The sequence below is a fragment of the Pelophylax lessonae genome, assembly GCF_965119305.1.
Source record: "Pelophylax lessonae genome assembly, chromosome: 8".
Taxonomy (NCBI): Eukaryota; Metazoa; Chordata; class Amphibia; order Anura; family Ranidae; genus Pelophylax; species Pelophylax lessonae.
The window spans coordinates 274275091-274347179 of record NC_138775.1 but is presented as its reverse complement, the minus strand read 5'-3'; the positions used below and the strand labels follow the sequence as shown (position 1 = coordinate 274347179).

General features: G+C 44.0%; 1 protein-coding gene across 1 annotated transcript; it reads right to left on the bottom strand.

The window, feature by feature from the left end:
* Positions 1-24605: 24605 nt before the first annotated feature.
* Positions 24606-62484, bottom strand: LOC309562247 (uncharacterized protein; the record flags this gene model as incomplete). Its single annotated transcript, XM_082266367.1, has 2 exons — positions 24606-25703; positions 62320-62484. 2 exons carry the CDS (start codon positions 62482-62484, stop codon positions 24606-24608), a joined length of 1263 nt encoding a protein of 420 aa, XP_082122493.1.
* Positions 62485-72089: the final 9605 nt, after the last annotated feature.

Genomic DNA, 72089 nt, shown 5'->3' with positions numbered 1-72089 from the left:
CAGGTGTTGGGCCAGCTATTGGGGGAGGTTAAAGCTGGTATTTTTTTAACCATGTATTGGACTGGCTATAGAGGGAGTTTGGAGGCCAGTATGTTTTTAGGTGTGTGTTGGATCTGCTATGGCTGGAGGCTGGTACTTTCATCTAGGCGTGTGTTGGACTGGCTTTAAGGGGAGGTTGGAGGCCAGTAATTTGTTTTTAGACATGTGTCGGATCAGCTATAGAATAGGTTGGAGGATAGTAATTCTTTTTTTTTCAGGCGTGTGCTGGACTGGCTTTAAGGGAAGGTTGGATGCCAGTATTTTTTAGGTGTGTCCTGAATCAGCTATAGGACTAGGTTGGATGCTGATTAGAGATGTGCCGGTTTTCAGTAATTCGATATATCGCGGTATTGCATACCACGGTATTGATATTGTGGTCATTTTTTAAATACCGTGTTTCTCTGCTCCTCAAGTCTTCCTTTTGAATTGATACTTTCAGTGAGCTGGATGACTTTCACTCACTCAACAGTTCACTCACTCAATAGAAACAGCTCTTGTAATATGATCCTAAAGTGAGAGAGCTTAGCTCCTCCCTGTAACCAATCAGACGGCTCCCAGCACACACACACATGCTTCTTCCAGGGCTCAGACACAGACAGAAACTGCCTAATACAAGCAAGTCTCTGCAGATAGAATAGGATGATAGATAGATAGAAAGAATAAGATAGAAATAATAAGATAGAAATAATTAGATAGATAGATTGAATTAGATAGATAGATAGATAGATAGATAGATAGATAGATAGATAGATAGATAGATAGATAGATAGATAGATAGATAGAATAAGATAGATAGATAGAATAAGATAGATAGATAGAATAAGATAGATAGATAGATAGAATAAGATAGATAGAAAGAATAAGATAGATAGATAGAATAAGATAGAAAGAATAAGATGGATATAGAGATATATAGAGATATACACACATACATACACGGGCATAGCAGCATATTTATAGATGCACAGGCATAGCAGCCCACATTACATTATTATATAGCCATCAAGCAGTGTCCGGTCTACCTGGGGATGACTGGTCCTGGCGCTCAGCTCCGATTTGATGGCCTGGTCATTAAGGGGGCAAATCCTTGCGGTCCAGAAGTGGTTAAACCTGCAGGAGGACAAGTATTTTTATTTATAAATTACTTTGCTATTGCTTTAGGCCTGGTTCACATGTATGCGGGTTGGCGACCCACATTTGCTGGGCCAGCTATTGGGGGAGGTTAAAGCTGGTATTTTTTTAGGCATGTATTGGACTGGCTATATGGGCTATATGGGAAGGTTGGAGGCCAATATTTTTTTAGGTGTGTGTCTGATCAGTTATGGTCGGAGGCTGGTACTTTTATCTAGGTGTGTGTTGGACTGGCTATAAGGGGAGGTCGGAGGCCAGTAATTTGATTTTTAGGCATCTGTTGGATTAGCTATTGGGTAGGTTGGAGGATGGTATTTTTTTAAGGCGTGTGTTGGACTGGCTAAAGGGGAGGTTGGAGGCCATATTTTTTTTTAGCTGTGTCTTAGATCAGCTAAAGGTGGAGGTTGGAGGCTGCTACTTTCATTTAGATACGTGTTGGACTGGCTATAGGGGGAGGCCAGTATTTTTTTTCAGACGTGTTGTATCAGCTAAAGGGAGATGTTGGAGGCTGGTATTTTTGTTTAGGCATGTGTTGGATTGGTTAAAAGGTAAGGTTGGAGGCCAGTAATTTGTTTTTAGGCATGTGTTGGATCAGCTATAGCAGGCATCACTAAATGGCGGCCCGCGGCCCGCTTCCGGCCCGAGCTACTGCTCTATCAGGACCGCCGCGATCAGCTGTTGGTTTTCTTACCAGAAAGTAGCAGTGGTGTGGGGGGATGTGAGAGAGACAGTAATGTCGGGGGATATTTGAAGGGGGCAGTGGTGTGGGGGGATGTGAGAGGGACAGTGCTGTTGGGGGATGAGAGAGGGACAGTACTGTTGGGGGGATATGTGAAGGGGCAGTGCTGTGGGGGGGGAAAGGAGCAGTGCTGTTGGGGGGGGGATATTTGGGGGGCAGTGCTGGGGGGAGGTGAAGGGGCAGTGCTGTGGGGGGCATATTAGGGGCAGTGCTGTGGTGATGTGAAGGAGGACAGTGCTGTGTGTGGGGGGGTGATGATGTAAAGAAGGACAGTGCTATGGTGGGGAAGATGTGAAGGGGGATAAGCAGCTGCACAGAAAACGTGCAGGGTACCAATGACTCTTAAGCGCAGTGAAATACAAGGTGTGATTTCCCGCACATGGAAATTGCATGGTACAAACGCACCATAAAGTTTCCATGCATTTTTAAAAAGGTGCCAGGGCTTTTTCCCAGCTAAAAACGCAGACACAGCAGCCCATTCAAATGAATGGGATGTCGTGCCTGCACACCTGGGCTGTGATGTAAAGAATCCGAGTCATCGCACAAAAATGCAATCTTGACCTCTGTTGGAAGAAAATTTTACTAATCGGACCTCCATGAATTTGAATTCAATACCCTTGAGCTATAGGATATGTTGGAAGATGGCATTTTTTTTCAGGTGTGTGCTGGACTGGCTATAAGGGGAGGTTGGAGGCCAGTATTTTTTTTAGGTGTGTCTTGGATTAACTGTAGGGGAGGTTGGAGATTGGTACTTTTATTTAGGTGTGTTTTGGACTGGCTATAAGGGGAGGTTGGAGGCCAGTATTTTATTCTTAGTTGTGTCTTAGATCAGCTAAAGGTGGAGGTTGGAGGCTGCTACTTTCATTTGGATACGTGTTGGACTGGCTATAGGGGAGGCCAGTATTTTTTTCAGACGTGTTGTATCAGCTAAAGGGGGATGTTGGAGGCTGGTATTTTTGTTTAGGCATGTGTTGGATTGGTTAAAAGGGAAGGTTGGAGACCAGTAATTTGTTTTTAGGCATGTGTTGGATCAGCTATAGCGGGCATCACTAAATGGCGGCCTGCGGTCCGCGTCTGGCCCGAGCTACTGCTCTATCAGGACCGCCGCGATCAGCTGTTGGTTTTCTTACCAGAAAGGAGCAGTGGTGTGGGGGGATGTGAGAGAGACAGTACTGTCGGGGGATATTTGAAGGGGGCAGTGGTGTGGGGGGATGTGAGACGGACAGTGCTGTTGGGGGATGAGAGAGGGACAGTGCTGTTGGGGGGATATGTGAAGGGGCAGTGCTGTGGGGGGAGGGGATGAAGGGGCAGTGCTGTTGGGGGGGATATTAGTGGGGCAGTGCTGGGGGGGGAGGTGAAAGGGGCAGTGCTGTGGGGGGCATATTAGGGGCAGTGCTGTGGTGATGTGAAGGGGACAGTGCTGTGTGTGGGGGGGTGATGATGTAAAGAAGGACAGTGCTATGGTGGGGAAGATGTGAAGGGGGATAAGCAGCTGCACAGAAAACGTGCAGGGTACCATTGACTCTTAAGCGCAGTGAAACACAAGGTGCGATTTCCCGCACATGGAAATTGCATGGTACAAACGCACCATACAGTTTCCATGCGACTGCATTTTTAAAAAGGTGCCAGGGTTTTTTCCCAGCTGAAAACGCAGACACAGCAGCCCATTCAAATGAATGGGATGTCGTGCCTGCACACCTGGGCTGTGATATAAAGAATCCGAGTCATTGCACAAAAATGCAATCTGGACCTCTGTTGGAAGAAAATTTTACTAATCGCACCTCCATGAATTTGAATTCAATACCCTTGAGCTATAGGATATGTTGGAAGATGGCATTTTTTTCAGGCGTGTGCTGGACTGGCTATAAGGGGAGGTTGGAGGCCAGTATTTTTTTAGGTGTGTCTTGGATTAACTGTAGGGGAGGTTGGAGATTGGTACTTTTATTTAGGTGTGTGTTGGACTGGCTATAAGGGGAGGTTGGAGGCCAGTATTTTATACTATGTTGTGTGTTGGATTAGATAAAATTGGAGGTTGGAGGCTGCTCCTTTTTTTTCTCAGGCATGTGTTGAACTGGCTATAAATGTCTATTCACACTTGTACGACTTGTCATCTGACTTTGGACATGAAAGTTGGATGAAAAGTCATACCTCGTGTTTTTCAATGATAACCATTAATATATGTTCAACTTAAAGTTGCAGGGACTTCAAAGTAGTTAATGCACAATTTTGGTCAGACTTTCATGCAACTTGAGGGCCATAGACTTCAATGTTAACCCTCAAAAGTTGCATGAGAGTCATACCTAAATGTTTTACATGCAACAGTTGTGCAGCAGTTGTCCGTTATTTTTAGCCAAAGTTGCATCCAAGTCATACCCATTCAAAGTTGCATTAAAGTTGCACTCCAAAGTCGAGCTGCTTTGGAGTTGTGCAAGATGTGATATATACATGGTGGTGTATGGGGTCTCCTCAGGGATGTGATATATATACATGGCGTATGGGGGTCTCCTCAGGGATATCCAAGATGTGATATAGACATGGCGGTGTATGGGGGGTCTCCTCAGGGATGTGATATATACATGGCGGTGTATGGGGGTCTCCTCAGGGAAGTGATATATACATGGTGGTGTATACGAGCTGCTTTGGAGTTGTACAAAAGTGAATGGAGCATTACGGAAGATTTGAGGGCTGTATGCATAGTATAGGGAGGTGTCACTGTGACCAACCGTAAGCCATAAGGTAGATCCAATAGCTCTGCTGCCTCCCAATGAGGTTCACAGTGGTGATAGCATGTCCGAAGCAGGGAGTTCTTTGGGACTTCACATAATATTGCAAATATATGCAACAAAAACCTCTGTTTCAACATTCTTGAACTAGTTTTGACTTTAAGTTTATTTATTGCTATTTGTGTCTCAATTTGGAAATTACATTAGAGTAGAGTTAGGGACCGCACTTTGCAGAGGTGCCTTGACGTGGCAGTGCAGCTTCACATATATTTGCAAATACTGTATGTGTATATATACATATATATATACATATATATAGATACAGTATCTCACAAAAGCGAGTACACCCCTCACATTTTTGTTTAATTTTTTTTTTTTTTTTCATGTGACAACACTGAAGAAATTACACTTTGCTACAATGTAAAGTAGTGAGTGTACAGCTTGTATAACAGTGTAAATTTGCTGTCCCCTCAAAATAACTCAACAAACAGCTATTAATGTCTAAACCGCTGGCAACATAAGCGAGTACACCCCTAAGTGAAAATGTCCAAATTGGGCCCAATTAGACATTTTCCCTCCCCGGTGTCATGTGACTCGTTAGTGTTACAAGGTCTCAGGTGTGAATGGGGAGCAGGTGTGTTAAATTTGGTGTTATCACTTTCACTCTCTCATACTGGTCACTGGAAGTTCAACACTGCACCTCATGGCAAAGAACTCTCTGAGGATCTGAAAAAAGAATTGTTGCTCCACATAAAGATGGCCTGGGCTATAAGAAGATTGCCAAGACCCTGAAACTGAGCTGCAGCAAGATGGCCAAGACCATACAGCGGTTTAACAGGATAGATTCCACTCAGAACCAGCCTCGCCATGGTCGACCAAAGAAGTTGAGTGCACGTGCTCAGCGTCATATCCAAAGGTTGTCTTTGGGAAATAAAGGTATGAGTGCTGGCAGCATTGCTGCAGAGGTTGAAGGGGTGGGGGGGTCAGCCTGTCAGTGCTCAGACGATACGCCGCACACTGCATCAAATTGGTCTGCATGGCTGTCATCCCAGAAGGAAGCCTCTTCTAAAGATGATGCACAAGAAAGACCGCAGTTTGCTGAAGACAAGCATACTAAGGACATGGATTACTGGAACCATGTCCTGTGGTCTGGAGAGACCAAGATAAACTTATTTGTTCAGATGGTGTCAAGCGTGTGTGGCAGCAATCAGGTGAAGAATACAAAGACAAGTGTGTCTTGCCTACAGTCAAGCATGGTGGTGGGAGTGTCATAGTCTGGGGCTGCATGAGTGCTGCCAGCACTGGGGAGCTACAGTTCATTGAGGGAACCATGAATGCTAATATATACTGTGACATACTGAAGAAGAGCATGATCCCCTCCCTTCTGAGACTAGGCCGCACGGCGGTATTCCAACATAATGGCCCCAAACACACCTCCAAGACGACCACTGCCTTGCTAAAGAAGCTGAGGGTAAAGTTAATAGACTGGCCAAGCATGTCTCCAGACCTAAACCCTATTGACCATCTGTGGGGCATCCTCAAACGGAGGGTGGAGGAGTGCAAGGTCTCTAACATCCTCCAGCTTTGTGATGTTTTCATGGAGGAGTGGAGGAGGACTCCAGTGGCAACCTGTGAGGCTCTGGTGAACTCCATGCCCAAGAGGGTTAAGGCAGTGCTGGAAAATTTTGCTGGTCACACAAAATATTGACACTTGGGGCCCAATTTGGACATTTTTCACTTAGGGGTGTACTCATTTTTGTTGCCAGCGGTTTAGATATTAATGGCTGTTTGTTGAGTTATTTTGAGGGGACAGCAAATGTACACTGTTATACAAGCTGTACACTCACTACTTTACATTGTAGCAAAGTGTAATTTCTTCAGTGTTGTCACATGAAAAGATATAATAAAATATTTACAAAAATGTGAGGGGTGTACTCAGTTTTGTGAGATACTGTATATATAATGTAAACCTAACACAATTTGTCAAAACGGTTTAGACTTTTTATTTTGCTGGCTTACTGGTAAGTTTGCTGGGGAGATTTATAATGTATTGTTCTGTGAACTGTCATGACCGCTTGAACGGTTTGACCGCTCCCGTAGATGTCCTGTGACGAAACGTACGTAGGGCGGAACCTAACGTCACTTCCGGTCCGCAGCTCGCCCCAGTTGGAACGCGGAAGCTTCCACAGCGTTGCCTGCACGAGTCTGAGCTGATCTGCTGCATCCTAAAGCGTGAGTTACTACAAGCCTTTTGGAATATTCTCCTTCACTACTGCACTAAGAGGTTCGTTGTCTTCTCCCCTTTATACCCAGATGGGACCCATCGGTCCGTGAGGACATTCTGGGAAAAGGTTTGAGGTATTTTTCTTATACCCTATTCGGCTCCTACTCACACTATCAATTATATAGGGTAAGTGCGACCTCTTGTGGCTCTTTTGGAGATATACCATTAAGAAGGCATTCATAGCATTCTCTCCGCTTTGTATTGTAGCAACTACCTTTTTATCCTTTTTACCTTATCGTTCACCATAATATTAATTTCACTGTTATTTATTGGAAAGTATTTCACCACTATATTTATTATAAATCACCACATTTTAGTCATATCCAGGTGATTGTTTTAAATCGTCCTTTTAGCCAGTGACTTGGAATTTGTCACAGGCATATACACCTACACATGTTTGCACTATATACTATGCACTAAGCACTTTCTTCCTCTATTTCTCACCCGCATCTTTGCACATGCGCTAGGTAGCGCCGTTTCCAACTTTTCACCCCCACATTATATACCGCTCCTCTGAAAAGCGATCCACTCCTTAATTACTTTTCAGAGATGTTTGGCAGGTTGTGATCAGGAGTTGTATTACCTCCTCGCCTGCTGCTTTAACTCTTTGTACCCTGCACTATGAAATGCTCGCAATGTGCCATATGTATACCCGCAGCCGCTGCCTCTGCAGCTAAAGGAGGAGTGGTTGGGTGGGACGTTAAAACCGTGGTTCAACCGTGGAGTTTTACTGCCCCCCAACCACTAGTATGAATGAGCTGTAAATGTGTGACCAAAAACAAAATAAATATGTGATCATGTGTACAATCTTTGTGTGCTTCTAATTCCTTGTGTATTCAACCATCAGTTTGCATACTCACATTAGATCGGCCAATACCTAAAGTATAAAATCGACTCCAACACTGTAGGAACCTGGTTAGAACCCCAATGTCTGTATGATTGAGCACACTGTCATCAAGCCCTAATAGACCTTTTTTTTTTTTATGGATTTAAATTTGCCTGGAAAAATTGTTAATAGAGTAATGAGGGGGTCTGGTGTAATGTCACTGTCTAAAATTGTATTGTCATTTTTTAGGATTTTGTCCCAGAAAGGTAAACTGAGCAAGCATTTGCTCCATATGTGAGTCATCATGAATTCCTCCTTCAGACATCTCCAACATGTATCAGGGCATGTCAGTTCTGTGATATGCATGCCTACAGGGCAGCTATACTACAGTGGGTACGGAAAGTATTCAGACCCCCTTAAATTTTTCACTCTTTGTTATATTGCAGCCATTTGCTAAAATCATTTAAGTTCATTCTTCTTCCTCATGAATGTACACATAGCACCCCATACTGACAGAAAAACACAGAATTGTTTACATTGTTGCAGATTTATTAAAAAAGAAAAACTGAAATATCACATGGTCCTAAGTTTTCAGACCCTTTGCTCAGTATTTAGTAGAAGCCCCCTTTTGATCTAATACAGCCAGGAGTCTTTTTGGGAAAGATGCAACAAGTCTTTCACACCTGGATTTGGGGATCCTCTGCCATTCCTCCTTGCAGATCCTCTCCAGTTCTGTCAGGTTGGATGGTAAACGTTGGTGGACAGCCATTTTTAGGTCTCTCCAGAGATGCTCAATTGGGTTTAAGTCAGGGCTCTGGCTTGGCCATTCAAGAACAGTCACGGAGTTGTTGTGAAGCCACTCCTTCGTTATTTTAGCTGTGTGCTTAGGGTCATTGTCTTGTTGGAAGGTAAACCTTCGGCCCAGTCTGAGGTCCAGAGCACTCTGGAGAAGGTTTTTGTCCAGGATATCCCTGTACTTGGCCGCATTCATCTTTCCCTCGATTGCAACCAGTCGTCCTGTCCCTGCAGCTGAAAAACACCCCCACAGCATGATGCTGCCACCACCATGCTTCACTGTTGGGACTGTATTGGACAGGTGATGAGCAGTGCCTGGTTTTCTCCACACATACCGCTTAGAATTAAGGCCAAAGAGTTCTATTTTGGTCTCATCAGACCAGAGAATCTTATTTCTCACCATCTTGGAGTCCTTCAGGTGTTTTTTTGCAAACTCCATGCGGGCTTTCATGTGTCTTACACTGAGGAGAGGCTTCCGTCGGGCCACTCTGCCATAAAGCCCCGACTGGTGGAGGGCTGCAGTGATGGTTGACTTTCTACAACTTTCTCCCATCTCCTGACTGCATCTCTGGAGCTCAGCCACAGTGATCTTTGGGTTCTTCTTTACCTCTCTCACCAAGGCTCTTCTCCCCCGATAGCTCAGTTTGGCCAGACGGCCAGCTCTAGGAAGGGTTCTGGTCGTCCCAAACGTCTTCCATTTGAGGATTATGGAGGCCACTGTGCTCTTAGGAACCTTAAGTGCAGCAGAAATCTTTTTGTAACCTTGGCCAGATCTGTGCCTTGCCACAATTCTGTCTCTGAGCTCTTCAGGCAGTTCCTTTGACCTCATGATTCTCATTTGCTCTGACATGCATTGTGATCTGGAAGGTCTTATATAGACAGGTGTGTGGCTTTCCTAATCAAGTCCAATCAGTATAATCAAAAACAGCTGGACTCAAATGAAGGTGTAGAACCATCTCAAGGATGATCAGAAGAAATGGAAAGCACCTGAGTTAAATATATGAGTGTCACAGCAAAGGGTCTGAATACTTAGGACCATGTGATATTTCAGTTTTTCTTTTTTAATAAATCTGCAACAATGTCTACAATTCTGTGTTTTTCTGTCAGTATGGGGTGCTATGTGTACATTCATGAGGAAGAAGAATGAACTTAAATGATTTTAGCAAATGGCTGCAATATAACAAAGAGTGAAAAATTTAAGGGGGTCTGAATACTTTCCGTACCCACTGTATCTGGACATGATCTTGTAGTTTCTGTAGCCGATATGGACATTTTATGTCTTGGTGTGATCACCTTATCTGAGTCAGTGGGGAGTATGGACCACCCCAACACTTTCTCCCGTTTAGTAATGAAATAATAAAATTTGGGAAACATTGCAGATAGAAGAGATTTATGAATCATAGATACTATATGGGTCTGCCTCTGTTCGGGTAGAAGATATTGCTCAAAACTCTAAGGGGGTCTAGTTAGTAAAGACAATGGATGGATAGATGGAGTGACCAAAGTTAGAAAGTTGAAACTTCCCAAGCAAGGTCAACTGATCCCTCTTCATAGATGAGGGAAGTTCTAAGGCGGGGGACAAGTCAATTAAGTACCTTCTGCTCTGCTCCAGGCTAAAAATGTAGGAGAATTTAGGGCTAGTGAGAATTAAGAGTTAGAGAATAAAGGTGTCATTGGTCCCAGCCTGGAAGATAGGAATCCGTTTTTAAGCATATTATCCCAAATTTGCATAGTAGTGGAAACAGTAGGAGGTAAGGTATCTGACGTTGGTCACAACTCTGGGGGAAACTAAGGGTATATATTTCAGTTGTAAGTCAAGGATATCCTTATCCAAACTTTATATTTTTTTTTGTTTGTGAGAACTAATCAATTAGATCAGGAAGGGCAAGCCCTCCATGTGTTTTTCAAATGGATAAGAAGATTCTTTCAAATCCTGGAGTGTTTGAGTTTTTGACCACCTATTTTTTAAGTATGTTCATAATACACATTTGCAATGATATCCAGCAACTTTAGGTTTCCTCCAGGCCCAGTTGATCATAGATTCACTATACACTCCATACTCCGTGCCACTTAGAGGGAAGTAAAGCATGAGTAGCGTAAAACCATTTTTCTTAAGCATTGAAAACCACATTTCACAGCACTTCAGAACCTTCTCCAGCAAGAACCAATTTATTGCCCTGTTTCGACTTTACAACCAAACGAATTCTGGTGGTTAATTGAACCAGTAGATGGTAGATTGCTAGGTTTTTGATTGTTTCTTCTTGCGATAATATGCAAATTACCAGTTGTTTGAAAGTGGTTGAAAGTAACTTAAAATTGCCATGTGCTTTCTAAAAATGTTCAAGTTCACCTGAAATTTGTGTCAAGCAAGAATGGAGTACTGAGGGCAGTTAATTGGGCAGGCAGACTTATAAATGATCCCCAACCTGATAGTAAAAGGTCTTGGACATTGGATGAGAGTCTCCATAACAGGTCCCATTTTGGTCAGGTTGCCCAGGATCCTTTACCTATGAAGCCATACTCATGGTTTCTCTTGACATATTGATTTTTATTTGTATGTTTTCAACAATACTCAGTATTTAGCTGTGTACTTGCTTAAGCTACCTAAAGGATGACATGAGATGAATACTGGTAGATCAGACTGCTTTTTTGTTGTCTGGAAATAAAAACTGAACTAAAAAAAGTGCTGAAGTACACGAGGGTGTGGTGGTCCTCCTGCTCGATCTGTGACCCTCCAGGGTGTAAGGCTCTTGAAAGTGGCTGAGTACTGTAAATCACCTGGCCAAAGCTAGGCAGATCCTGCCCCCAGGGCCATCTTACCGAATGGGCACGCCAGGGGGCCCCAATTGCCCAGGTGGCCCCACCTTCCCAGCGACCCAGCCAAGCATTAGTCCTGATTCCCGTGTGCATCCCACCGCCGAACTTAGCAGGTGGCAAGCGCCTGTTGGCCCTACGCTGCTGTCAGGCCACTTGGGCCATGGAGGGGGAGCCCACAACTGCAGGAATGCCTGTTTGCCTCCATGGGAACAGGCACGCACAGGACAGTCGAGTCTGACTCCCGTCCATGTGTGTGTTCACCGGACCCATCCGTCGAACTTGGAAGCTGTCATTAGCCTTGCACTGCTGTACCAATAAATATAGCCTAATAATTTTGATAATTTCCTTTTTTTTTCTTGTGAGTGATTGTGTAGGCAGGGCCCCAGTGCACTGCATTGCCCAGGGCCCTTTAATGCTCTTAAGATGGCACTGCCATGGTACCGCCAGGTACTTGATGAAGGCTCCAGGGCAAAACAATGTTAAGGGAGAGTTACAAAACCAAAGGCCACTTACTCCCCAGACGTGACTTACAGTGGGGTCTCAAACCCATAGTGATTTTCTGGCACCTCAGGGTATCACTTCTATAGGGCATGATCTCCACGGGCTTCCTGCCTCTCAAGCCCAAAACCAAATCCAGCAGATCCATCTTACCAGGAGGCACTGGGTTCCTTGGAGTCCAACCTCAAATGAGGGATACTAAACTTTGTACATTACCTAATGGAACTAGGTTTCAAACCTTTGTGGAGAAGGATCCCTCCCAAACCCCATCATACTAGATGGAATATTCTTCAGCCAGTATGCCTGCTATGAGACAGGGAATCAACAGGCTTATACCCCCGGACATTTATAAGAACAGATAATAGAGCTGATCTTAGCCAAAAGGAGACTGCTACATGATTGCTCTGTGAAGTGTTCATAGCATAAACTATTACAATCTTCTGAGTGTGCATGTTAATCCATGGAGTAGACTCCCCCCCTCCCCACCTTTCCTTGTTCTCAAAGAGAAAATCTACCGGTTTGGATTTTGCTGACTGATCGCCTTTATTTCACTGAAATAGGTGATATCAGCATGAGCCTGGCCACCAATTTATATAGTTAAACAAAAAACATTGCTTAGAGGATACATTTTTTGTCCATATGTTGACCAAGCAAAACCAACACCTACGTATAAGAAAATAAAATGCTGTGGGTGGAGGAGCACATAGACAATGCAGAACTCCAGGGGAGGAATGCTAATCAAGGATGGGATGGTGTTATGTGGTCACTAATCATGTAGACCTTTTGTGTTAAGTAAAACCCAAAACATTTACACATTTAATCCCATTGAGAACCCTGCAGGGATGGTCTGGCTAATACCAAAAAACAATAGTGTACAGTGGCCTACATAGTAAGGTTATAGTCATGGTCAAATGTAATCCACATTGATTTAACCACTTAAGGACCAAGCCTATATTTTTTGCTTGAAAATTACTTAAACCCCCAAACATTATATATATATATATATATATAATATATATATATATATATATATATATATATATATATATATATATATATATTTTTTTTTTTTTTTTTTTTTTTCAAGCAGAGACCCTAGAGAATAAAATGGAGATCGTTGCAATACTTTATGTCACACCGTATTTTTTCAGCTGTCTTACAAATGCAGTTTTTTTTGGGGAAAAAATACTCTTTTTTGAATTAAAAAAAAGAAAACCGTAAAGTTAGCCCAAATTTTTTCATATATTGTGAAAGATAATGTTACGCCAAGTAAACTGATACCGAACATGTCATGCTTTAAAATTGAGCATGCTCATTGAATGGCGACAAACTTTGGTACTTAAAAATCTCCATACGTGACACTTTAAAAATGTATACAGGTTATCCGTTTAGAGGTACAGAGCAGGTCTAGTGCTAGAATTATTCCCCTCGCTCTAATGATCTTGGCAATACCTCACATGTGTGATTTGAAAACCGTTTACATATGTGGGTGCGACTTGTGTATGCCTTCGCTTCTTTGTGCGAGCTCGGAGGGACGGGGCGCTTTAAATTTTCTAAAGGTCACCAGTTTAGAAACGCAGAGGAGGTCTAGTGCAAGAATTTATGCTCACGCTCTAACGATCGCAGTGATACCTCACATGTGTGGTTTGAACACTGTTTACATATGTGGAAGTGACTTGCGTATGCGTTTGCTTCTGTGCGCGAGCTTGGACAGATGGGATGCTTTAAATTTTTTTTTTTCCTATTTATTTTACTTTTTATTTTTTACTTTTACACTGTCCCTCTTAAAAAAAAAATTTAGATCACTTTTATTTCAAGGATGTAAACATCCCTCTTTAACCACTTTAAGACCCCAAGATTTTCCTGCTTAATGACCAGGCCCTATTTTGCAATTCAGCACTGCATTAATTTAACGGACAATTGCGCAGTCGTGTGACGCTGTACCCAAATAAAATTGACGTCCTTTTTTTCCCACAAATAGAGCTTTCTTTTGGTGGTATTTGATCACCTGTGCGATTTTAATTTTTTGCTCTATAAGCAAAAAAAGAGCAACAATTTTGAAAAAAAAAAACATTTTTCACATTCTGCTATATAACATTCCCCCCTCCCCCCAAAGAAATGTAATAATCACATTTTTTTAACATTTTAGGCCAATTTGTTTTCCGCTACATATTTTTGGTAATAAAAAACTCAATAAGCGTATTTTGATTGGTCTGCACAAAAGTTATCGCGTCTACTAACTATGGGAAAGATTTATGTCATTTTTATTGTTTTTTTTTTTTACTAGTAATGGCGGCGATCTGCGATTTTTTGTGGGACTGCCACATTGCGGCGGACAGATCGGACCCCTAACTGACATTTTTGACTCTTTTGGGGGTACCAGTGACATTACTACAGTAATCAGTGCTAAAAATATGCACTGTTACTGTAATAATGCCATTGGCAGGGAAGGGGTTAATACTATTGGTGATCAAGGGGTTAAATGTAAGCCTAGGGGAGTGATTCTAACTGTGGGGGGGTTGGGCTTGTGAGATGATCAAAGAGACCTGCGATCCTATATAGCAGGATCGCATAGCCTCTGTGATCATTGCAGGGAGAAGGACGGACGGCTGTGTTTACATCAGCCGTCCGTTCTTCTCTGTCAGCGGGGAGAGATCGCCGGTGTCAGGCGGCAATCAGACACCATTGATGGGGCACTATACCTCCCACTGACACCAATGATGGGGCACTATTCCTCCCAATGACACCATTGATGGGGCACGATGCGATGCGATGCTGTACAGAAATAAAATTGATGTCCCTTTTCCCCCACAAATAGTGCTTTCTTTTGGTGGTATTTGATCACCTCTGTAATGTTTATTTTTTGCGCTATAAACAATAAAAGAGCGACAATTCTGCGAAAAAAAAAAAAAAAACAATATTTTTCACATTCTACTATATAACATTCCCAAAAAAAAAAAATTTGAAAATCAAATTTGTTCATCCTTTTAGGCCAATTTGTATTCTGCTACATATTTTTGCTAAAAAAAAAAAAAAAAAATCGCTATAAGTGTATTTTGATTGGTTTGCGCAAAAGTTATCGCGTCTACAAACTAGGGGAAAGATTTATGTAATTTTTATTTATTTTTATTTTTTATTAGTAATGGCAGCGATTTGCGATTTTGCGGTGGACAGATCGGACCCCTAACTGACATTTTTGACACTTTTGGGGGGACCAGTGACATTACTACAGTAATCAGTGCTAAAAACATTCACTGTTACTGTAATAGTGAAACTGGCAGGGAAGGGGTTAACCCAAGGTGATCAAAGGGTTAAGTGTGAGCCTAGGGGAGTGTTTCTAACTGTGGGGGGAGGGACTTGTGAAATGACCATAGAGACCTGCGATCCTATATAGAAGGATGATTGAAGTGATCATTTCAGAGAGAAGAAAGATCGGCTGTGTTTACAACAGCTGACCGTTCTTCTCTCCCAGCGGGGAGCGATCACAGGTGCACTGCGGCAATCACGGCCGCCGGCCTTGTGCATCGGCATCCCTGCTGCCTAGTGGGGATGGGAGCACACTGGCGGTGGCATGTGCTTGCCCCCCAGCACCACGTGCGTGACCGACATAGTACTACGTCATTTGGCGCAGCTGAGCCAGCCTGCTGCAGTAAAACTGCGGTGGGCGGTCGGCAAGTGGTTAATATAGGCTGGCTGTAGAAAAAACGTATATATTTCTGACTAGCCATCTTAGGTTTTACTTTTGACCCCTCTGTTTTTTGTCTGCTTTAAGGCCCGTACACACGATAGGAAAATCGGAAGTAAAATTTCGTCCGATGAAAGATCTGCTGATTTTCGGATCGTTATTATAGTGCTTTCGACAGCCAATTCCGATTTTTGGGACGACAAAAACCGGAAGTGCAGGCTATAGAATTTTTATTGTAGGTGAACACAGTGTCCGATTTTTTGTTTAATCAGTACAGTTTTTGTCTGAAATAAATCATAAGAACAAGACTAGGCATGCTCAGAAATGAAAGAATACATACAGAAAAATTCAACACATGACATCACTTCTGAAGTTGAATTCTGTTGTACGGGAAATTTCGTATGTTAAGTAACCTCTTCACTTTCCATATGAGATTAGCATGCAACAAAAAACGGAAGAAAATTAGTCCGATAATCTGATCGTGTGTACGAAGCTTTACCCTGAAGATGGAGATTCTCATTTTTTTGGAGTCTCCACCTCTTGACACCTATCAGAACCCTTTGAGGAGGGGAGGATTTAGTAAAACTGGTGCACACAGAATCTGGTGCAGCTGTGCATAGTCACCAATCATTTTCTAGATTTTAGCCCTGGTTCACACCGGCGTGACTTGTCATGCGATTTGACAGGTCCAAAACCCATGACAAGTCGCACCGTATTGTCGGCAATGGAACCGTTCAAAACGGAGCGATGCCGACTTTGCGGTGCCACAACAATTTGAAAAAGTAGTTCCTGCACTATTTTTGGTGATTCATGCGTCCGGCCCCCTAATCTACATGCAGGGCCCTGGACACATGGAGTTCAATGGGGCTCTAATAGGCTAAAAAAAAGGGTGGGTTGGGGGCGCAGTGAGCCCACCCAGTTGTGTGACAATAGCGAATGAATATTCGCTATTGTCACACGGATCCTCCTCCTGGCCAATCAGGGAGCGGGTCCTGACACCCGTTTCCCGATTGACCGAAAGGAGAAGCCATGCCATTGGCCATTGAGGAAAACGAAGCAGCCGTTTGCTGCTGCTCCCTGCCTTCCTTCTATATGTCCAGGCAGGGTGAGTGAGCCGGCGCCGGGGGTGGGGGGTTATGGTGTGTGGCCTGGTGTAGTATGTTGCAGTCCGTCTGACACCCCCCCCCCCCCCGGCCCATGGAGCACCAGCCGCCACTGCTCTTTTTTTTTTTTTTTCATAAATGTTTTTATTGAATTTTCAATAACATGAGAAATACGAAACATACAAGGAATAGGTATGCGATAGCACACAGCAATTAAAGTAGCATTACACAGAAAGTACAAAAAGTACAGTGATAACCAGGATTGTATGAAGCTAGAAGCAAAACGAGAAATATGGCAGACAGTCAGCAAAATTAAGTTGCAAACAGCACAGGCAGTAAGGCACATATTGTGAGAATTAATTCTTCAGATCAGGATAACTCCGTATACATAGTACACCACCCTCTAGTAAACCAAAGTAAAAAGATGATAAAGGGTTAGACGTCCTCATCAAGGATCACCCTATTAGTGGGGACTCGGAGCCCACTCCACACCTGGCCACCCCCAAAGGGGAGCAATACTGTGCCCAAGCGTGGAGGGGGAAGGAGGAAAAATCCCTCCAACAGTTAGTCAGAGCTTAATCACACTAGGAACTAGGCAAGACTTCAAGGGGAAGACTGGACCGTCAAATGTTCAAACCAATTAATCCAAGGTTGCCATTGGTTGGACACTTTGTGTACAGAGTGGCGTTTAAGAGAAAGAGCACGTTCATACGTGCAGTGTAAATTAGTAAGGTCAATAACTCCAGGGATTGTAGGTGGGAGTTCCTGTTTCCAAGAGCGTGTTATATTTAGTCTGGCCGCAAGAAGAACATGGGTCACGGTGTGTCTAAACTGTTTGGGAATCTGTCCTATGCCGATGCTCAGGAGAGCCAGGCCCGGTGAAGGTAAAACAGTAAAAAGGGTGATTGTAGAAATAATGTCAAATACGGTTTTCCAGTATTGGGTGAGGTGCGGGCATTGCCACAAAACATGCAATAATGTGCCGTCGTGTCCACACAATCGCCAGCATTTGCCATCGTGTTGGGGGCCAAAGTTGCGAAGCCTAGAAGGTGTTAGGTACCAGCGAAGAGAGATTTTAATAGTCAGTTCCCACAAATTAGAGCAGCTGGTGGCCGAGTATACGGATCTTATAGCCTGAAGCCATTGTGCGTCCGTAAACTGAGCGCCCAGGTCACGTTCCCAAAGGAGATGCGATGCATTCTTGGAGAAAGCCATTTTATGGTGTAAAAGGTTATAGAAAGTGGTTATGCCTTTTTTGGTAAGAGGACTTTTATCAGTGAGGAATACCCAAGCGTGATGATGGATGAATTGTGGCCAAGGTGGATGGGTATTCAGGTAGTGAGACACTTGCATGTATGTAAAGAGAGCAGTACCGGGCAGATTAAATTTGGTCTGCAGGGTACCAAAGGGAATAAGTTTGGAGCCATGGTATAGGTCTCCAATATGGGTAATGCCTTTCTTCTGCCAGTCCGCAAGACAGATTTGGTCCATGAGTGAATGAAGGGCTGTCAAAGGGATCTTAAGAGGGGTTCGGAGGGAAGAAGGAGTTTCCTGCGTTACAAGTACTTTCCAAGCCCTAGCTGCAGCGATCATAAACGGGGGTAAGTAAGATGGCACTTTGTCATTCAGAGTCTTCGCCAAGAGCCAATCAGACAGACTCCGTCCTGTGCAGTAGGTGGCTTCCATAATGCCCCACAAAGTGGAGGGGGTCGGTTTAAACCAATCCTGCAACGGAGTCAGGACCGATGACAGATAATAGTCTGAAATATCAACATAACCGGCTCCCCCCACTGATCTATGTTTGGTCAGCTTAGCATGTGCACATCGGGGCTTTTTCCCCTGCCAGATATATGTAGACAATAGTGATTGGAGAGATTTAAAGTACTGCTTAGGAATTGGTATAGGGAGAGTCCTGAATAGATATAGAAGTTGGGGGAGGTACATCATTTTGAAAGCCGCTAGCTTGCCCAACCACGAAAATTCAAAGGATGCTAATTGCTTAAGATTGGCTTGTAGCGCGGTTCGTGCTGGGATAAAGTTATGTTTAAAGAGCGTTTTAGTAGATGCTGTAAGTTGCACACCCAGGTAGGTGATACTGTGGTCTGCCCATGTATACGGGAACTGCTGCTGGAGAAGGTTACTTATTGTAGCATTAATGCCTATTCCCAATATGTTAGATTTAGATTCGTTTACCTTGTAGAGGGAAACCTCCCCAAACCATTTCAGCATCCTTTGAATTTCCTGAAGGGAATTAGAGGGGTCCGTAATCATTAGGATTACGTCATCGGCAAAGAGGCTGATTTTATGCTGTTGGTCCGCCATGTGTATGCCCGAAATTTTGGGATTGGACCTAATATGTTCTGCCAATGTTTCCATGATCATATTGAAGATCAGGGGTGAGAGGGGACAACCCTGTCTAGTACCATTGGAGATGGTGAATGGGGTGGATATCGCGTCTGTCGTACGGACTAATGCAGAAGGCGTGGAATATAAGGCCATAATGGCATCATGGATGAATCCCTGGAACCCGAATTTATTACTCGTCTCGTAGCGTCCGAGGCCTGCCTACCCTTGGTAAAACCTGATTGATCTTTATGGATGATAGCGGGGAGAAGATTCACAAGTCTATTGGCTATAACTTTAGCGTAAATTTTTACGTCCAGGTTCAAAAGAGAAATGGGCCTAAAGTTTTGAGGTTGGTCGGGCGTTTTACCCGGTTTTGGAAGAGTCACAATTAAGGCGCTTAACATCTCTGTCGGGAAGGCGGAGGAGGAGGCAGCAGAATTAAAAACCTTACTTAAGAGGGGGGTCAAGGTGTCTCGAAAAAGTTTATAGTATTCGGCCGAATACCCGTCAGGTCCTGGTGATTTTAAATTAGGGAGAAGGGCGATAGCCTCTTCAATTTCCATGTCTGTGAATGGTCTATTAATATATTCCGTGGCCTGGGGAGGTATCGAGGGCAAATTGATATGGGCCAGGAAGTCATGAATGGCAGAAGGAGAAGGTTGGTGTGTTGTTTGGTCGTCCTTAAGGTTGTACAATGATTCATAATACGAGCTAAAGGCATTAGCTATGAGGTTGGGTTTGAGAAGTTTGTCTTTTGTTTTGGGGTGAAACATGTAGGCTATTCTAGACTTAAGACGCTGTCCCTTAATGCGAGTGGCCATGGCCTTGGTAGCCTTGTTGCCTGTCGAGTAGGTGGTAGCTTTCTGCTTTTTAAGAAAATAGCTATGTTTCTCTAGCAGAAGGGTCCTAAGGTCTTGTCTGAGCGCAAAAATTTGCGATTGCAAAGTCGGGGAAGGGTCCTGTTTGTTTTTTGAGTCTAGGGAAGACAGCTTGGTGGTTAATTCGTCTAAGTGCTGCGTCCTCCTCTTCCTGTCCCTAGCCCCCAATTGGAGAAACACACCCCTTAGGACTGCTTTATGAGCGTTCCACACGACCAACGGATCGGAATCAGGAAGGCAATTGTCGGCCACGAAATTGGTTAGATGAGACTGGATTTCAGTGGCATAAGATGGGTTGGTCAACAGATGGTTAGGAAGTCGCCACACATAGGCAGATTGGGAAGGGGGGCCACAATGTATCGAGATCGTGAGTGGAGAGTGGTCCGACCAGGTGGCCGTGTGGAGCTCTGCAGCAGAAACATGTTCCAACAAATGCTTATCGGTAACACACAGGTCAATGCGTGAGTAGGTGCCGTGACGGGGGGAGAGATAAGAATAGTCTCTCTCCTCCGCGTGACAGCACCTCCACACGTCAAATAGATCGTTATCCCACAAGTACTTGGAAAGGGATGCATTGTGCCTCTTGGGAGAGGCAGATGAGTCCAGAACGCTGTCAGGAACCAGATTAAAGTCTCCACAGATAAGTAGATTACCCCAGTGTAGGGACTTTGCTTTACCCACAACTGAGCGGATAAAGGGCAACTGGTGGTTGTTGGGAGCGTAAAGATTGACTATGGTGTAATTCCTATTGTCAATAGAGCATCGAAGAATAATAAAGCGACCTTTAGTATCCAGTATTGCTTCATGGTGCTGGAAGGCCAAGGATTGCTTGATAGCTATTAGGACACCTTTACGCTTCTTCTTCCCAGAAGCCATGTAGAGAACAGGGAATTGTACATGGCTGCATTTAGGTGTTGCTGACTGAGAAAAGTGCGTCTCCTGTACACATATAATGTCGCATTTTAGGGAATTGGCTGTAGACCACAGAGAGGTCCGTTTTGCGGGGTGATTAAGACCTCTAGCGTTCAAAGAGAGGACAGTAAAAGACATGGCCTGTGAGCTACACGTACGACAAAGTAGTAGTGGAGATCCGAGTTAACAGAACAGTCGGTACCTTGAGTGTTGTAGTGATGTGGGATGAGAACGCCCGTCCGTCGATATCACTATCCGGAAAGAGTGAGGAGCACTCCAAGAGGTGGTGACGTGCACTTACTGTCCTGTGGTCCTAGTGTTGCTGCAGCTGCCGGAGGAAGATGCTGTGCTGGAAACACAAAAACAACAGAGAGACAAAAAAAAAAAAAACAAAGGAAAAAGAACAAAAACCACAGCCAAGCGATAATAGGAGCACAACAAATGCGCAGGCTCGTATGGGTGTGGAGAAAAACAGGTAATGATCAACAAGCGGTGGATCAGAAAAGTAACAGGTGAACTGAAGTCAGTAAGATTTATCCCTTGGTGGGCTTACCGACAAAAGGTGGGGGTCATTCACCGAGGTGAACAAGGATTGTCCAAAAATCAGAGGAGAACAACAAGTAGTAGCCCGGCCGGGCTAAGTAGTAGTGAGGCAGGGGAAGCTGAAAAACTCACGGACGGTATTTCTGCCGTTGTTGCCCCTGGGGGCCCCCCGGGCGCGATGAGTGCGGGTTTCTCGCTCCGTCGTGATAGCCTTGAGGAGGATCCGGTATAATTCCCCATGAGTGAAGGAGTTTCATGCCCCCTTCAATAGTGGAAATGGTGTGGGGTATCCCATTGTAGGTGACGAGCAGCGTTGCGGGGTGGCGCCATTTGTAGGTGATCTTATGGTTGTAAAGAGCCTTAGTGAGTGTCTTCAGTTGCCGCCTTTGCTGTAGCGTGTGTTGGGACAGATCCGCGTACAATTGTACCTCTGCATACGGTGCTGGGAGCGTGCCCATCTGCCTGGAAACCTGCAAAATTTTTTCCTTAGCAGGGTAGAAATGTAGGCGTAGTAAAACATCTCTAGGAACTGAATCCTCAAGGTGGCGCGGTTTGGGGATCCTGTGGATCCTGTCGATCGTCAATTCTATGGGGGTTAATTCAGGCACCATTGTGGAAAACATAGAAGAAGCATATTGTAAGAGTTCGGCAGGTGGAACAGTTTCTGGAATGCCTCGCAACTTAACATTGTTGCGGCGAGAGCGATCTTCAAGATCTGCCAGCTTATGTTTTATCCATTCAGTATCTTCCTTCTGGTCAGTATAGGCATCCACCAGTTCGTTCACTGTTTCAGTGCATTCTTCCATGCTGTGCTCAATTCGTGACACTCTTTGCCCCACACCTCTCATTTCACAGGAGAACCTATGCATAATTGTGGTGAGATTAGCCATCAGGGAAGATTGAAATGTTATGAGCATGTTCTTCATCGTGGTGTCTAGGACAGGCTGACCCGTGGTAGGGAAGGCAGCAATGGAGGATTGTAGTTCATTCATTGGAAGCATAGAGGCAAAGGAGTTACTCACCGCGGGGTCAAAGAGATCTGTCGGATCCATGCGCATCCGGGACTTTTCAGGGCTTCTGGGAACCGGGGATGTAGGAGAGGAGTCCGGCATCGCTGTGAGAGGTGTGGGCTCCGCCGGCAACGGAGCCGCATCAGGCAAGTCAGTGTAGGCCGCGGGGCCGCCGGGATCAGAGAGCGCGCCGGCGCCATTTTGGAATCCTCCAGACTGTGAGGGCGGCTTAAAGAAGAAAGCCGTGAGCTTCTTAGGGCCTCTCCCGTCTTTTCTCTTGCGGCTGGCCATCACTCGGGGTGTGTAGGGCAGCGGATGCGAGTAGTTTCAATGCGGGCTGATGCTGTGGTTCCCCGTCGCTGAGGTGATTGTCGGCCGGGTACTGGGAGCTCACCGCTCAGGCGTCCATTCCAGATCGCGCGCAAGCCACGCCCCCCCCGCCACTGCTCTTTGACATCTATCAGGACTCCTCTGCCTGGCCTTTTATGCATTAAACATTTTTCAACTGAACACCGGCTGGCAGGATCTGATACTACTAGCTGCAGGTAGATTTTAAATCCTGCGGTCTTTCCTCTCCCATTGCAGTAGTGAGTGCCAACACTTCAACCATCAGCCCGATTTGATATTTCAACAGGTGTGCAGGGGGTGATAGGAAATGAAAGATGAGTTCCAGGCAACCAACTAAACACGGTGTTGAAATACCATTATAACTGTAATTCAGTCGGTCTTGTAGACCAGACATCGCAGTGGCCTTACTGTGCTCTACTGCAATTACCCAGTTTAGGTTTGCCCTATAGCAATTATACTGCTACAGGACGGCACCTGTGTGCCGAATCACGTATATATACAGGATCCGACACTTCCAGGTATGGGACGCACATGCACGCCGCCGGGGGCTTGCTCCCTCTTAAACACAGCGAAAGCTGATCAGTATGTATCCCAGACTCGATCTCCGCCGGAACCCACATATTGTGAGAAAGTGCCGGTTCACACATATACCATGTGATGTCTGTCATCGCATTCGCAGTGCACTGCTCTGCAAATCACATATAATATCTGAGCGTTGCAAATTTAGCCATACAGATTGTATGGCTGAATTCCCATTGCATTTGGACCAAATTCACACAGGACCCTTTTTTTGGTCCGCACCAGAATCGGATCACATGGGTGTTCACACTTATGCGATCTGATTCATGTCCGAATTGACAGTTCGCACTGCCATATGCGAACCAATCTGGGGGTGTTGTTAACTTTGTATTGACACCCCCAGCGATTCGCATATGGCAGTTTGAACTGCCTGCGAGTTGAGTGCGATGCGGGAACCCTCAGCGGATTTGCAGGGTTCCCGCATTGCATATTTGTCAACCGGCACGAAAAGACACAGAACTGCGATCTTCTTATGTAAACAAGGCAGATCGCCGTTCTGACAGGAGGGAAGGGATGGAATTTGAGTCCCTGCATAGCATTTCTTCCCCTATTAACTTCCACAGTTTAGAAAAACACCAGCTAGGCACACTGTTAACCCTTTGATCGCCCCTGATGTTAACCCCTGTCATTAGTACAATGACAATGCATATTTTTAGCATTGATCACTGTATTAGTGTCACTGATGCCCAAAAAAATGTCAGTGTCAGAATGTCTGCTGCAATATCGCAGTCCCACTATAAGTCACTAATTTCCGCCATTGCTAGTACAAAAAAAAAAAAAAATTGCATAGTTTGTAGACGCTATAACAAACCAATCAATATACACTTATTCAGATTTCTTTTTTATTTTTAACAAAAAATATGTAGTAGAATACATATTGGCCTAAATTTATGAAGACATTTGATTTTTTACAATGTTTGTTATTGGATATGTTTCATAGCAAAAAGTAAAAAATATAGTTTTTTTTTTTTTTAAATTGTTGGTCTTTTTTTGTTTATAGTGCAAAAAATAAAAACTGCACACCCTCAAAAGAAATCTCTTTTTGTGGGGGAAAAAGGGACATACATTTTATTTGGGTACAGTGTTGTCAGTTAAATTAACGCAGTGCCATATCTCAAAAAATGGCCTGGTTAAATCTTCCGGTGGTTAAGTGGTTAATACAACTTGGTCACCATCCCATCGTCAAGCTGCGATTAGAAACTCTACAAAAATATATATTAAAGCTTTTATATTTTCCTGCATTTTTAATTGTTTCATTACTGATACACACTTGGATACCTTTAAAAAAAAAAATAAAGTAATAATTATTTTGATGCAAACAAAAATCTGGAAAAATCTGATAGAAACATTTATTCGGAAGTATCTGTTTGTGCCGTTGGGATGCTGATAACTGGGATTGTAGTATGAGGGGCTGTAAAGGTACCAGATTTTTTTGTTTGCTCTTTGCCAAATTCATGGACAGGACTTATCATTTCAGGATTCCCAAGCATTGGAGATGACCATGATGAATTTATGACGTGTGAACTCACGTTGTCACCTTGTTGTTGTGTTCTGTTGTCTTGTCTGGGAGAAGACGTTATCTTCTCTGCTTGGTGAGTCTGGATTTTGACTCCCTGTGGATGTATTTCCACTGGCAGGGAACTTTGTCTTCCTTTTCTGGCCTCCAATACCAGGGGTCTCGTGGTAAGAGTGTTGGGAGAATTATCACATCTTCTCCCAGATCTTGGAGAATGTTTCATAAGGTGAGACTCTACAGCTGGAAAAAAACTACCAATCTCTGAAGAGCCTTGTTGGTGTCCTGGTGGCGATAGAGGTTTTGAGATAGTTATGTAGCTCCATCTTTGCATTTCCACCACACTGTTCGGCCTTGGCATGGATGATCTTGCACTGCTTGAACCAGAAGGCTTTGAGACTTGCTGTGGCCTGGAATGGGAACCTCGGTCATAGTCTACTCTCTTCTTGGGGTTGACTCCATTTATGACTGTTCCCAGCTGACTAAGCTGAGCCCTTTCCTCCCAAGCCAGGCCAGGTTTTGGGCATTGTTTGCTTTCCTGCCAAATCTTTTTGACTTCTCTATACCTGAACTGTCTGTCTGTAGGCTCTTTCTCTTCCCTCACTAACTCAGCCTTCTGTTTTGTCCCATCTGAAGATAAAAATTGTATATTAAACTTCACATTAGCCGACAATGACCTTTTAACGGTTTTGTTCTTTAAAGTGGAAGAGGGTGACTTAGTTTGTCTATTAGTCATTAGGTCCTTGGAGTAGTTCGTATTGTCCAGAGTAACTGAACTCATTCCCGTTGTAGGCCTTACACTATCTGCTGGCCATTGGCTGCTGAAGAAATGGATTTGCTTTGCAGGAACAAGCTTTTGTAAGTCAGACACTGTACTGAAGAAGACAAACATGTTTTCCTTCTGGTATGTTTCTGGCTTTGTGTCAATTGCAGTCTGGAAAATATGGATATACGTAAATAAAAGTATGATTTCAGTGAGCATTTAACAACCTCAATATCAGGCCAATTCTGACACTTCTCTCATACATGTGAATATTTGCATTTTTTTGTTTTGCTAGAAAATTACTTAGACCCCCAAACTATCTATTTCTAAGCAGAAACCCTAGAGAATCAAATGGGGTTTTGCAATTTTTTTATGTCACACGGTATTTGTGCAGTGGCTTTTTCAAACGCAAATTTTTGGGAAAAAATGCAAATTAATGAATTCTAATTTACAAAAACACAATATAATAGCCATTTTTTTTTTTATAAACTATAAAAAGATGATTTTACACTGAATAAATAGATACCAAACACCCATTGAATAGCGACAAACTACAGTACTTAAAAATCTCCATAGTTGAAACTTTTAGACCCCAGATCTCTCATCTGCCCTTAAAAGCATCTGGTCAAACTGAGATGAGTTTAATCAGATCCTGTTAAGCTGGTAATGGTTTGAAAACCTCAAACCAAAACTGGAAAAATATCCTGGTCGTTTCCAGTTTCATAGACCATAAAGATGATTGAGGAAGTTTTGGTCCTCCTTCATCTCTATGGTCAGCCGGTGGCTTCAGTCTCTGGCTTCCTGGTGGAATGGGAGAGCCCAGAAAGGCAGCGGAAGGTGGTGGGGACCCTTTCCACCACATGTAAAAGCAATTAGATTGCTTTTACATGATTCAGCATTACCGGCTGAAAAGATTGATACTGATGTCATGACTGCAGCTGCAGCCATGGCCCTGGTATAATCACTTCAACCCGAGGGCATATGGGTACGTCCTACAGGAGGGAAATGGTTTAAGCTGAATTCCAAGTATGGTTTTTATTACATGGTTACATTGGATAAGTAGCATTGGTTACATTGAAGCATTGTAAGTATACATATTCCATACCTATGGGACTGCTGTGGAAGCAGAGAATCACAGTAGTACTCATTGCTTTTACAGTGTTCAACATTATTTTCCAGGTCCAACACTGAGCAATCCTCTCTTTTGCATAGTGAACAAGGGTTGTTGCTCACTCAGCACGGCTGCCATTCACAGAACACTGTTTATTTTCAATGATAATAAGGCATTCTCTGATTGGTTAGGTGGAGAGGTGGGGTGCTAACATCATGATCCCCACCTTGTCAAGTCAGAGAATGCCTTGTATTTATTGAAAAAACACAAGGTTTTCTGTGAATGGCAACCATGCTGAGGGTTTACTATGCAGAACAGCAACCAATCGGCACAGGACCTGGAAGACCACAGTAAACAATGAAGTGGCGGAAAATACAACAGTAATTCTCAGCTTCCACGGCGATCCCACACCTATGAAATATTGCTATTGTCTGGAAAATAGTTATTTGATCCCCTGCAGATTTTGTAAGTTTGCCCACTTGAAATTAAGAAATGAAGGGTCTATAATTTTTTTTTTATCATAGGTGTATTTTAAATCATACAGACAGAATATCACAAATAAATCACATGATACAAATGTTATAAATTCAGTGAGTAAAATAAGTATTTGATCCCCAAGCAAAACATGACTTAGTACTTGGTGGAGAAACCCTTGTTGGCAAGCACAGAGGTAAGACAACGGCTTGGGGGCCACAATGTATTGCACTCGGAACAAGATTAGAGATTTTTTTTGTATAAATTGTGGTGTCTCTTTTGCAGACTTTGGATAGAAGTAGCAGGTGCAGAAAAATTGGGCTTTGGTGGTGCCTTCATCCCACAACCTTCTAGAGGCAGAATAACCTGCTCTGGCAGCTGCAGTGGACTGCGCACTAGCGTCAACTTGGGTCATAGAGGATGAGGATGGTTTAGTAAGCCAGTCCACCACCTCCCTTGCATGCTGTGGCGGGATAGCATGGGCAACATCACTAAACAGAGGAAATTATGCTTTGTCTGAGGACAGACCATGTCCACCTTTGCCTGTGGACACAGACACTGCTGGGCCCCTCATAGTGGCATGGGAACATCTGCTTCTCCTGGTTGGCCTTCCAGACATGATGAGGGGGGAGGGGGGAGGATCTTATTACCCACATTTAATAGAAACTGGGAAATGTATGATTGTATGCACTTTATTGAATGAAAAGTGGTGTTTGGTGCACTTTAAATTGAGGACTGACGCTGACAGAAATGAAAAAACTATTAAAAATAAATAAATAAATAAAAGGGGAACACCAGCGTCACAGTCAGAAAACTCTGGCTGACAATTTAAAAAAAAGGGGGCAGGCAGGGGACAAAAAAAAAAAAAAAAACCATGCAGCTACCAAAAAAATAAAGGTGTATAAAGCACTGTATATAGCACTAAAACACTGCACTACACTAACACTATACTGACAACACACTATACTGACACTATAATAGCACTACACTAACACTCTACACTCAGAGTCACAATCAGTGTACACATTAACTCGCTAGAGCAAACTGAGCCCTGCTCTATCTATCTTCCACTCCAACAATGCACTGCAAAAGCTTCCCTTGGAAAGGATCCTTTTATAGTGTGGGGTGGGACTATAATCACTGAGTCGGGATTGGATAAAGTCATCATCACTTTGTCCAATCAGGGCTCTGACAGGGCTTCATCCAATTAGGGCCCTAGAATGCACTGTGCAGCACGCAGTGCATTGTGGGTCACTCGGCGAGCAAACAATCTGCCAAGCACCCCGAAAATGAAGGTGTTTGCTGAACAGGCTGAACTTTCACTCGGCCCAAACCATTCGCCTAACACTCATGATAACTAATTACCAATAGGTGTGCAGTTAGCATCCCTCTGTGATATCCTATCAGTACCAGAATGCATACCGGCGATGTATAAGTACCTTTAGTCTACACATATGTAAAAAAATCAAAAAAGAGCTTTTAAACAAATACAAAAATGAAGGAACACTATCATCATTTAAATGTTACAAAGAATATAATAGAATATGTAAAAAGGAAATCAAGGATGCAAAAATTCTAAACGAACGACAGATTGCAAAAGATAGTAGGACAAACCCCCAAAAATTCTTGAAATATATTAACAGTAAAAAAATCAAGTTAGAGCATGTAGGCCCTTTACAAAATAATCTGGAGTGGGTGACTGGGGACAAAGAGAAGGCAAATTAATGAAATACTTTCTTCAGCTCTGTGTATACAAAGGAGCAAAGGGGAGCTCATAAATGGTTAATGGGGATGGTATTTACACAGCCCTAAATGATACATAATGGCTCAAAAGTGATATGGTCTAGAAATATTTAGACAGAATAAAGCACCTGAACCTGGATGGCATACACCCACGGATCCTAAAAGAATTGAGCTCTGTCATTTCAAAGCCATTGTTTCATTTTTAGGGACTTTTTAATGGGACTTTTCATTTGACCAGAATAGTACCACTGGATTGGCGTAAGGCCAATGTGGTGCCTATATTTAAAAAGGGATCACAGTCTTTATCAAGTAACTATAGACCAGTTAGTTTAACTTCTAAAGTCGGGAAGATACTGGAGAGTTTAATAAAAGCCCACATAGATGAGTTCTTGCTGGAAAAAGTATTTTACATAACAGACAGCATGGATTCATGAAAGACAGAAGTTGTCAGACAAATCGGATTTCTATTTATGAGGAGGTAAGTAAAACCTTGGACAGAGGGATGACTGTGGACGTAGTATACTTGGATTTTGCAAAAGAGTTTGACACAGTTCCCTACACATGGCTAATGTGTAAGGTAAAGTCTATAGGCTTGGAAAGATCAGTTTGTAAATGGATAGAAAACGAAAGTGTATTCAGAGAGTAGTGGTTAACGATTTTTTATTCTGAATGGTCTAAGGTTATCAGTGGTGTACCCCAAGGTTCAGTGTTGGGACCCTTACGTTTTAATATCTTTATAAATGATATAGGGTCTGGGATTAAAAGTACCATTTCAGTCTTTGCAGATGACACCAAGCTTTGCAGTGGAATAAATTCCTTACAGGATGTCTCCAACTTACAAGTCAACCTCAATGCACTGTTTCATTGGGCAACTTTGTGGCAAATGAGGTTTAATGTTGATAATTGTAAAGTTATGCACTTGGGGGCTAAGAATATGTATGCATCATACATACTAGGGGGAGTGCAACTGGGGGAAGTGAATGGTGGAGAAGGATCTGGGTGTTCTGGTAGATCAAGCACTGCGCAAACTGTTGGTGCTATATAAATCCTATATAATAATAATAATAATCATAAGCTTATTAATAGCATGCAATGCCAAGCTGCGGTTTCCAAAGCAAGCAAAGTCCTTTCTTGTATTAATTGAGGCATGGACTCCAGAGAGAGATATAATTTTGCCCCTGTACAAATAATTAGTAGGACTTCATCTGCAATATGCAGTTCAGTTTTGGGCACCAGTTCTCCAGACATCAGGGAGCTGAAGAAAGTGCAGAGAAGGGCAACCAAACTGATATGATGCATGGAGGAGCTCAGTTATGAGGATAAATTTGAGGAACTGAATTTATTCTCTCTTGAGAAGAGGAGATTAAGGGAGGATATGATCACCATGTATAAATACATAAGGGGTCTACAAAGTCCCATCTGGGGTGTTTGAAATCTTGTCTCTTTCAACCAGGGACTTTTTACAAGCGCTTGCCAAGGCGAGTATGAAGAATAAAAGCCTTAGAAATTCCCTTTCCTCATCTCTTAACTAATATGTGTGGCAATCATTATAAAAAACAAGCCCCAGTGGCCTAATGGATAAGGCACTGGCTTCCTAAGCCAGGGATTGTGGGTTCGAGTCCCATCTGGGGTGTTTGAAATCTTGCTTGTCTCTTTCAACCAGGGACTCTTTACAAGAGCTTTTGCCAAGGCGAGTATGAAGAATAAAAGCCTTAGAAATTCCCTTTCCTCATGCCTTAACTAATATGTGTGGCAATCATTATAAAAAGTCCCCATTACAACAACAATCTTATAGGGGAAATCATTCTCCTTACTTTGATGATGAGGTTGATTCTAGAAATATGTCTCCTTATAATTATAACCAATCCCAACCTGGGCCGAGTCATCGTTGGGATTTTCCCAGAGAAAATCAAAACGGGAAGAGAGGTCCCGACCAAAGAGAGGCACCAGAGGGGGAGGCGCAAAAGGAAAAAGACAACGAACCTAACTCAATCAGGTATATTCAATCTAAGTAAGGTCCAATTGTCAGAATCAGAACTATATACTTTGGATAAAGGACTTAAGTTTGTTCCCCCTAGGTCCATGAACAAATTTAGCACCTTCATAGACATTCAAAAATTTATAAGGAAAATTAATGTTCAAAGATACATCTTGACCAACCCTCACCCAATTACTTCCGACAATCATTCCACAGAGATTTTCCATTCCGGATTGTCTAACCCTTCATTATTTAATCCCCCAGGGCAGATAGCGCCAGCTGTCACAGTTTTTAGGGATTTAGTATTAAAGGATTTGGCTTCATTGCCTCTTAACCATTTGCCGACCGCCGCAAGTACATTTACTGCTGCAGTCAGCCCCGTGCAGGCAAAGTGACGTAGTACTACGTCGCTCGCTCCCGCCATTCTGGGACGCGCTCCCACCGCCGCCGATGACCTGATTGGGTTCAGAACCGATCAGTCATCAGGTCCAGGCCAATGATTTTTGGCCTGGACATGTTGATCGGTCCTGCCCAATCAGATTCCATGCTGAGCCTGTGTAATGTAAACACAGGCTCAGAAAAGACCCGCTCTCCCCTCCCGTGATCCTTTTTGGATTCATCGAGAGGAGAGACCACATCTAACTGTGAGTACTGCACCAAGCACACATACACACACTTAGATGGGCACATATAACCCCCAATCGCCCCCCCCCCCCAGTTAACTCCTACACCCCCTGTCACAACACACACTGTATACTGTATATAGCATTTTCCTATATACCTGTATAAGTGTGATTTGTGACCAGGTGTACCGCTTGCGGCCCTCCCTTTTACACTTAAAATACCCACCACCCCCCAATAAAGATTTAACCCCCTGATCCCCCTAATCCCCCCGATCACCCCCAGTTAACCCCTTTCCCCCTGTCACATTGCACACTAATACAAACGTAATATACTGTTTTTCTGTATTTTGTATTAGTGCGATTGTGACTTGAGTTAGCACTAGCGACTTAGTTTCTGTCCCAAGTAGGTTTTGGGTCCCCGCCACCCCCCCAATAAAGATTTAACCCCCTGATCACCCCTACACCCCCTGTCACAACACACAATGTATACAGTTTATAGCATTTTCCTATATACCAGTATAAGTGTGACTTGTGACCAGGTTTAGCGCTTGCGGTCGTTCCTTTTATCCTTAGGATACCCGCCACCCCCTCCCAATAAAGATTTAACCCCCTGATCCCTCCTGATCCCCCCCTGATTACCCCCAGTTAACCCCTTCCCCCCTGCCACATTGCACACTAATACAAACGTAATATGCTGTTTCTCTGTATTTTGTATTAGTGCGATTGTGACTTGAGTTAGCGCTAGCGACTTAGTTTCTGTCCCAAGTAGGTTTAGGGTCCCCGCCACCCCCCCCCCAATAAAGATTTAACCCCCTGATCACCCCTACACCCTCTGTCACAACACACACTGTATACAGTATATAGCATTTTCTTTATACCCGTATAAGTGTGACTTGTGACCAGGTTTAGCGCTTGCAGTCGTTCCTTTTAGCCTTAGGATACCCGCCACCCCCTCCCAATAAATATTTAACCCCCTGATCCCTCCTGATCACCCCCAGTTAACCCCTTCCCCCTATCACATTGCACACTAATACACATGTAATATACTGTTTTACTGTATTTTGTATTAGTGTGATTGTGACTTGAGTTAGCGCTAGCAAGTTAGTTTCTTTCCCAAGGAGGTTTAGGGTCCCCGCCACCCCCCCATAAAGATTTAACCCCCTGATCCCCCCCCCTGATCACCCCCAGTTAACCTCTTCATTGCCCTGTCACAGTGTCACTTTTATAGTGTACAGTTTTTTTTCTGATCACTATTATTAGTGACACAGGTGACATTAACTAGTGTTAGTGTCAGTGTAAAATAGCGCAGATCCCCGGAGCATAGTTAGAAATAACCCCTTGATTATCATCTGATCAGAACTATACTAGCGTCCCCATAATTTAGGGTTCCCAAAACGCGGTGTTTGCACGATCAGCACTGATTCCTGCCAGCACATGCGTTTAACCCCTTCACCAAGCCCACCCCACCCCACCCAGGTAAGTGTAGTAATCAATAGATTACTGTCACTTACAAAAAAACACATCAGACAAAACCGCTGTGTTAGCAGAGTCAGGCCTGATCCCTGCTAGCATTAGCAGTTTTTTTGGTAGAGGTTGAAATAGTCCTTGACAACCAGGTTATTTTATTACCTGTTAGTCACACTACTCTATCGGTAAATTTAGTTAACTAAAATGACCAAACATTGGTACAGTAGTGCAGAGGCTTACAGTATACTGACCATGTCAGATGAAAGCGATGGGGAAGCCTCACTGGCAGAATCAGGGTCAGTATACGAACCTGATGGCAGCAGCGGCTCCCTGACAGATAGCTCCGACGACATATGGGTCCCTGTTAGACCCAGGTGTACCCGACCCCATTCTGGAGTTGTTGAGATGCAGGAATCGCAGGGTGCTCGTATGGAGCAGAGTGTCGGTACTAGTGCCGCTCATCCTTCTGGTGGCCTGGCAAGCGCCAGCGGCCTAGTAAACCCTGGACCTAGTACAACCAGCGCTGCAGTAGCACTTGGTGATGTGGCGAGTCCCATAAGTGCAGTTGAAGCTGGTGCGGTGGCTAGCACGAGTAGTGGCCCGCAGCCACCGCGTATTCGAAAACAGGCCCGTAGAGCCCATAGTGCCCTCCCTGATGCGCTGGCATATCTCAATTGGCAACCCACTGATTCTACAGCGCCAGTACTTCCCCCATTCACTGCCCAACCTGGAATCCACGTGGAGACAGCTGGTTTTACGCCCCTGAATTTTTTTGAGCTGTTCTTCACGGAAGATCTTTACGGATCTATTGTGGATCAATCAAATTTATATGCACAACAATTTATCGCTGCCAACCCAAATTCGCCCCTTGCCAGACCATTCGGCTGGAAACCTATAACGGTTCCGAATTTTAAAATCTTTCTGGGCCTTTCCCTCCACATGGGCATAACAGTGAATTGCGGCTATATTGGTCCACTAGCCCACTTCACCATATGCGCATGTACTCTGCTTCCATGTCCAGGGCGAGATACGAGCAAATTCTGCGATTTATGCATTTCAACGACAATGAAATCTGTCTTCCTCAGGGAGACCCTGAATATGATCGGCTCCACAAAATTCGGCCCCTCATAGACCACTTCAATCAGCGGTTTGCAGCCTTGTTTACACCCGAACAAGTTGTCTACGTTGACGAGTCCCTGATTAAGTTTACTGGCCGCCTTGCTATGAAATAGTACCTCCCCAGCAAGCGTGCCAGATATGGGGTCAAGCTGTACAAGCTCTGTGACAGGGCCACAGGCTATACAGTTAGTTTCCGTGTCTATGAGGGAAAAGATAGCACTGTGGAGCCCCCCCATCTGCCCAGACTACATAGGGAGCAGCAGCAAGATAGTTTAGGACTTGGTGTCACCCTTATCCAGAAAGGGGTACCATTTGTACGTGGACAACTTCTACACAAGCGTGCCACTATTTAGTCACCTTCTTGAATTACAAATTAGCACATGTGGCACCATGCGACCTAATCGCCGGGGCTTCCCTCAACAGCTTGTAAATTCCCGTCTTAGTCGGGGGAGAGAGCCTGCTTGAAAACGGACAAATTGCTTGCAGTGAAGTGGAGGGATACACGGGATGTTTTCGTTCTGTCCTCCCTTCACGCAGACACGACCTCTGTGTCCATGACTACAACCTTAATATGGGAGGGGTGGACCTTAACGACCAGCTTTTGGCGCTGTATTTAGTTGCCCGTAAAGCCAGACGCTGGTACAAAAAAGTGTCTGTTTATTTATTCCAATTGGCTATGCTGAACGCCTTTGTCCTATACAGGGCGTCAGGACGAACTGGATCCTTTCGAGAATTCCAGGAAGCGATCATCAGTGCCTACCTGTACCCAGGAGGTATGCCTGCCCAACTTTCCCTTCCAGATTCAGTGAGCCGGCTGCATGAAATACATTTTCCACATGTCCTCCCGCGTACCCCTACCCAAAGACACCCCCAAAGAAGATGTTGTGTCTGTAGCAGGCGTGGATGTAGGCATGACACCCGCTATTATTGTCCCAGATGTCCTGACCAACCTGGTCTCTGCATCGGGGAATGTTTCGAGCGCTACCATACACTAGTAGAGTATTAGTGTAGGGTACAGCACGACATAGTGTAGGGCACACAAACACAGGATCTCGAAAGTTGTTCGATGGCTATCGACATTTTGAGAGACCCAAGCTGGAAAATCGCAGTTCACAGAAAAAAAAGTGTTCCAAAAAAAATTTAAAAATCCAGAAACAGTTATCGTGGCAGTCATTTTTTATGTTCTTCTACTTTTCCTACTGTACTTTTACTGTACTTTGTTTTTCATTCTTTTGTTAACCTGTTTCTCTTGCAGGTACCCGTCGGCTGCCACATTGATTTTATATATTCTGACACAAACAGTGTTTGCGCACAGCATATATGGATACCTCTGATGGCAGCAGCTGTGGTAGGCTGATTTCACCACTGCAGTTAAAATACCTTTAGGTATACGTGGAATATTGTCATGTATACCCACCATTAAATTCAGTTGGTGGCTGTTTGGGCAGTTAATGGTGTGTAATACTACACAATATTCCTGTGCTGATTTCTGTTAGGTTCTCTTTTTTTTCGTTCAGCCCACAGGCTGCATGGAAAAAAAACCTACACTATATGCCAAACAAGGACCAGCAATGTACTGGTACATTGCTGGACTTTGAGTGGTTATACCAGGATGATGCTTGCAGATTTAGGCATCACCTTGGTATCGTTTTTTACAGCCAGCGGTCGTCTTACATGTAAAAGCAATCCTAGCGGATAATTGGCCGCTAGACTACTTTTACATGCAGTGGGAGGGGACTCCCCCCCCCACCGCTGCCTTCCGTGGTTTTTCTCGGGCTCTCCTGTCCCACCGGTTAACCCGAGAGTGCAGAGGGTGGTTCAATTATCTAACCATAGAGCTGATTGGAGATGAGAATGGCTCCTCCAATCATCCTTCATACATTAAAGATACAAAAAATACCATTAATATTCTTAATAATGTTGAATTGGAAGGTCATTGTCTAATTGTAACAGCAGATGTTAATTCATTATATACCTGCATACCTCATCATTTGGGCCTAGAAGCGGTGGACCATTTCCTACAAAGAGACCCTTTAATATCTTCTCCTCAACGAGAATTTATTTTGGACCTTTTATTATTTGCCACTGGGCATAATTATGTTTGGTGTAATGGCCAATTCTTTCTTCAACAAAAAGGTGTGGCGATGGGGGCAAAATTTGCCCCAAGTTTAGCCAACTTATTCATGGCTAAATGGGAGGAGGATGTCATCTATCCCTTACAAAGGCCAGAGCTGTGTCATGGTCTTACCTTCTTGCTGTTCTCCTTCGTTTGACATGTGCTGGCGGCCATCTTGGTTTCTGGGTTTCTTGTAGCCTCCCACCCTGCGGCTCCTCCTTCCCACTGGGAGGAGCTGGATGCCTAGCTCATATATATAGGAGGTCTGTGGCTTCAGTTCCTTGCTTGGTCCTCCTGTGTTCACATGCTTCTAAGACTGCTGCTGCTTCTGGTCCCTGATCCTGGCTTCGTCTGACTACCCTGCTGGTTCCTGATCCTGGCTTCGTCTGACTACCCTCCTGGTTCCTGACCTCTGGCTTCGCAAGGACTCTGCCTCGGTTTCGCCATCCGTTTGGACTTTTGCTTTACAGCTTGATTTTCAATAAAGCCTTCTTATTTTCACTTATCTGTTGTTGTACGTCTGGTTCATGGTTCCGTGACATTAGGACCAAGCCATGAATCCTGACGGTACAGGGCCATCCTCGCTACCCACGCTGGTTGCCAGACTTGATCAGCAGGATCACCTGTTGGGTCGGTTCGCCGTGGCGTTGCAAACCCTGCTTGAACGCACGGCTCATTTCGCTCCCGTTGCCGATGGGTCGGTTGTCGCTCCTGGGCCCGCTCCTACTGCCGCTCCGGTTGTTGCGCCAGAGTCTACCCCGACACCTGTTGTTGCGCCTGCGGTGTTTCGGGGTATGACCGGTTCCGCCCACCCTTCCACAGCGCTTTGGGGGAGAGCCAACTCAGTGCCGAGGTTTCCTTAACCAGGTGGGCATTTATTTCGAGTTGCTGCCACATGCCTTTCCTACTGAGAGATCAAAGGTGGGCTTCTTAATTTCGCTTCTCTCGGACAAGGCCTTGGCCTGGGCCAGCCCTTTATGGGAGAACAACAATCCGGTGGTTGCCGAGTTTTCCGGTTTTGTTGCTTCTCTTCGGAGGGTATTCGATGTGCCGGCTCGTGCTGCCTCTGCTGCGAAGCTCCTTATGTCCATCAGAAAGGGTTCACGATCCGTAGCTGAATACGCCATTGAGTTTCGTACCCTGGCAGCAGAGGTGGGCTGGAATAATGAGGCTCTGGTCGCTGCTTTCTCTCATGGTCTCTCGGATGCCTTGAAGGATGAGGTTGCAGCTAAGGACCTACCAGTGGAGCTCGAGTCTCTTATTTCTTTCTTGATTTTGATTGACACCAGACTCAGGGAGAGACCTTCCTTTAAGGAGAGTCTGCGGAGGCCTCCTAACAGATTGGCGCCTACCTTTGCTGTCCCACCCGTGCCTCCCTCTCCTCCCACACCTCCTGGGGATGACTTGGCTGGGGGTGAACCCATGCAGCTGGGCTTTGCTCGCCTGTCCGAGGGGGAGAGGGTACTCCGAAGACGCGAGGGTCGATGCATGTACTGTGGTCTCGGTGGGCATTTTCGGTTGGCATGTCCGAACCGTCCGGGAAACGCTCGCACCTGAGATCCTGTCGGGGGCAGATCTTGGGTGGAGTCTCCTCGTCCCCGGTTTCCCGTGTTGACAAACCACTGATCACTGTTGTCCTCTCCTGGGTCGGGGGCTCAGTGACGACCCAGGCGTTGGTGGACTCTGGTGCTGGTGGTTTGTTCATTGATAGTGTGTTCGCTGCCGCCAATTCCATTCCTCTGCAGGCCCGAAGTTCTCCACTGGCTCTTGAGGCGATAGACGGCAGACCCCTTCTGCCGCCACACGTGACTCATGAGACCCTTCCAGTGGGGATAGCCATTGGTGCCGTTTACAGAGAGTCGGTCTGCTTCCAGGTTATTTTGTCTCCACACTACTCGGTGGTCTTGGGGTACCCCTGGCTCCAGAAGCATAATCCGACTTTCGATTGGAGATCGGCCGAGATCCTCTCGTGGTCACCGCAGTGTGGGGCTAGTTGCATCCATGGGCCTGTCAAGTTGCTGTGTACTTCCTCGGACTCTCTGTTGCCTCCTGAATACGAGGAGTACCGGGATGTATTCGATAAGGTGCGCGCGGTTGCCCTACCTCCGCACCGCCCATACGATTGTGCCATCGAGTTACAACCTGGTGCCGTTCCTCCTCGAGGCAAGGTCTATCCACTGTCGGTAGCGGAGAATGAGGCCATGGAGGAGTACGTGAAGGAGGCGCTTTCACGCGGACACATTCGCAATTCCTCGTCCCCGGCAGGGGCTGGATTTTTCTTTGTGAAAAAGAAGGGCGGTAAGTTGAGGCCTTGCATCGATTACAGGGGTCTCAATCGCATCACGATCAAGAACGCTTACCCGATACCCTTGATTTCCGAGCTGTTCGATCGCCTTAAAGGAGCCACGGTCTTTACCAAACTCGACCTGAGGGCGGCATATAACCTCGTAAGGATCAAGGCGAGCGATGAGTGGAAGACCGCGTTTAACACCAGGTCCGGTCATTATGAATCCTTGGTTATGCCCTTTGGGTTGTGCAATGAGCCCGCAGTCTTTCAGGAATTCATTAACGATGTTTTCCGTGACCTGTTGCAGCAGTGTGTGGTGGTCTATTTGGATGACATCTTGGTATATTCTGAATCCATGGAGACCCACATTCTGGATGTCAGACGAGTGTTGCAACGGTTATGAGAGAACAAGCTGTTCGGTAAGCTTGAGAAATGCGAATTTCACCGATCCCAGGTAACCTTCTTAGGTTACATCATTTCCGCTGAGGGGTTCTCCATGGATCCTGAGTAGGTTTCGGCTGTCTTACAGTGGCCCCAGCCCAGTGGTCTTCGCTCCCTGCAGCGCTTTTTGGGCTTCGCCAATTATTATCGGAAGTTCATCAGGGACTTTTCCATGCTAGCCAAGCCTCTCACGGATCTGACCAGGAAGGGCAGTAATTCCCAGGTCTGGCCGCTCGAGGCCATCCGAGCTTTTGAGGCTCTAAAGTCCGCCTTTGTGTCGGCTCCGATTCTGTCGCATCCCAACCCTGGGTTGCCCTTTGTCCTCGAGGTGGACGCGTCTGAGACGGGAGTAGGCGCCCTTCTGTCTCAGCGTAGAACACCAGAGGGTCCTCTGCTTCCTTGTGGGTTTTACTCCCGGAAACTGTCTTCCGCGGAGTGCAACTATCAGATTGGTGACAGGGAGTTATTGGCCATCGTGCAGGCTCTTAAAGAATGGAGGCACTTGCTCGAGGGTTCGGTGGTTCCGGTCCTCATCCTGACGGACCACAAGAATCTGACCTACCTTTCTGAGGCCAAGAGATTGACACCACGTCAGGCCAGATGGGCTCTGTTCTTGTCACGTTTTAATTACGTGGTCTCCTACCTACCCAGTTCCAAGAACATCAGGGCGGATGCCTTATCACGGCAGTACTCCGACCTGTCCAGGGAGGAGTCGATTCCGACTTCGGTCATACCTCCGAATCAGATCCTGGCCGCCATTCGCACCAGCCTGACCTCTCCCCTGGGTGAGCAGATTTTGGCGGCAAGACCGCGGGGCATCCTGGAAAGAATCAGCTGTCCTGGGCTGTTTCACGTCTGTTCTGGTGGCCTTCCCTACGTTCCGACATCGCCGCATATGTAGCGGCATGCTCCGTTTGTGCCCAGAGTAAGTCCCCTCGGCACCTTCCGTTGGGCCTTCTGCAACCCATAGCCACCGGGGAGCGCCCATGGTCACACCTGGGGATGGATTTCATTGTGGACCTCCCTGCATCCCGAGGCCATACGGTCATTCTCATGATTGTGGATCGATTTTCCAAAATGTGCCACTGTGTTCCTCTCAAGAGGTTACCCTCTGCACAGGAGTTGGCCACGATTTTTGCCAGGGAGGTCTTCCGGTTGCACGGTTTGCCCAAGGAGATTGTGTCGGATCGGGGGAGTCAGTTTGTGTCCAGGTTCTGGCGCGCCTTTTGCTCCCAGTTGGGGATTCATCTCTCCTTCTCCTCGGCCTACCACCCTCAGTCCAATGGGGCCGCAGAACGATCCAATCAGGCCTTGGAGCAATTCCTTCGTTGCTATGTCTCCGATCACCAAGACAATTGGGTTGACCTCCTGCCTTGGGCTGAGTTTGCCAGGAACACGGCGGTGAACTCTTCCTCTGGGACGCCTCCCTTCATGGCCAATTATGGGTTCCAACCTGCTGTGTTACTGGAGGTATTCTCTCCCCAGGATATTCCGGCTGTGGAGGATCACCTTTCCGTCCTACGTGCTTCTTGGGTACAGATCCAGAAGTCCCTTGAGGTCTCTGCGCAGCGCCAGAGACTCCAGGCTGATCGCAGACGAGCGCCTGCTCCTTCCTACCAGGCCGGAGACCGTGTATGGTTGTCCACCCGCAACCTCAACCTTCGAGTGCCCACTCCCAAGCTGGCGCCTCGCTTTGTTGGTCCCTTCCGAGTGCTTCGCAGGGTAAACCCGGTAGCCTATGCCCTTGCGCTTCCTCCTGGCATGCGGATCTCCAACGTGTTTCATGTCTCCCTGTTGAAGCCACTGGTGTGTAATCGTTTCACTTCCTCGGTTCCTCGGCCTCGTCCGGTCCAAGTGGGCAATCGTGAGGAGTATGAGGTGAGCAATATCCTGGACTCACGCCTGGTCCGCGGTCGGGTGCAGTTTTTGGTTCATTGGCGTGGTTATGGTCCAGAGGAGCGTTCCTGGGTTCCCTCCGCAGATGTCCATGCTCCTGCCTTGCTCCGAGCCTTCCACGCACACTTCCCTCAGAAACCGTTCTTTACTCCGCGGAGGAGGGGCCCTTGAGGGGGAGGTACTGTCATGGTCTTACCTTCTTGCTGTTCTCCTTCGTTTGACATGTGCTGGCGGCCATCTTGGTTTCTGGGTTTCTTGTAGCCTCCCACCCTGCGGCTCCTCCTTCCCACTGGGAGGAGCTGGATGCCTAGCTCATATATATAGGAGGTCTGTGGCTTCAGTTCCTTGCTTGGTCCTCCTGTGTTCACATGCTTCTAAGACTGCTGCTGCTTCTGGTCCCTGATCCTGGCTTCGTCTGACTACCCTGCTGGTTCCTGATCCTGGCTTCGTCTGACTACCCTCCTGGTTCCTGACCTCTGGCTTCGCAAGGACTCTGCCTCGGTTTCGCCATCCGTTTGGACTTTTGCTTTACAGCTTGATTTTCAATAAAGCCTTCTTATTTTCACTTATCTGTTGTTGTACGTCTGGTTCATGGTTCCGTGACAAGCTGATCCTTTGGGTTGCTATATAGACGATTTCCTCCTCCTTTGGAAGGGTAATGTTGAATCTTTAGACTCTTTCATGGCCCTCTTGAACCATAATAATCGTGGCATACAAGTCTCATATGAATCCAGTGAAACTAAAATTAATTTAAAAAACTAAAATTCATTCTAGACCTGGAAATCATCAGAGACAATAATCGTTTGATTACTAATACTTATTTTAAATCCACCGATCGTAATTCATACTTACCAATTAACAGTTGTCATCATAAACCATGGAAAGTGTAAAGAATCCACGCTGATGGAAAAAATAGAGGAATGAGCGGCTGCAGCCTACCTTAAAAAAAAGGTATATGCCTCTGAAAGGGGCAATGTACCAATTGAGAAATAGAAAGGGAGGAAGGTACTTGGCGCTGCCACACTGGTAGGGTGTAAATAAATAAATGTAGGGAAATAGATATGAATGATAAGTATTAATATCTCTCCAAGGACTGGTGTAAATGGTAAAGTGCTAGATGCAATATGATACAATAAAAGTGGAAAAAGTGCAATAGAGGAAAATGCACAATAAAATCATATGTAAACAAATTAATATGTGAATAAATTATACAAATATCCCTAAATTGATTATCTAATAAAGTGCAATGCTGGTTAGTGTAATGATAATATAAATTGACTTTATGCTAGAAAATACAATAAAAAATACGATAAATTAATTGAATTAAAGTGACAGTGCTCCTTAAAAGGAGGAGGAAGGATGGGGGTGTCACCAAAAATGGCAAGTGAAGGAATGTGCCCATTTAGTGAATATGACAAGTCACATAAGGTGATAGGTGAAAATAGCTGTAAAGGATAAATAAGGTGTGTCCCAAAAAGAAAATACAGATATGATAATAGCCACAAAACAAAGTGTAACAAGTGGCTAAATATAAAAATAACAGTTCAAAAAAGCAGCTGAAAGTCCAATGACACTGGTATAAAATGATGGGTGTCACATAACAGAAAAGTGACTACATAGGTAAGTCCGTGGTTCAGAATATGAAGAGGATGACAACCATCCGGTCCCAAATTTTAATGGAATAAGGTGAAACTCTTCAGAAGGTGACGCGTGCAGGTGAATCCTGTGTCCCGAATCCTGTGTCCCCCTAATGAATTGCGCACTCACCCAAAAATGGTACCCCTGCAGGGGTAACACGCGTGGTAAATATCAAGGGTAAGTCTCCTCTGACAGCATCAATAAAAGGATGCAATGCTAATGAATTAGTTCTGACTATCTCTGAGGTTGCTAGAAGGGATAGATCCCAATTATTAGCTGATTCCAATCCTAATATTACTAACTCTTCAAATTTTGCAAAGTGGTCTGTATTTACAGAATACTCCATTCATCATAAACATATCAAACAAATTCTCAAAAGACATTGGGATATACTCAAAAATGATAGAGTCCTGGGCCCTGTCATTCCGGACAAACCAGTAGTTACTTTTAGAGGGGCACCGTCCCTGAGGGGGAAATTGGCTCCAAATGTACTTGATCCTCCCAATAAGCCTCAGTTCTTCACAGATCTGATTGGCCACTTTCCTTGTCGTAAATGTAGAGTTTGTCACCTAAATCGTGATAAACGTAGAAAATTCATGTCTTTTGAATCTACCATCACTATTTATGACATTAACTTCTTTTCTACATGTACTACAACTTATGTTGTATATCTCCTTACATGTCCCTGCAACAAACAATATGTAGGCCGTACTACCAGGCAATTTTATATTCTTGTCAACGAACATATTACAAATATCAAAAAAAATAAAAGTAATCATAATTTACCCAAACATTATTCCAGATATCACCACAGCGATCCGAAAGGCACACTATTTCAGATCATAGATCGGCATACAGCACCATGGAGAGGTGGATCCAGAAAGATAGGTGTCTCACGTCAAGAGACATATTGGATATACACTTTGAAATCCTATTCACCATTTGGTTTAAACATTGAATGGGATATTAATTATTTCATTAACACAGCTTAATTATATGCAATCATTTGATATTCATGTTCTCTTTCAGTAGGCTACCTCCATGTTTATTGTCCCATTCTTCATCCACAATCCCTTACCAGATTGTTTGGAACAGTGATTTGATTATGCTAGTTTAAAATGTATTCTGTCATCTATTTACCCTATATATGGGTTCATTGTCCTCTGGTCTATTTATTTTAGTTCTTTTGTTCACTTATCGTTTCTCCCCCCTTCTTATCATTCACATAGCAGGTATTATTAAGGGTTTTTTTCCCCGTTTTTTATATTTAAATTTTTTTTTTTATATATTGCCATATATAATCTATACTGGGAAAGATATCCCAAAGAGTGAAACCAACAACTAAACCTGAGGTGTGCAGGTAAGTGCTGGGGTACAGAGAAAAAAAGAGAGAGAGAAAGAAAAAAAGTAAGAAAAGGGAGAGAAAAAAAGATGGGAGAAAGGAAGCAGGGGAAAGGAGAGGGGTGGGAAAAGCAAGGTGGGGAAAATAAAAGAAAAAGAACTAGAAAGGGGAACTGGAAGGGACAAGAATGGGGAAAGGTGAGACAGAGAACTGTAAGATAAAGAAGAATAGGAAGAGAAATGGGAGGGCTGGTGGGACTTTTAAGGTACCAGATAATTCAAAATAATAAAGACATAATTAAAAACTAGAAAAGTTTATTGACATAACATCTTTAAAACCAAAGACCAACAGTGTAACATAGATACAACATATATATATATTTTGACATATACAAATGCAAAAAAAGCAAATACATAAAACATGAGGCTGTAAATGAATGATAAGGATGAATGCGTCCAATGATGAACATCAGACCAGTCCCGACATGTTTCACGGGCAACAATGCTCCGTTTCTTCAGGGGAATGAGAATATATCAATATATCAATCTATAATGCCTGTATGATACAACAACAGTAAACATAGGTTATTGGATCAAATGCATATATGTATAACAACAAATATAAGTTGCATGCCACCATAAAGTATCGAGATGCATCCGAGACCACCACCAAGGACAGACCCACTCGTGGACCAGTTGGATAGAAGCGCTCCCCAAGAAAAACGTCTCACCCGCGGATGTGGAGGGGCATATGAAGCAGGATAAAGATATAGGCTGAAAAAACCTTCACCATCAAAAAAAATGGAAGAAAGTAAAAGGAAAACTATATATTCGGCTGGTATATGTACCTCATTTGATGTATATGATAGACCCGTTTGTATAGTCAGAATAAAACAGGGTTAAAAACAGGAGGGCTCAGGTTTGGCGGCCATGTTGGAACCAACACGCAGGGCAATGAACTGTTAAAGTGAAAAATGCAAAAAACGTATGCCTATGATTAGGAGTCTGTAGAGTGACTCTCCGATAAGTAAATGGAAAAAAGGGGGGGCAAAGGGAGACAAAAGAGCAAAAAAAGGAGGGGCTTTACCTGCAAAGTAATAGATGGATAAGTGGGCCCTTTTAAGTACGGGTTGGTAACTCGGAGTCCGATATGGAGTCCAGATACTGGGTTTATGTGCTGTTGTCGCTGGGTCAAGAAAAGCCAGCCATTAAGCAGTTCTTTAAAAACATTGTCGGAGGGGTAAAAAGATTCAAGAATTAATGAATCGTTCTGTCACCAAGTGACAAAGAAACAATGTGCTACACAATTCTTACCTGCGTGGGACCGCCATATCAAACAACGCCAACTCCTGACTGAATGAGGCATCGAGTCCCGCTTGATATGGCCCTCAACCCGACGCCACGCTGCGCATGACGTCATACGCAACGTGGGCGGGTCAGGTCCTCAACTGTGCGCGCCTCCAGGGAGGAGCATGCGCAGTGTCGCTCTTAATGGGCCACAACAGGCAGCCCAGAGCGGCCACAACAGCGCCGAACGAAAGGAGACTTCCGGCCAGCGGTGTGTGAGAGGACCACACATCCGCTGAGACGTCTGGGGAGCGCACCACCCAGTGGTCGGAGGGGAAATGACGGAGGTGGACAAGGCTCAGATGCAAATCAACAACTCAAAAGGGGCCGTAGCATGCACAAAAAACATTTCACCAATTATAAAGGCAAGAAAAAAGTGTAACAAAAGACACCAATTTAGCGAGTATATAGAAAATGGAATTCCAATCACAACAGTAAACTGCGGTTGTAAAAAGAACCAGTAGGGAACATGGAGATCCGTCGTGGTTTCTACATATTGAAACCCCTATTATGGAATACAAGGATTTCCAATATAGGGGAAACAAGAATCCATAAACAAATAAGAAGTATCATAATTCTAAATGCTACAGCACTAAAGGATATAGAATCTCGGAGAGACATCAAAGAAAAAACATTTTTTATAATATAAAGAAGAGCACAGCAGCGGTATTTCCAAATAGTTGGAACAGCTGACTGACTTACCATTTGCCAGAATCGCAGTCGGGATGTCGCAGGAAGTGGATGGTCCGGGAACATGCTGTGGGCAAAGTGGAGGCATGGATGCCCAAAAGGTCACATGGATCGGGCTCAAGGATATTTTCAAAAGGGGGGAAGGGGGGGCTTTTTTAACCCAAAAATGGCTTATAAGTCAGGACCTCATTTATCCCGGGAGGTGTAGTAGCCTCTAAGGATTCTATCCAAAAGGATTCTCTTTGTAGGATTCGTTTGTCCCAATTTCCCCCGCGGGGGTCCTGGGGAATCACTTCCAAAGCAAAAAACGAAACCATGGAATTATCATACTTGTGGCGAAAAGCTATATGGCGTGTGACGCTCGTTTGTATGGTACCTCCCTCAGAGTGATAGATGTGGTCATCTATACGTTTGCTGAATTTCCTGATGGTCTTGCCGACATAAAATGCCCCACAGCGACAACTCATAAGGTATATAACCCCTTGAGTGTCACAGTCGGCGTAATGTCTAGATTGAAACCATTTCCCATTGGGTAGGCGGATAACTGTTCCAACTTTTACCCAAGGGCATTTATCACAGGAACCACACCGATATGTACCTTTTGGGGAACCTGCACTGGTAGAATGTTTGATATAATGACTTTTAGTCAGGCAGTCCCTGAGGGACATTGATCGCCTGAATACCAGACTCGGTCTGGCACTCAGATATTTGTGGAGGGTAAGGTCTTGGGTAAGGATCGGCCAGTGACGTTTCAGGATATTTCGCAAAACGTCTTCATGTGCAGAGTACGTAGTGATAAATCTAACACTTTTATCATCTTTTTTTGAGGTGGTTTTGTATAACAATTCGGCTCTCGAATAGTTATTGGCTCTATTGTAAGCCTTCCTGAGAAGCGTCTTGGAATATCCTCTGGCAAGGAGTCGATCACGAAGCAGGCCAGCTTGGACACGAAACTTGGCCTCAGCGGAACAGTTCCTACGGAGCCTTAGATATTGAGCATACGGGATACTTGCGATCAAGGGGGCGGGATGGGCACTTGCTGCGCTAAGAATGGTGTTACCCGCACTAGGTTTGCGGTAAAGATCAGTGTCAATGAGGCCATCCGGGGAGAGGCTGATGTTCAGGTCAAGGAACGAGATAAGATGCCTATCAAATGTATAAGTAAATTTGAGGTTTAGATTATTGTTGTCAATAGCTTTCAAAAAAAGTAAAAGTTCATCAACTGTACCTGTCCAGATGATCAATAGATCATCAATAAATCTGTACCAAATTAAAATGTAAGGCATCCATTGTTCCATTCCTTCATCAGAGAAGATCAGCCTCTCCCAGGCGCCCAGATATAAGTTGGCATAGGAGGGAGCGCAGCAAGTGCCCATAGCTACCCCCTGGACCTGCAAGTAAGTTTGTTCCAAAAAGGTGAAGTAATTTCTCGTGAGAATAAATCTTAGCAATCGAAGGACAAAGTCCATCAAAGGCCAAGTCTTGTAGTCCTGTTCTTTGAGGAAGGATTCGGCCATCCGGATGCCCTGGTCGTGCGGGATACTGGAGTATAATGCTTCAATGTCGATGGCTACAAGCAGGGCATCCGGAGGGACCTGAATCTCCTCAAGGTGTTTCAAAAGATCGGTAGTATCCCTGATGTAAGAAGGGAGTGCAAGAACATGGGGAAGTAAGAAAGAGTCCACAAATTTGCTGGCGTGCTCCGTGAGCGACCCGTTGCCAGAGACAATGGGCCTACCAGGCGGGTGCACAAGACTTTTGTGCACCTTGGGTAAGGTATAAAAGGTGGGGGTTTTAGGGTGTTTGTTGGACAGAAAATTATAGGTGTCCCTGTCTATGAGGCCCTGGGAAAAGGCCTCAAAACACAGGGACCTATATTCACATATGAAGTCCTTAATGCAATCAGACTCAATGGGAAGATACCATTCGCGATTGCATAAGACTTCTAAACACATTGTTTCGTACTGGGGGGGAGACATGACAACTATGTTGCCCCCTTTGTCTGATTGTTTTATAAGGATGTCTTTATTTTTTTGGAGTGAGGTTAGAGCTAAAGCCTGGTCTTTAGTAAGGTTTCTAGGAATGGTGGGCAAAGAAGTAATTTTTAAATCTTTGGACACCCGTTGAACGAACGTCCAAATGTTGGCATTGTTGGATAAATCTGGAAATTTTTCTGATTTAGGTTTGAAAACCTTTTTTGGTGGATATGAGGGAATAGGAAAAGAAGGGGTTTCAGTCGGTGAATCAATCGAATCAATGATGGACATAACTTCAGTGTTGCCTTCTTCATATAGCAAGACTAGGTCTTTGATGGCCCTGCTCTCGGCCATGGTAAAGTGCCTGGTCTGTTCAGCTAGTTGTTTTTCTAAATTTTTTTGTTTCCTATCTTCATCAAACATAAACTTAAAAGTAAGATTTCTTGCAAAAAGATGCAAATCTTTTATAGTTTCAGAGGTATCAATAGCCCTAGAGGGGCAAAAGCCTAAACCCAGACCAAGCACTTGTTCCTGGGCAGGAGTCAGGTCAATTGAGGCTAGGTTAATGATGTTCAGTTTATTCGACGAATTAGTGTGTATGTTGAGGTTATTTAGGTTGTTTTGGGTTTCACATACATGTTTAGGTTGCCCTGTTTGGTGTTCCTGGGTGTTTGGGGAGTGGGTAATTCTAAAAAACCGTCATCCGAAGTGGCGGATGCGGAATCACTGGTGTTTAAAGGAAGTGACGTGTTTCTGGCTAATACTTTCTGTAGTGTGGGAGCTATGTTGGGTAAATTCGTGGATGTGTTTAGATTGGCAAGGGTGTCAGGTTTTTTCTTATTTTGACTCGAGGGTAAAGTGGGAGAAGGACCAGCACTGCCTCGTCCTCGTTTCTGGGCCTTGGTGCGTTTATTGGAGACTGGTGGACCTGAACGTGATGCTCGTGATTTGTGCGAAAGGGAACTAGCCATGCTAGAGTCAGATTCTAGGTTGTCATCTGTGGTTTCAGCGTGATTAATATTGCGTGTTTGATGTGTGCGTGTGGGACGGGTTCTAGAATTCCACTTGTAAGCGTAGCCTTCATTGAAGGCTTGTTTGTCTTTTTGAAATTTGAGTTGTTTTTTATGAATAATTTCTTTATTCATGGCCTCTAGTTTGACCTTCACTTCTGCCCAGGCTGGGGCAAAGTTAGGGGCCCCAAAAACCTGTTTATATTTGGTGTTCATTTGGTCTATTTCAGTGTCTAATGCTGTCATGTCCACCTTGTACTGGACAACAAGTGATTTCATTAAGTCTTGACTGCATGTATTTAGTATGCTCTCCCATTCTTTCTTAAAAGTCTCTGATGGATCTCTCAGAGTAGGGAGGGTATGTATCCTAAGACCCTGAGGACTGATGTTCTCATCAATGTACTTAAGGAAGTATTCTATGTGCCAGTAAAGATGTGATTTACGCTTTAGTAAATTAAACATTTTACCTAAGTAAGTCCCAAGGTCTTCCTCTGTTTTGGTATGAGACCCACATGTGGATTGTATATCTTCCATGAAGCCGGTCCATGCTGTACCTAGCAAATCCATGCCTGTGCCCACAATTCCAGACCACCCGACCACCAGCGACTCCACAGATAGCGAAGCTGAAAAAAGACACGGCTACTCCGAAAAGTATGTGTCACGAAAAACAAAAAATAAAATTACTGTCTCTCCGAGATATTGATAAAGGGCTGAGCATATAAAGATACAATAAATCTATATAGAGATTATTATAGAAAAATCCATTTATACAAACACTTGGCTGAAAGCCAGAAAACAAAAGCGCCCTCAGGTGTGTTATCCACCTAGAATTATTTCAAATAACGGGTGTGTTTGTAGCACAAGATAGTAAATGGAGGTACCGCATCCCTAATCTGTATATAATCTATACTGGGAAAGATATCCCAAAGAGTGAAACCAACAACTAAACCTGAGGTGTGCAGGTAAGTGCTGGGGTACAGAGAAAAAAAGAGAGAGAGAAAGAAAAAAAGTAAGAAAAGGGAGAGAAAAAAAGATGGGAGAAAGGAAGCAGGGGAAAGGAGAGGGGTGGGAAAAGCAAGGTGGGGAAACTAAAAGAAAAGGGAACTGGACTTCCTCAAAGAACAGGACTACAAGACTTGGCCTTTGATGGACTTTGTCCTTCGATTGCTAAGATTTATTCTCACGAGAAATTACTTCACCTTTTTGGAACAAACTTACTTGCAGGTCCAGGGGGTAGCTATGGGCACTTGCTGCGCTCCCTCCTATGCCAACTTATATCTGGGCGCCTGGGAGAGGCTGATCTTCTCTGATGAAGGAATGGAACAATGGATGCCTTACATTTTAATTTGGTACAGATTTATTGATGATCTATTGATCATCTGGACAGGTACAGTTGATGAACTTTTACTTTTTTTGAAAGCTATTGACAACAATAATCTAAACCTCAAATTTACTTATACATTTGATAGGCATCTTATCTCGTTCCTTGACCTGAACATCAGCCTCTCCCCGGATGGCCTCATTGACACTGATCTTTACCGCAAACCTAGTGCGGGTAACACCATTCTTAGCGCAGCAAGTGCCCATCCCGCCCCCTTGATCGCAAGTATCCCGTATGCTCAATATCTAAGGCTCCGTAGGAACTGTTCCGCTGAGGCCAAGTTTCGTGTCCAAGCTGGCCTGCTTCGTGAGCGACTCCTTGCCAGAGGATATTCCAAGACGCTTCTCAGGAAGGCTTACAATAGAGCCAATAACTATTCGAGAGCCGAATTGTTATACAAAACCACCTCAAAAAAAGATGATAAAAGTGTTAGATTTATCACCACGTACTCTGCACATGAAGACGTTTTGCGAAATATCCTGAAACGTCACTGGCCGATCCTTACCCAAGACCTTACCCTCCACAAATATCTGAGTGCCAGACCGAGTCTGGTATTCAGGCGATCAATGTCCCTCAGGGACTGCCTGACTAAAAGTCATTATATCAAACATTCTACCAGTGCAGGTTCCCCAAAAGGTACATATCGGTGTGGTTCCTGTGATAAATGCCCTTGGGTAAAAGTTGGAACAGGTATCCGCCTACCCAATGGGAAATGGTTTCAATCTAGACATTACGCCGACTGTGACACTCAAGGGGTTATATACCTTATGAGTTGTCGCTGTGGGGCATTTTATGTCGGCAAGACCATCAGGAAATTCAGCAAACGTATAGATGACCACATCTATCACTCTGAGGGAGGTACCATACAAACGAGCGTCACACGCCATATAGCTTTTCGCCACAAGTATGATAATTCCATGGTTTCGTTTTTTGCTTTGGAAGTGATTCCCCAGGACCCCCGCGGGGGAAATTGGGACAAACGAATCCTACAAAGAGAATCCTTTTGGATAGAATCCTTAGAGGCTACTACACCTCCCGGGATAAATGAGGTCCTGACTTATAAGCCATTTTTGGGTTAAAAAAGCCCCCCTTCCCCCCTTTTGAAAATATCCTTGAGCCCGATCCATGTGACCTTTTGGGCATCCATGCCTCCACTTTGCCCACAGCATGTTCCCGGACCATCCACTTCCTGCGACATCCCGACTGCGATTCTGGCAAATGGTAAGTCAGTCAGCTGTTCCAACTATTTGGAAATACCGCTGCTGTGCTCTTCTTTATATTATAAAAAATGTTTTTTCTTTGATGTCTCTCCGAGATTCTATATCCTTTAGTGCTGTAGCATTTAGAATTATGATACTTCTTATTTGTTTATGGATTCTTGTTTCCCCTATATTGGAAATCCTTGTATTCCATAATAGGGGTTTCAATATGTAGAAACCACGACGGATCTCCATGTTCCCTACTGGTTCTTTTTACAACCGCAGTTTACTGTTGTGATTGGAATTCCATTTTCTATATACTCGCTAAATTGGTGTCTTTTGTTACACTTTTTTCTTGCCTTTATAATTGGTGAAATGTTTTTTGTGCATGCTACGGCCCCTTTTGAGTTGTTGATTTGCATCTGAGCCTTGTCCACCTCCGTCATTTCCCCTCCGACCACTGGGTGGTGCGCTCCCCAGATGTCTCAGCGGATGTGTGGTCCTCTCACACACCGCTGGCCGGAAGTCTCCTTTCGTTCGGCGCTGTTGTGGCCGCTCTGGGCTGCCTGTTGTGGCCCATTAAGAGCGACACTGCGCATGCGCCTCCCTGGAGGCGCGCACAGTTGAGGACCTGACCCGCCCACGTTGCGTATGACGTCATGCGCAGCGTGGCGTCGGGTTGAGGGCCATATCAAGCGGGACTCGATGCCTCATTCAGTCAGGAGTTGGCGTTGTTTGATATGGCGGTCCCACGCAGGTAAGAATTGTGTAGCACATTGTTTCTTTGTCACTTGGTGACAGAACGATTCATTAATTCTTGAATCTTTTTACCCCTCCGACAATGTTTTTAAAGAACTGCTTAATGGCTGGCTTTTCTTGACCCAGCGACAACAGCACATAAACCCAGTATCTGGACTCCATATCGGACTCCGAGTTACCAACCCGTACTTAAAAGGGCCCACTTATCCATCTATTACTTTGCAGGTAAAGCCCCTCCTTTTTTTGCTCTTTTGTCTCCCTTTGCCCCCCCTTTTTTCCATTTACTTATCGGAGAGTCACTCTACAGACTCCTAATCATAGGCATACGTTTTTTGCATTTTTCACTTTAACAGTTCATTGCCCTGCGTGTTGGTTCCAACATGGCCGCCAAACCTGAGCCCTCCTGTTTTTAACCCTGTTTTATTCTGACTATACAAACGGGTCTATCATATACATCAAATGAGGTACATATACCAGCCGAATATATAGTTTTCCTTTTACTTGCTTCCATTTTTCTTGATGGTGAAGGTTTTTTCAGCCTATATCTTTATCCTGCTTCATATGCCCCTCCACATCCGCGGGTGAGACGTTTTTCTTGGGGAGCGCTTCTATCCAACTGGTCCACGAGTGGGTCTGTCCTTGGTGGTGGTCTCGGATGCATCTCGATACTTTATGGTGGCATGCAACTTATATTTGTTGTTATACATATATGCATTTGATCCAATAACCTATGTTTACTGTTGTTGTATCATACAGGCATTATAGATTGATATATTGATATATTCTCATTCCCCTGAAGAAACGGAGCATTGTTGCCCGTGAAACATGTCGGGACTGGTCTGATGTTCATCATTGGACGCATTCATCCTTATCATTCATTTACAGCCTCATGTTTTATGTATTTGCTTTTTTTGCATTTGTATATGTCAAAATATATATATATGTTGTATCTATGTTACACTGTTGGTCTTTGGTTTTAAAGATGTTATGTCAATAAACTTTTCTAGTTTTTAATTATGTCTTTATTATTTTGAATTATCTGGTACCTTAAAAGTCCCACCAGCCCTCCCATTTCTCTTCCTATTCTTCTTTATCTTACAGTTCTCTGTCTCACCTTTCCCCATTCTTGTCCCTTCCAGTTCCCCTTTCTAGTTCTTTTTCTTTTATTTTCCCCACCTTGCTTTTCCCACCCCTCTCCTTTCCCCTGCTTCCTTTCTCCCATCTTTTTTTCTCTCCCTTTTCTTACTTTTTTTCTTTCTCTCTCTCTTTTTTTCTCTGTACCCCAGCACTTACCTGCACACCTCAGGTTTAGTTGTTGGTTTCACTCTTTGGGATATCTTTCCCAGTATAGATTATATACAGATTAGGGATGCGGTACCTCCATTTACTATCTTGTGCTACAAACACACCCGTTATTTGAAATAATTCTAGGTGGATAACACACCTGAGGGCGCTTTTGTTTTCTGGCTTTCAGCCAAGTGTTTGTATAAATGGATTTTTCTATAATAATCTCTATATAGATTTATTGTATCTTTATATGCTCAGCCCTTTATCAATATCTCGGAGAGACAGTAATTTTATTTTTTGTTTTTCGTGACACATACTTTTCGGAGTAGCCGTGTCTTTTTTCAGCTTCGCTATCTGTGGAGTCGCTGGTGGTCGGGTGGTCTGGAATTGTGGGCACAGGCATGGATTTGCTAGGTACAGCATGGACCGGCTTCATGGAAGATATACAATCCACATGTGGGTCTCATACCAAAACAGAGGAAGACCTTGGGACTTACTTAGGTAAAATGTTTAATTTACTAAAGCGTAAATCACATCTTTACTGGCACATAGAATACTTCCTTAAGTACATTGATGAGAACATCAGTCCTCAGGGTCTTAGGATACATACCCTCCCTACTCTGAGAGATCCATCAGAGACTTTTAAGAAAGAATGGGAGAGCATACTAAATACATGCAGTCAAGACTTAATGAAATCACTTGTTGTCCAGTACAAGGTGGACATGACAGCATTAGACACTGAAATAGACCAAATGAACACCAAATATAAACAGGTTTTTTGGGGCCCCTAACTTTGCCCCAGCCTGGGCAGAAGTGAAGGTCAAACTAGAGGCCATGAATAAAGAAATTATTCATAAAAAACAACTCAAATTTCAAAAAGACAAACAAGCCTTCAATGAAGGCTACGCTTACAAGTGGAATTCTAGAACCCGTCCCACACGCACACATCAAACACGCAATATTAATCACGCTGAAACCACAGATGACAACCTAGAATCTGACTCTAGCATGGCTAGTTCCCTTTCGCACAAATCACGAGCATCACGTTCAGGTCCACCAGTCTCCAATAAACGCACCAAGGCCCAGAAACGAGGACGAGGCAGTGCTGGTCCTTCTCCCACTTTACCCTCGAGTCAAAATAAGAAAAAACCTGACACCCTTGCCAATCTAAACACATCCACGAATTTACCCAACATAGCTCCCACACTACAGAAAGTATTAGCCAGAAACACGTCACTTCCTTTAAACACCAGTGATTCCGCATCCGCCACTTCGGATGACGGTTTTTTAGAATTACCCACTCCCCAAACACCCAGGAACACCAAACAGGGCAACCTAAACATGTATGTGAAACCCAAAACAACCTAAATAACCTCAACATACACACTAATTCGTCGAATAAACTGAACATCATTAACCTAGCCTCAATTGACCTGACTCCTGCCCAGGAACAAGTGCTTGGTCTGGGTTTAGGCTTTTGCCCCTCTAGGGCTATTGATACCTCTGAAACTATAAAAGATTTGCATCTTTTTGCAAGAAATCTTACTTTTAAGTTTATGTTTGATGAAGATAGGAAACAAAAAAATTTAGAAAAACAACTAGCTGAACAGACCAGGCACTTTACCATGGCCGAGAGCAGGGCCATCAAAGACCTAGTCTTGCTATATGAAGAAGGCAACACTGAAGTTATGTCCATCATTGATTCGATTGATTCACCGACTGAAACCCCTTCTTTTCCTATTCCCTCATATCCACCAAAAAAGGTTTTCAAACCTAAATCAGAAAAATTTCCAGATTTATCCAACAATGCCAACATTTGGACGTTCGTTCAACGGGTGTCCAAAGATTTAAAAATTACTTCTTTGCCCACCATTCCTAGAAACCTTACTAAAGACCAGGCTTTAGCTCTAACCTCACTCCAAAAAAATAAAGACATCCTTATAAAACAATCAGACAAAGGGGGCAACATAGTTGTCATGTCTCCCCCCCAGTACGAAACAATGTGTTTAGAAGTCTTATGCAATCGCGAATGGTATCTTCCCATTGAGTCTGATTGCATTAAGGACTTCATATGTGAATATAGGTCCCTGTGTTTTGAGGCCTTTTCCCAGGGCCTCATAGACAGGGACACCTATAATTTTCTGTCCAACAAACACCCTAAAACCCCCACCTTTTATACCTTACCCAAGGTGCACAAAAGTCTTGTGCACCCGCCTGGTAGGCCCATTGTCTCTGGCAACGGGTCGCTCACGGAGCACGCCAGCAAATTTGTGGACTCTTTCTTACTTCCCCATGTTCTTGCACTCCCTTCTTACATCAGGGATACTACCGATCTTTTGAAACACCTTGAGGAGATTCAGGTCCCTCCGGATGCCCTGCTTGTAGCCATCGACATTGAAGCATTATACTCCAGTATCCCGCACGACCAGGGCATCCGGATGGCCGAATCCTTCCTCAAAGAACAGGACTACAAGACTTGGCCTTTGATGGACTTTGTCCTTCGATTGCTAAGATTTATTCTCACGAGAAATTACTTCACCTTTTTGGAACAAACTTACTTGCAGGTCCAGGGGGTAGCTATGGGCACTTGCTGCGCTCCCTCCTATGCCAACTTATATCTGGGCGCCTGGGAGAGGCTGATCTTCTCTGATGAAGGAATGGAACAATGGATGCCTTACATTTTAATTTGGTACAGATTTATTGATGATCTATTGATCATCTGGACAGGTACAGTTGATGAACTTTTACTTTTTTTGAAAGCTATTGACAACAATAATCTAAACCTCAAATTTACTTATACATTTGATAGGCATCTTATCTCGTTCCTTGACCTGAACATCAGCCTCTCCCCGGATGGCCTCATTGACACTGATCTTTACCGCAAACCTAGTGCGGGTAACACCATTCTTAGCGCAGCAAGTGCCCATCCCGCCCCCTTGATCGCAAGTATCCCGTATGCTCAATATCTAGGGCTCCGTAGGAACTGTTCCGCTGAGGCCAAGTTTCGTGTCCAAGCTGGCCTGCTTCGTGAGCGACTCCTTGCCAGAGGATATTCCAAGACGCTTCTCAGGAAGGCTTACAATAGAGCCAATAACTATTCGAGAGCCGAATTGTTATACAAAACCACCTCAAAAAAAGATGATAAAAGTGTTAGATTTATCACCACGTACTCTGCACATGAAGACGTTTTGCGAAATATCCTGAAACGTCACTGGCCGATCCTTACCCAAGACCTTACCCTCCACAAATATCTGAGTGCCAGACCGAGTCTGGTATTCAGGCGATCAATGTCCCTCAGGGACTGCCTGACTAAAAGTCATTATATCAAACATTCTACCAGTGCAGGTTCCCCAAAAGGTACATATCGGTGTGGTTCCTGTGATAAATGCCCTTGGGTAAAAGTTGGAACAGGTATCCGCCTACCCAATGGGAAATGGTTTCAATCTAGACATTACGCCGACTGTGACACTCAAGGGGTTATATACCTTATGAGTTGTCGCTGTGGGGCATTTTATGTCGGCAAGACCATCAGGAAATTCAGCAAACGTATAGATGACCACATCTATCACTCTGAGGGAGGTACCATACAAACGAGCGTCACACGCCATATAGCTTTTCGCCACAAGTATGATAATTCCATGGTTTCGTTTTTTGCTTTGGAAGTGATTCCCCAGGACCCCCGCGGGGGAAATTGGGACAAACGAATCCTACAAAGAGAATCCTTTTGGATAGAATCCTTAGAGGCTACTACACCTCCCGGGATAAATGAGGTCCTGACTTATAAGCCATTTTTGGGTTAAAAAAGCCCCCCTTCCCCCCTTTTGAAAATATCCTTGAGCCCGATCCATGTGACCTTTTGGGCATCCATGCCTCCACTTTGCCCACAGCATGTTCCCGGACCATCCACTTCCTGCGACATCCCAACTGCGATTCTGGCAAATGGTAAGTCAGTCAGCTGTTCCAACTATTTGGAAATACCGCTGCTGTGCTCTTCTTTATATTATAAAAAATGTTTTTTCTTTGATGTCTCTCCGAGATTCTATATCCTTTAGTGCTGTAGCATTTAGAATTATGATACTTCTTATTTGTTTATGGATTCTTGTTTCCCCTATATTGGAAATCCTTGTATTCCATAATAGGGGTTTCAATATGTAGAAACCACGACGGATCTCCATGTTCCCTACTGGTTCTTTTTACAACCGCAGTTTACTGTTGTGATTGGAATTCCATTTTCTATATACTCGCTAAATTGGTGTCTTTTGTTACACTTTTTTCTTGCCTTTATAATTGGTGAAATGTTTTTTGTGCATGCTACGGCCCCTTTTGAGTTGTTGATTTGCATCTGAGCCTTGTCCACCTCCGTCATTTCCCCTCCGACCACTGGGTGGTGCGCTCCCCAGACGTCTCAGCGGATGTGTGGTCCTCTCACACACCGCTGGCCGGAAGTCTCCTTTCGTTCGGCGCTGTTGTGGCCGCTCTGGGCTGCCTGTTGTGGCCCATTAAGAGCGACACTGCGCATGCGCCTCCCTGGAGGCGCGCACAGTTGAGGACCTGACCCGCCCACGTTGCGTATGACGTCATGCGCAGCGTGGCGTCGGGTTGAGGGCCATATCAAGCGGGATTCGATGCCTCATTCAGTCAGGAGTTGGCGTTGTTTGATATGGCGGTCCCACGCAGGTAAGAATTGTGTAGCACATTGTTTCTTTGTCACTTGGTGACAGAACGATTCATTAATTCTTGAATCTTTTTACCCCTCCGACAATGTTTTTAAAGAACTGCTTAATGGCTGGCTTTTCTTGACCCAGCGACAACAGCACATAAACCCAGTATCTGGACTTCATATCGGACTCCGAGTTACCAACCCGTACTTAAAAGGGCCCACTTATCCATCTATTACTTTGCAGGTAAAGCCCCTCCTTTTTTTGCTCTTTTGTCTCCCTTTGCCCCCCCTTTTTTCCATTTACTTATCGGAGAGTCACTCTACAGACTCCTAATCATAGGCATACGTTTTTTGCATTTTTCACTTTAACAGTTCATTGCCCTGCGTGTTGGTTCCAACATGGCCGCCAAACCTGAGCCCTCCTGTTTTTAACCCTGTTTTATTCTGACTATACAAACGGGTCTATCATATACATCAAATGAGGTACATATACCAGCCGAATATATAGTTTTCCTTTTACTTTCTTCCATTTTTTTTGATGGTGAAGGTTTTTTCAGCCTATATCTTTATCCTGCTTCATATGCCCCTCCACATCCGCGGGTGAGACGTTTTTCTTGGGGAGCGCTTCTATCCAACTGGTCCACGAGTGGGTCTGTCCTTGGTGGTGGTCTCGGATGCATCTCGATACTTTATGGTGGCATGCAACTTATATTTGTTGTTATACATATATGCATTTGATCCAATAACCTATGTTTACTGTTGTTGTATCATACAGGCATTATAGATTGATATATTGATATATTCTCATTCCCCTGAAGAAACGGAGCATTGTTGCCCGTGAAACATGTCGGGACTGGTCTGATGTTCATCATTGGACGCATTCATCCTTATCATTCATTTACAGCCTCATGTTTTATGTATTTGCTTTTTTTGCATTTGTATATGTCAAAATATATATATATGTTGTATCTATGTTACACTGTTGGTCTTTGGTTTTAAAGATGTTATGTCAATAAACTTTTCTAGTTTTTAATTATGTCTTTATTATTTTGAATTATCTGGTACCTTAAAAGTCCCACCAGCCCTCCCATTTCTCTTCCTATTCTTCTTTATCTTACAGTTCTCTGTCTCACCTTTCCCCATTCTTGTCCCTTCCAGTTCCCCTTTCTAGTTCTTTTTCTTTTATTTTCCCCACCTTGCTTTTCCCACCCCTCTCCTTTCCCCTGCTTCCTTTCTCCCATCTTTTTTTCTCTCCCTTTTCTTACTTTTTTTCTTTCTCTCTCTCTTTTTTTCTCTGTACCCCAGCACTTACCTGCACACCTCAGGTTTAGTTGTTGGTTTCACTCTTTGGGATATCTTTCCCAGTATAGATTATATACAGATTAGGGATGCGGTACCTCCATTTACTATCTTGTGCTACAAACACACCCGTTATTTGAAATATATTGCCATATATATTTTATATCATAATGTTTTATTACAATACTGCGGATTGAGGGGTTTTTTTAAAATATACTTTTTGTTTTTTTTTTAATTCCCAAATATACACATTAAGCGGTATGATATACAGTATATATATATATATATATATATATATATATATAACCTTTTGGCAACTACTTAGGTTAATACAAATCCTCTGTGGTTTTTTCCATAATAATAATCAACCTTTTGATGTCTTTATCAATAATTCCTGATAGATTGTTATAAATCTCAGGATGATAAATATAATTCCCGGCCACGGTTTTACCGGAACCGGAACTAGCATGCCGATCGTTATATATCCTTTTCTTATGGGTATTTAATATCATGCAAGAAGTTATTCCCACATTTTCGTGCATTACAATACATTTTTTTGTGATGCCCGTATCAGAGAAATGTCCATCTCTTCTCTTGGTTTCACACCACTAAGGGTGCACATCTCTATACCCCACTTCCTGTAGCAAACTGGAAGTGTCCAAGTCTAATCAGAACGAGGCTGAAACTCACGCCGCCGCCATCTTGGATGGGAAGGCGGAAGTAAGACAGATTTTTCACATGTCCTTTTTTTTCAATAAACGTATCAAAGCAGTTTTACACTATGTACTTCTGTTTGGCTTTCTTACATGGTCATTGAATGCGGAGTTCATCATTCTACATCCATCTGTATCTGTGAAGTCTTCTGCACATTCCCTATGAATGGCTACTTAGAGGAATCCATGTTTTTACCTGCTATGCTTTATGCTTTACTGACCTGTCTGCTGTATGGTAATACAGGTCTACCATTTTTGGTAAGAGTATCTAGTTTTTATTTTATTTTGGTGATTGAATACCACTTATCTGGCTGATTTTTCTCTTCTCGGACGTTCAACCGGTTGCATGTGGATGATATCTATAAAATCTGTTTTATTTTAGGCTCACGCCATCTGGTAAGCACACACACAGGGTACCTTTTCCATGGTGATGGGATCCTAAGGGTAAGGATTCGTTGGTGGATTTAACATCTTCCTTGGACGAATGATTCCGTTTGGCTGCTATATATATGTTATTGAGTTATATAATTTATTATTTCTGGTAAATGCACATCTTAAACTTTCATACCTGGTGACGGGTTGATTTAATTATTGCACAACACTTTGTTTAATTGATTTTTGTGAATGTTTTTTATCCCAATATACACATCATCCCACACTTTTGCCTGGTGTTTGGGAGATATATGCATGCACCTATGTGATACATTGTTGTTAGCGGTATCACACTATATATATATATCTTTCTTTTTTTTTGCTGCTAACAACAATCCGGTCTGGATAAGGGACTCCTTCTCCCTTACCTCCTTGAAGATTATATATCCAGGAAATAAGGCCTGACGACACCTTCTTCAGAGTCATTCCATATCAACTTTTTAGCCCAATTGACTTGCATACCGTAGGTTAACGTTAGTCCACTTATTCTGGTAAGCGCACTTATCTACCACCATAACGGAGGGCAAGATATCTACATCTTCTTCAATTTGCTACAGATTTATTTGAACTTTTTGTTATATTTTCTGTATACAATATATCTTCAGGAATTCAAGGTATTTTTGATTCACTATGTTTATCCAACACAGATTAAATTTATTTTTGGAATTATTTGACTAAACACTTTCACATATGGACTTTAGTTTTCATATGAGACTTATTCCATTCGCTTTTCTTCAGGAACTTTGTATGGATATGTTCAATATATTGACATTTAGTTTGTTCATTTTATATTAGCGCTGCACTTTTTAAATCTCTACATAGTGAACTTGGTGATGAATTATTCACTTTAAAGTCATCACAGAGGACAATGGGGCACTCTTTACGTTTGGAGGAAAAGAGATTTAATCTCCAAATATGGTAAGGCTTCTTCACAGGAAGAGCTGTGAGATTGTTGCATAGATACCCTCAAGAGCTGGTTCTGGCGAGCTCAGTAGATTGCTTTAAACAAGACCTGGATTATTTCCTAGGTGTAAATAATATAACTGAGTAATAATTAGGGATAGACCGTTTATCGGCACAGCTATACACCCACCCACAGCAGCCCGGTGCAAGCCAGCCACCCACATCCACAGGCCCTGTACCAGCCAGCCACCCACAGGCCCTGTACCTGCCAGCCACAGGCACTGTACCAGCCAGCCACCCACAGGTACTGTACCAGCCAGCCACCCACAGCCCCTGTGCCAGCCAGCCATCCACCACAGGGTGCCAGACAGTCAGCCACCCACCCACCACAGGGTGCCAGCCAGTCACTCACCACAGGGTACCAGCAAGCCAGCCATTAAGCATTAAACAAAAAATTAACATGTTCAGTACCAGATTTGTGTCAAAAATTGTCTTTATTTTTCAAAACTTTATATGTACAAAATATCGGCCGATAGGTTGTGACCAAAATATCGGTATGGGCCCTGAAAGAAACCATATCGGTCTATCCCTATTACTAATATTTATATGCAAAGTTGATGCAGGGAATATTTGAATGCCTCTCTGGAATCAGGAAGGAACTTTTCTCCCTGCTGGAATAAATTTGCCTTCCTCTGGATCGACTGTGGGTAAAAGATTGTATGGTTTTTTTTTATTTATTTTTTTCCCTTTTATTGGTTGAACTAGATGGACTTATGTCTTTTCCCAACCTGACTTATTATGTATATGGTCACTAATCTGCTCAGTGAATCTCAGGACCAAAAGGGAAACATGATGACATACTGTAAGATACAATATAAATGATGTCCCTGTGTTTACCTCAATGTGAGCCCCGCGTGTCTTCTCTCTGGGTGTAATCACTTTCACATCGGATTTTATCAATTCATCATCAATGCTCAGAGAGACTCTGTCCACATTTGTAATATTTTGCCTGTTGTTGTAATACAAAATAAATTCATTGTTATTATTATTACGTTTATACATCTGTCATCTGTGGCACTGTATGGATAGCTTTAGGCTTAACATACAGTAATTGTTACAATCTGACAGTACAATCTCCTTTAGGCCCCTTTCACACTTGTGCGACTTGTAATGTGATTTGGGACTGCAAAATTGCATGACAAGTCGTTCTCCATCATTTCCAATGAGTACCATTCATATCTGTGCGACTTGAAGTCGAACCGACTTCAAAGTAGTCTCTGAACTACTTTGGCACGATTTCGATGCGTTTTGAGGTCCAAAGACGTTCAAGCCCAGTCAAACTCGCATCAAAATCACGTCAAAATCGTGGCAAAAAAAAGTCTGAGTAAAACCGGTGTAAAATCGTGTGACTTTGAAGTCACACAAGTGTGAAAGGGGCCTTAGTCTCATTTCACACTGGGGCGAGTTGTCAGTCGACTTAGTCCCGGACAGGTCGTGCTCCATTCAGTGCAATGGAACTTTTCTAATCGGAGCGACTCAAGTCACTCGACTAAGCAAGAGGTTTCTGCACTACTTGGAGGTAACTTTGGAGCGGCTTGTACTGACTTCTATTAAAGAAGCCGTGCTGAAGTCACGCTGTACGGGGCAGCTTCAGAGTCGGGCGACTTTGAAGCTGTCCCAGTGTGAACCGAGCCTAAGATCTATGAACAACTATATTGTACATGAGTCCACTGATTAGATACAAACTGTTTGGATAGTTTAGGTAGGTCATGGCACACAGTTTTGGTAAATCTTAAGCTGGGTACACACTGTCTGAAATCGGCTGGTTCAGCAGGAATCGGCCAGCTTTCCATTGCTGTGTACAGCAGTCTGTCCTACAGAAGCTGGTTTAACAACTGGCTTTTGTCGAAGGTAAAACCAGCATCTGATCAGCACTCACAGCCAATGGCTGCGACCGTTGATCAGTGTATTCTGGCCAGGGGGGGGGGGGACATCCTGCTGTGCCAGAATACAACAGCACAGCAAGAGAGATCGTCACACCAGCATGGCTTTTGCATAGCCATTGCTATGGCTATGCAGTGTACCAATTTTTGTAACCGTCTATAATGTAAAGACTTTGATATTTGCCGCTACAATCAGTCTTGCTTCTTTTGTTCGCTGAGATAAGATAGCCACATAGAGAATGCATTGTTTTCAAGGAGAAGCCAATTTGTAGGTGGAGTAGAGGCTGTTCACTGAACAATCTGCATGTTCACTTTGAAAAGTGCGTTTAACTATGGCCTCATGCACAGTAAGTCCCGGTTCACATTCGTGCGATGCCAGATATCGCATGTGATTCTCATCGCACTGCTCTAAACATCACATGAGACGTCTGTGCGAAGCAAATTTAGCCATACAGATTGTATGGCTGAATTTGCATTGCATTCAGACAGAACACGCACGGGACCCTTTTTTGGGTCAGCAGCAGAATCGGATCGCATGGTGGTTCATACCTTTGCGATCCGATTTATGTCCGAACTGACAGCACACACTGAGATATGCGAACTGATCTGGGGGTGCCGTTAACTTTGTATTGACACCCCCAGTGATTCACATATGGCAGTGTGAACTGCCTGCGATTTGAATGCGATGCGAGAACCCACAGTGGATTCCCAGGGTTCCCGCATCGCTAATGTGTGAACCGGCACTTAAGCTGATAAACTTACAATTTGTGAGTTTGGGCATTTTTTAACTGGTTGCCGACCACATGCCGTGTATTTACCACGGCAGTGTGGCTCCCGCAGGCAAACCGACCTAGGGCTATGTCGGTCGGGGAGCTAGGGGGCGAGCGTGCGCCGCCGGCAGCGCGCTCCCGCCCTCTGTCGGCAACAGGGAAGCCGATGCACGGGTCAGGTGGCTCCGATTACCGCCAGGCACCCGCGATCGTTCCCCGCTGAGAGAGAAGAACGGTCAGCTGTTGTAAACACATCTGACCGTTCTTCTCCCTGGAATGACCATATAGCCCCTCTGATCCTTCTATATGGGATCAAAGGTCTCTATGGTCATTCCAAAAGCCCCACCCCCCACAGTTAGAATCACTCCCCTAGGCTCACATTTGACCCCTTGATCACCCACAGGGTTAACCCCTTCCCTGTCAATGTCATTATTACAGTAACAGTGCATATTTTTAGCACTGATTACTGTAGTAATGTCACTGGTCCCCCCAAAAGTGTCAAAAATATCAGTTAGGGGTCCGATCTGTCCGCCGCAATGTCGCAGTCCCGCAAAAAAATCGCAGATCGCCGCCATTACTAGTAAAGAAGAAGAAAAAAAAACAAAAAAATGACATAACTCTGTCCCGTAGTTTGTAGACGCGATAACTTTTGCGCAAACCAATCAAAATATGCTTATTGCGATTTTTTTACTAAAAATATGTAGCAGAAAACAAATTGGCCTAAAATGTTAAAAAATCTTGATTTTTAATTTTTTTGGGAGAATGTTATATAGCAGAATGTGAAAAATATTGTTTTGTTTTTTTTTTTTTCAGAATTTCAGAATTGTCGCTCTTTTTTTGTTCATAGCACAAAAAATAAAATTGCACAGGTGATAAAATACCATCAAAAGAAGGCTCTATTTGTGGGGAAAAAAAAGGACATCAATTTTATTTGGGTACAGCGTCGCATGACAGCGCAATTGTCTGTTAAAATAACGCAGTGCTGAATCGCAAAATATGACCTGATCATTAAGGGGGAAAATCTTCCGGTCCAGAAGTGGTTAAAAACTCATATGAATGCTTTTATCAGCGTTCAGAATTTTTTTTACATTGCAGAGCTGAATGTAACCTGGTGTAATTTAAAAGAAAAAAAAAAAAAAAACATCCAAAAACGCTGACAAACGCTCAAAAACGTGATTAAAAACCGCTGTTGAAAGCGCGTTTTTAAAGCAGAGTTTTCCTGCCAGCAATCCAATGTCCAGAAATACTTTTTGGAACGTCCTGGAGCCTAAACAAACTGAATGTTCACATTCCAAAGTGATTCTGAGCGCCGGTTCACATTGCAGGGACGCTACTTTTGAAGTCTATGGCGGTCGCCTCCGGGTCACCCCAAAGAAGCTCCGGACCCTTTTTCTAGGTCGGAGCGACTTGTGTCGCTCCTATTAGAACGGGTCCACAGCTTCCCTATGGAAGGCGACCAGGTCGCCTCACAGGTCGCCTTAGTGTGAACGGGGGCTTAGTATATTGATTGGACCTGTGTTTACTTTAAATAATCCTATACAAGGCAAAATTACAAAACAGGGTTTGCCAGAACATTATTTTACCCAGATGCAGGAAACACGTTTACACATTATTTACTAACATTCACTTTACTAGCTTCACCTTTAGTAAATCCAACCATATGCCTGCAAGTCAGGTAATTTTATTTTTTATGGGACAAGCTCGCCCCCTGCTGGAATTTTCTTGCACTGATTGACAGCATCCAGTAGTGTGTGCGTGAGGCTGGTGTGAGTATATTTGCTGACCAACTGCCATGTGCTAAATATATCTGGACATTTTGGAAAATGAATTCTATTTGATTTAATAACAAAATGAGGTTTATGAATGTATGCAGCTCTACAAATGTCTGCAAAAAAATATGCCATTCTACCTGGATTTGCTGCAGTCAACATTCAGTGTATATAGAACCTGTGTTTCCCATTAAAACTAACACAGTTTACCAAATATTCTAAGGCATTATTGTAGTCTGTAACCTTTAGTTGTGGAAAACTGTTTCAAATTACATTTCAGGCTTACAGGCATAGGAAAACCTTCAGCCATCCTCCAGTTTTCATTTCTTTGTATATTTATCTACACAGGACAGCCAATGACATATCCAAAGCGATCCTGTATGTGCAGATTTTCTGAATGGGCTTGCAACCCCATATGCCTAACCAGTACCTAGCGGAGTCTTAGGCCCCTTTCACAGGGCAGCCATCAGAAAATTTGGCGCCCCTTAAACGGCTTTAGGCCTGGGCCCCCCAGGCTTGACCGCTAACATTCCCCAGGTCCTTGCAGTGCCACTGCACCCTCATGAAAAGAATGCACCAATGGCAGGTGCTCCTCCCACCCCTGCCATCTCATGACCCTGCCGGACGGCTGGGCCCCTCAGGATGCCCGGGCCCCCTACATGTGTATGGGCTGTCCCCCCTGATGGCAGCCCTGCCCTTTCACAGCGAAGGTAACTCACAGCGGGGTTGCACTGCAGTTTTAGTGCAGGTTAGCTGTGCTTTCCCATAGACTTGTATTATGTCCTGTGATTTTGTTGCGCTTTCTGAAAGCGCACCAAAAGTCCTCCATGCATATTAGAAGTCAATGGGAAAGCTAATGAAAACCGTGGGTACCGTTCCGGCCAAAGTGCAGCGGATCAGTGTGAAGCCATCCTTACTCTACCTTTTTAACACCTGGGAAAAACTTTGAGATCTAAGGGACCCCCTGCCAATAATTATTATATGTACAGCAAGTTGTAGATATAAGGATAAATAAAAGGATAAAGAATATGGTGTACTTTGTGTATTTGACACCAAGGGCTTCCGTATACTGTACAGCAATATTTTTAGAATTAGTAGTAGTAATAATTAAATTAATTAAAAAGAGAAAAAAGGTCAGAAAAGAAACAAAGACAGTGAAAATTGTAGTGCTCCCTCACATTCAGAGAGTTTAGTGCAAAATTGAGTTCTTACATTGATGGTTAGTGGAGAAGTCCCCACTAACATTAATGGTCAGTGAAGAGCCCTAGAACACTGATGATAAGTGGTGGTTAGTGGGAAGAATGCTTCTTACATTGGAGGTCAGTGGGAATAATTCCCCTTACATTGGAGGTAAATGGGAAGAATGCTCCTTACATTGGTGATTAGTGGGAAGAATGCTCCTTACATTGGTGATTAGTGGGAAGAATGCTCCTTACATTGGTGATTAGTGGCAAGAATGCTCCTTACATTGGAGGTCAGTGGGAAGAATGCTCCTTACAATGGTGGTCAGTGGACTGAAGTCCTTTTACATTGGAGGTCAGTGGGAAGAATGCCCCTTACATTGGTGGTCAGTGGGAATAAATCCCCTTACATTGGGGGTCAGTGGGAAGAATGCCCCTTACATTGTTAGTACATTGTTAGTGTTAGGGGGCAGGACCTGCACCTGATCAATATCTATGGACATAGACAGGCTGGGTAATGACAGCGTTTTTCTTAGAGATATGGTTAGACAAGCAAGCCTAGATGTGCACATTAGGCACTGCCCTGGCAGCACGGGATTCACGTTTCAGAGAAGGAATAGTCAGAGTAGAATAAATAGGTTTTTTTTAAAGGAGAACTCCGCTTTCTTGGCTCCTGAGTTGAGGGCGGTGGTTTTCTCTGACCACTGTATGCTGTCTGTGACTCTGAATGCCTTGGACATTCCACCCAGGGGAAGAGGTTCCTCAAAACTGAGTTTGGCTCTCCTGGAAGATGGAGAAGTAAGACAATCATTTGAGGATTTTTTTCAAGCACAGGTTTCTATTCTGGACTTTTGCAGCAGTAAGTCAGAGTGGTGGGAGCTTGTGAAACAAAGGTCGATTGGACTTTTCTAGGCTATAAGAAAGAAGAAGCAGCTTGGTATGTACATTGTCTTGTCTCGTATGGTGGAGATCCAGGGGAGTTGAAGCTTTTTCTTAGGAAGTGTCAATACAACCGACATGCCTCCTTGGTTCTGGAGAGAGATTATGGGAAATATTACTTGCCTGATCCTTACCAGAACTGTAAGCAAGGCATAGCAGTTAAGATGATCATAGGCCTGAGAGATAGATAGTATGGGTTCCCTGGTGAATTCTAGATCAGGGATCCTGGAGATCTTCAGGTCATATTTGTAACGCTCCTGCGTTTTATGTATAATGTGGATTTACAGCTGCAGAAATATTCCACTTCAGTAGTCATGTAGAGAAACGCTAAGACACCAATCCCAACTCCCAAGACTCATCATGTGTGGATAGTCTCAATTCAGCAAGTAAATACACACACTCAATAAGATGTTCCTAGAGTGACTTATATGTATAGTAATATAGTGATGATAGGCTGAAGAGACAGGTTGGGTAGAGATGGTAGATGACAGACACTTGAAAGGAATGTTCTTGAAAGTAAGATAGTAGCAGATGGGATGCAGATAGGTTTAGCAATCATGTATGGTAGCAGATGATAGAGTAGCAGGTGAACATACAGGATAGACCAACCCAGTGCAAGAGCAGATGGTATTAGGCTCAAGAGCTAGCAATCTTAGTGCAGATGTAGTAATAGTCCTTAGTATGCAGAGCTAGATAGTGTAAGCTTTAGTATGAAGGTTATAGAGGTTTCCCCTGTGGGGTACTTATCACTAGTAGCAATGTAGTAGAGGAGAGGTTCGGCAAGAGCGGATGATCCGGTAACGGGATACAGGGATCAGCAGCGTGGTTCCGATAGCGAGGTATGCTTGCAAGCATGAGAGCTTCAAGGCAGATTATGCGGCGTTGAACGAACATGTGAGTGAGACCGCCGGAGGTTGAAATAGCCGCTCCAGCGGCGCTCAGTGATGACAGCATCGGTCTTAAAGGTGTATGCGCACCTTACCAAAAGAGAATGGTGGGGCGCATACACTTAGGAAAAGTGGAATTAGGGTACCAAAGGTACCAGAACATTACAGTACCCCCCCCCTTAAGGCCGGCTCCTGAAGGCCTCTGGAGCTGGTTTGTCTGGGTACTTCGCATGAAAGTTGCGGATTAATCTAGGGGCATGTATTTCAGAGGTGTTTAGCCAGGTGCCGTCTTGGGGCCCATAGTTCTTCCATCGAACTAAGTATTGAAGTTTTCTTCTGTGGATACGAGAATCCAGAATCTCTTTTATCTCATATTCTTCTCCACCTTCAACTTGTACAGGAGGAGGAAGTGGGATAGTAGGCCTTATTCCTTGGTCAGGAACATGGGGCTTCAGTAGCGACACATGGAAAATGGGATGTATTTTGAGGTCTATTGGCAATGTAAGCTGTACTGCAGCTTTTCCAATAAGTTTCTTGATTGGGAAAGGTCCCAAGAAGAGAGGTCCAAGCTTTTTGCTAGGGATTTTCAGTCTTAAATTTTTTGTTGAGAGCCAAACGAGGTCCGCAATAGCATACTGAGGAGAAGGTCTTCTGCGAAGATCATAGTACTTCTTTTGTTGACTGTGAGCGTGTGCAATGGTAGTATTAAGCAAACCCAGAGAGTCCTTTATTTGGGTAAGATAGTCTGAGGCTACTGGGTTATTTGAAGGAAGGATGCGTGGTGGAAGAATAGAGCAGTGTTTTTCAACTCCGGTCCTCAGGGCACACTAACAGGCCAGATTTTAAGTATTACCTTGGGGAGATGCAGACTAGAATACTGCAATCCCTGAGCAGCAAATGAGATCACCTGTGATGTACTTCAGTTTTCTTGCAAACCTGGCCTGTTAGTGTGCCCTGAGGACCGGAGTTGAAAAACACTGGAATAGAGGGATGAAACCCATAGTTCAAGTAGAACGGACTCTGCTTGGTCGTACTGTGGGTTGCGTTGTTGTAGGCAAATTCTGCCAGAGGGAGAAGATCCACCCAATCATCCTGTTGGTAAGAAGTGTAACAACGTAAATATTGCTCGATGCATTGGTTGACTCTTTCAGTCTGTCCGTTGGTCTGCGGATGGTAAGGAGAAGTGAGCTTCCTCTCAATTCGTAGTATGTGACATAGTTCTTGCCAGAACTTGGAAATAAATTGTGATCCACGGTCAGACAGAAGAGTTTTTGGGATACCATGCAACTTAAAGACATGTTTCATCAGGAGTTCTGCCGTTTGTTTGGACGAAGGTAGTCTGCGAATAGCAATGAAATGTGCCATCTTTGTCAGATGGTCCACTGACACCAAGATGGTATTAAATCCTTTGGAAGGAGGTAGTTCTACTATAAAGTCCAAGGACACAACTTCCCATGGAGTTTGGGGTATTGGTAGACTGCATAGTAGACCGGATGGTCTCGTAGTGTCAATTTTGGACCTGGCACAGACATTGCATGAAGAGACAAATTTTTGTATAGATGTTTTCATGTCAGGCCACCAGAATTGTCTGGTAATCAGATTAAGAGTCTTTGTCATACCCATATGTCCTGCCATAGGCACATCATGCGATAATTCCAAGATCTTGGTGCGCATGGTAGGTGGTATGTAAAGTTTGTCGTTGTAGTAGAGGAAGCCTTCTGCATCGGTATTTAGTTGTGGTGGGGGTGAATCCAAACTTATACCATGCAAAACCTCTTCCTTCAAAGAACGGACAACTCCAATAATACGCTTGTGAGGTATTATAGGAACGGAAGGGATTTCAAAGTAGTTTTCTTCAGTTAGTCGTGATAGTGCATCCGCCTTTTTGTTCTTATCTGCAGGTGTGTAGGTCACTAGGAAGTTAAACCTTAGAAAGAATAGTGACCATCGTACCTGTCGGTGAGAGAGAGTTTTGTTAGTCTGAAGATATTGAAGATTTTTATGGTCCGTGTATATAAGTATTGGTAATCGGGTGCCTTCGAGTAGATGTCGCCAATTCTCCAGATCCAATTTTATAGCAAGCAGTTCCTTTTCACCCACGGGGTAATTTACCTCTGGACTGCTTAAGGATTTAGAAAAGAAGGCGACTGGATGGAGTGGTGAAGTGTTAGTTGGTCGTTGGGAGAGTATTGCTCCTACTGCCATGTTTGACGCATCTACTTCCAGAATGTATTGGAGGGATGGGTCTGGATGGCGTAGTATGGGAGCAGAAGTAAACCTTGTCTTTAACAGGTGAAAAGCTTTATTTGCTTCATCTGACCATTTGAATGGTCTCTTAATGCTAGTGAGCTGTGTGAGGGGTCTCACAATGGCAGAGAAGTTCCTGATGAATTTCCTGTAGAAATTAGAAAATCCAAGGAATCGCTGTAGCGCCTTGCGGGTGGTTGGTGTAGGCCAATCCTGAATGCAGGATATCTTACTCATGTCCATCTTGATTCCTGTTTTGGATATGATGTAGCCTAGAAACAGTACCTCTTCTTTATGAAACAAGCATTTTTTCAATTTCACGTATAGGTTGTGTGCAAGCAATCTCGATAATACTAGTCTTACATGTCTTATGTGTTCAGACAAGGATCGTGAATATATAAGTATATCGTCCAGATATACCACAACACAGACATCTAGTAAGTCTCTGAAAATATTGTTTATAAATCGTTGAAAGGCTGCAGGGGCGTTGCATAGCCCGAATGGCATTACAAGATATTCGAACAATCAGTATCTGGTTCTGAATGCAGTCTTCCACTCGTGTCCATCACGGATTCGAATGAGATTGTATGCCCCTTTCAGGTCCAATTTTGAAAAATAGGTAGCTCCACGCACCTGCTCAATGAGCTCAGGGATAAGCGGTAGAGGATAGCGATCTTTTATTGTAATAGCATTCAATTGCCTATAGTCGATGATAGGCCTGAGACTTGAGTCCTTATTGCGGACAAAAAAGAGTCCTGCTGCTGTGGAAGAAGTGGAAGGTCTAATAAAACCTTTTTTCAAATTCTCATCCAAATATTCTTTGAGATGGGAAAGTTCATCCTGTGAAAGAGGATAAACATGACCGAACGGAAATTTGCTATTTGGGAGTAGATCAATACTACAATCATAGTCTCGATGGGGAGGTAGTGCT